At 33.0% G+C, this 60,512-nt stretch overlaps 1 protein-coding gene across 4 annotated transcripts; it reads right to left on the bottom strand.

Annotated features, from left to right (window-relative positions):
• Positions 1-11,558: 11,558 nt before the first annotated feature.
• On the bottom strand, positions 11,559-60,192 carry LOC127706961 (zinc finger protein Xfin-like). 4 transcript variants are annotated; one of them, XR_007984672.1, is made up of 9 exons: positions 60,077-60,192; positions 51,810-52,533; positions 50,561-50,644; positions 45,332-45,433; positions 44,025-44,163; positions 40,743-40,960; positions 32,747-32,855; positions 12,207-19,201; positions 11,559-12,040 (listed from the first exon to the last, which is right to left on the bottom strand). XR_007984672.1 is itself a non-coding variant. In XM_052211691.1 (8 exons), exons 2-8 carry the CDS (start codon positions 52,446-52,448, stop codon positions 14,619-14,621), a joined length of 5,874 nt encoding a protein of 1,957 aa, XP_052067651.1. In that variant the 5' UTR covers positions 52,449-52,533; positions 60,077-60,192; the 3' UTR covers positions 11,559-14,618. The 4 variants fall into 4 exon arrangements, 3 of the variants coding, with proteins under 3 accessions (XP_052067651.1, XP_052067652.1, XP_052067653.1); XM_052211691.1 differs by having other exon boundaries at positions 11,559-19,201; XM_052211692.1 differs by having other exon boundaries at positions 11,559-19,201; positions 45,332-45,435; positions 50,566-50,644.
• Between the last annotated feature and the right edge of the window lie 320 nt (positions 60,193-60,512).

Raw genomic sequence — 60,512 nt, 5'->3', positions numbered from 1 at the left:
ATATATACAAGAAGACAGTGACTCAGTCACAAAAGGTTCACAACAGTCTTTATTTTTCGTTCATGACAGAAATTATTTCACGTTCAACGTGAAATTATGTCTTATTTCACTTTTTTTTCCGTTCAAGCACCCCCCCCCCCCCTCCCCCCCCCCCCCCCTTTACCACCCTCATCAATTTATTTGGCAATCGTCAATGGCAGTCAGCAGGGTTTAAGAACATCAGTTGTTCGACCTGTTAGTCAAATGCGATTTGTTAAAATATACTTTTCACTTTTTTGGTCTTTTGGAAAATGTTGTTTGTGCTGTATTTAGACCCCTCTACCAAGAAATTTGTTTTACATGCACACGTATAAAAATTGCGTTTTTTATCCAACGCAATCATAGGTTTGAACGCTGTTTTCAATTTAGACTTGTTTATATATATATATATATATATATATATATGTATTAAATTTAAAGTTAAGATCCATTTATTACACCTTGTGATCCGTTTATTTGGCAATCGCCAATGGCAGTCAGCAGGATTTAAGAACATTTGTTGTTCGACCTGTTAGTCAAATGCGTTTTGTTAAAATATACTTTTTCACTTTTTTGATCTTTTGGAAAATGTTGTTTGTGCTGTATTTAGACCCCTCTAACAAGAAATTTGTTTTGCATGCACACGTATAAAAATTGCGGTTTTTATCCAACGCAATCATAGGTTTGAACGTTGTTTTCAATTTAGACTTGTTTATATTTTTTTATTTGGGCTTGTATTATATTTGCCTTCGGGTTTATATGATCCGTTCATCCTATTTTGACTCCTCAAAATTCAAGAGTCTATCCCAAATTGAGGTAAATTATGTGGCCTTCCAATAACCGTTTTGATTCCTAACATCACTGAAGAGACATTAATTGTCGAAATCCGGATATGGTGTACAAAAAATATTTGCACCTTTGTTTGCGGTATACCATCTTCGCCGCAAGTTTATTGTTTTCTGTTTGGTATTAAATTTAAAGTTAAGATCCATTTATTACACCTTGTGATCCGTTTATTTGGCAATCGCCAATGGCAGTCAGCAGGATTTAAGAACATTTGTTGTTCGACCTGTTAGTCAAATGCGTTTTGTTAAAATATACTTTTTCACATTTTTGATCTTTTGGAAAATGTTGTTTGTGCTGTATTTAGACCCCTCTAACAAGAAATTTGTTTTGCATGCACACGTTTATATATATATCACTGAAGAGACATTAATCCGGATATGGTGTACAAAATTTTGCACCTCATGTTTGCGGTATACCATCTTTTCCGCAAGTTTATTGTTTTCTGTTTGGTAATACATTAATTATAAGATCTATTTTGTTACATCTTGTGATCCGTTTATTTGGCAATCGCCAATGGCAGTCAGCAGGGTTTAAGAACATCAGTTGTTCGACCTGCTAGTCAAATGCGTTTTGTTAAAATATACTTTTTCACTTTTTTGTTCTTTTGGAAAATGTTGTTTGTGCTGTATTTAGACCCCTCTACTAAGAAATTTGTTTTGCATGCACAAGTATAAAAATTGCGGTTTTTATCCAACGCAATCATAGGTTTGAACGTTGTTTTCAATTTAGACTTGTATATATATATATGTATATACAACTCGTCTAAACATCAGCCCAACAATGTTAGATCTGTAAATTTGCTTTCGCAAATTTTTTGTTCTTCCCTCGCCGGGATTCGAACTCATGCTACTGAGATATCGTGACACCAAATCGCCTGCACTGTATCCGACGCGCTAGACCACACGACCACCTAGGCTTCACAAAAATAAAGCTTTCGGTGGCCGGGTGTTACCTTTCCTCGTCAGTTTTAATCTAGCGTCGTAATACAGTACATGATATATAAGGCATGAAGATGGAACTGTTACAGATCAGATATATATAGGTTACAGGCATTTTCTAAATTTAGGCATTTTTTAAAATGCCTTAAAACTTTAGGCATTTTCTAAAATGCCTGCAAGATTCAGGCATTTTACATAATGACTATTTTTTCTAGGCATTTTATAAAATGCCTGGAAAAATTGAAAGGCATTTTACAAAATGCCTGAAATTATTTTATAGAATGAAATGTTAAAAAAAATAATTGAAAGCTTTGAAATACAGAGCAGTTTTATTTATGATAATTACTGAATATTAAAGCTTGCAATTTAAGAGTTTTAATAATCAAAAATAAAGTTTTACTGAATAATTCCAAATTCACACAAGCAGAGAACCAGACAATTATTTGTTATTTCTTAAAAATGTTTGGATGACAGAACTGTTACACAAAATGTTTCCTATTCTTTTTTGCAAATACATTTCGGAGTAAATAAAATTGAGAATGGAAATGGGGAATATGTCAAACAGCCGAAGGCCACCAATGGGTCTTCAACGCAGCGAGGAAATCCCGCACCCGGAGGTGGTCCTTAGCTGGCCCCAAAATAAAATTGTGTACTAGTTCAGTGAAAATGGACGTCACACTAAACTCCAAAACATATAAATGAACTAAAATTAAAAAACATACAAGACTAACAAAGGCCAGAGGCTCCTGACTTGGGACAGGTGCAAAAATGCGGCGGGGTTAACCATGTTTTGTGAGATCTCAACCCTCCCCCTATACCTCTAGCCAATGTAGAATAAAGAAACATATAGCAATACGCACAGTAAAACTCAGTTTAAAAGAATTTGGTTTTAGCATTTCGACCACATTTGGAGAAACTTGGATCATGACACATTTAGCTCTTTCGTTACTTTTGCTGATAAAATACTTAACGTTCGACAACATTGGGTTTCGCAATAAGCACATGCACACGTCACACATGAATATCTTCTTTTTCATAAGTTCCCAAAAGATTCAAAGTTTTTTAGTTTGACTTGTATCTTTTGGCTTTTAGCTTTTAAAGGACTGAAGCAGATATGTCCATGACGGGTGAAGCAGCAATAACAGGCTTATTCTGTCAATGCAACGTTATTTGTCATTTTTGGGTTGATTTTCGAGATTTTTACCACAAGTAACTTCTGTCTCAATAATTCTCAATAATGTCTCAATAATTCATCAGATGGCAAAGACCCATGATTTTCCTTGAGATGGAGATACTCATATCTTTGCATCACACCCAAACAATGCCTTGTATGGCGAAACCCATGCTATATAGGGGAATTTGTTTGGATGTGGATGTATACATTCTCATTCTTTCTGAATGGGGACATTAAATATATTGCCACATGTTAGTAAAGTGCAACACTCTCTGTACGTTAAGAACTCTTTGACCGTTCTGCAGGTGGAATTTTCTGTCCCTTTCCAAAAAACCTTCATTTCAAGCGGCAGTCGAAATTTCTGTCCTTTATCCAGGTTAATCCACTGCTGAAATAACTCATATGAATTATAACCAAATTGTTCTCGTCTTAAAATGCATGAAATATTTGCTACTGAAAGCAAGCAAATCAATCAGTCAATTAAAAACAAACTACTTTTTCTCATCTTTATATGTTTCACTTCACTGTTTTGATTCGATTTTCTAAAAATTCGTTTGTAAATTTTGTTCTATTAAAAGAACAATTTGTCCTTCTGCCATTTTGACAAAATAATCATAAATTTACTATCTAAAAATACAGAGTGAGTACATACCTAACGTAGTTTCACTAAAAAGAGCATATCATATGACATACAAACTTTCCCAGCTGGTTTTTGAAAAATAAAGTAATTCTACCGAACCATTAGTTATTTTCTTTGCAAGATGTTGTGTTTTTGTCCACTTTTTGTCATATGCATCTCAATGATATCCGGCTTTTTCTACAAATTGCCTGAAATTGAACAGGCAATTTGTTGAATTTTGTTTCAAAATTTCAGCCATTTTACATAATGACTAGGTATTTTTAGTCATTTTATATAATGCCTGTCAAGGTTAGGCATTTAATAAATTGCCTGAAAATTCAGTCATTTTACAAAATGCCTAAATTTAGAAAATGCCTGTAACATATATGGGTCATTTTAAAAAAATGTCGAATTTTCAGTACTCCCATGCTAATTTTTTATTTCTAATGGAAAATCCAGTTGTAAGTGCTTAAATGAAAGATTTTTGCGTAATTTGTGTGCGTACAGTGTCAGAGTAACACATTTCAAATGATTTTTTCCGATTTTCTGATCGCCTTGATATCTGCAAAAGGGACTTTTTAAGAACGTTAATAGTAACTCTAATGAAAAATCTTAGCTTCTTTATTATTATATGTAACATTTTATCTACAAACTAAATTCAATCAGCGTACATGAAGTTCATGTCCATCCTGTTACCGCTACTTAAATCAGCCGTTAAATTGTTCTCCCTATGAATATTGAATTAGTCAGTGTTGATTTCAAAAATGCAAAGTAATCTTAACATTTAACACAGCACGTTTCTTGTATGACAGTGTAGAGAAAAGAAATTTCAAGACATTTAGTGAAAAAAATAGAGGGTACTTTTTTGTCATGTCTATGCTGTTACCAACATATTGCTTAATTACACCAATAGTATACTTGTAAAAAGTGCAATAACGTGTTGGAAACCAAAATCACAACAGAAAAACATTATCACTTCATCAAAGGGAGTAGTTATTTCACAACAACATTCAAAAATGAAGAAATTTGTCTATCCCGTTATGTCTATCCTGTTACTTTGGTTGCTATGGTTACAGTAACAGGATAGACAATTGTAGACAGAAACGTCTTTAAAAAGTTTATCATATCATATAGTTGCACACATAATGAAATGTTTCGTTGTTTGAACTCATCTTAAGGTTATAACGTCTTAATCTTCGCAATTTAGCATTTTCAGGTGCTATACTGTTATCGGTAACAGGATAGACAAAAAGGTAACAGGATAGAACTTAATATAGTGATATATCATTAACGTACGTTCCTGTTACCAATAGAATAAAAACAAAAGTTAATCAATATGCGAGAGATTTACTTGATATTAGGTTTATTTGAAAGAGAGGAAAAATGCTGAACATTATGAATTGCTATCTAAGACTTGCATTATTGGTGGTTATTTATATAACCTTTGAAAACCAATTTTTAGAGGCATTTTTCAGTACAACATGGAAAATTGGCAAATAATCTATTATTTCACAGAATGAATATATATAGAAGTTTATAATCTTGAAGACCAACTAATTGGCTACGAAAAACAAGCTTAAAATTTTATCTAAACCTTTTCTCAATCACCTGAAATTTCTTTTGAACATGGTAACAGGAGAGACAAAATATTGCACCATCGATTAAAAAATGTTTCAGGATATTCTTGTATGACATTATTAAGATTGCATCTTTTAATATGTTGTTCTATAAGTACTGTTTGTTTTGATTTGCTTATGTAGAGGGTTGTTTGAATAAGTAACTTTTAATAAATATTGCAATTTTAAAATTCGACATTTTTTGAAAATGACCCATATATATATATATCACCTTTGTCTGCATTGTCACTGTGTGTGCTCACACATCAGCTCTGACTTATTGTTCTGTTCAATTTAGTTGCTAATGCAGTCGTGTCTGATATTTTCTTAACTACTAGTATAAAAAAAACTGAAGCAATTTTAGGTGTTTCACCAATTTCAAAAAATAAAAATACGGTAAAAGGAAGATCATTCAGTGAAACATGTCGGTGAACATCTATATTTTTGGGACACAATGATCAATGACCAGACCAATTTGTTTCACCTCAAATTACGAATTTACTGTTGAAGGGTGAGTATTATTAGAAACAAGTCTAATACAGTCCGAATTAGTGGCAGTTCTCGCATTTGGTCGACAACGAGGATAAATTTAACGGATTCCATACTGGCTTGGAGTGTTCCAATATATTTTTATCTTTTTTCGACAATGATTTCAAAAGGTCAACAATGCTTTAATCGAGCTTTTGAGTATAGGGAGTATTCTCAATGGGTAAGTATATACATATACATATATGTCTCTGGTATATGAATCAAATGAACACCTCTAGTTTTGCAGGCAAAAAAATTATTCCGTAACTCTTCTGTGACTACAACTATATGTTCCTTGGATAGCGTATATAAATAAATATAGCTGTCTCAGACTGGATCCAAACGTAATCATTGGTTTAAAGTTTTAGAAACTGAACTCCGATGCACGTCTGAGGGTATTTCAATCTCCAAAATGATCCACCAGTACCAGTTCATTTATTTCTGGATCTTAAACAGTGGACTGGACGGGGGAAATCTGGAAATTCAAATCCTTTAAATCACCGTATGTCTCTATCAAAAACTCATTTTTATGTAGCAACATGTTATCAGCTCCCGTATTTGCAATATGTGTATCTTAAGTGATACAATATGCCTGGACTTGCGTCTCCGATTGTTCATGATTTTCTTCTTAGATGGTATCTACATGTTAACCACGCAGATATTAGATGGTATCTGCATGTTAACAACGAAAATATTAGATGGCCCGGTATCTACATGTTAACAACGAAGATATTAGATATGGTATATGCAGGTTAACAACGAAAATATTAGATGGTATATGCATGTTAACAACGAAAATATTAGATGGTATCTACATGTTAACAACGAAGATATTAGATGGTATCTGCATGTTAACAACGAAGATATTAGATGGTATCTACATAGATATAAGAAGATGTGGTATGAGTGCCAATGAGACAACTCTCCACCCAAGTCACAATTTGTAAAAGTAAACCATTATAGGTCAAAGTACGGCCTTCAACACGGAGCCTTGGCTCACACCAAACAGCAAGCTATAAAGGGTCCCAAAAATGACTAGTGTTGAACCATTCAAACAGGAAAACCAACGGTCTAATCTATATAAAAAACGAGAAACGAGAAACACTTATGAACCACATCAACAAACGACAACACTGAACATCAGGTTCCTGACTTAGGACAGGTGCAAACAAATGCAGCGGGTTTAAACGTTTTAATAGGCACCAACCTTCACCCTACATGAAACAATAGTGTAACATCACAACATAGAAAGACACACTATAAAATATCAATTGAAATGGCTTAACTCAATCAAAAGACATATCAACAAAAACAAGTGAACATACACTGAACGAATACATTGATCTATGACACAATGTAAATACAAAATTAATTAAACAAGGGGGTTAGATGTAAAACAATATCAAAAACACAACCATAACCTTGGACAAAATGCCGCCAAATAAAATAACGTACACAGGTAAATAAAAATAATTTTGTTGTAAGGTACATGTTAACAACGAAGATATTAGATGGTATATGCATGTTAACAACGAAGGTATTAGATGGTATCTACATGTTAACAACGAAGATATTAGATGGTATCTGCATGTAAACAACGGAAACATTAGATGGTATCTGTGTTAACAACGAAAATATTAGATGGTATCTGCATGTTAACAACGAAGGTATTAGATGGTATCTACATGTTAACAACGAAGATATTAGATGGTATCTGCATGTAAACAACGGAAATATAAGATGGTATCTGTGTTAACAACGAAGATATAAGATGGAATTTACATGTTAACAACCAAGATATTAGATGGTATATACATGTTATTCTAATATGACGTACTTCAAACGCTTTGAGGGGCCTCGGTGGCCGAGTGGTCTAAGCAGTTACTACTGTAATCACTAGCCAGTAAACACTGATGTTGTGAGTTTGAACCCCGCTCGTGCGGGTGCACTCGACTCCAATCTTAATTGACTAGGATTGTCAGTTTTCCTATCGAAGGTCGGTGGTTTTCTCCGGGCACTCCGGCTTCCTCCACCAATACAAACTGGCCGCCACGAAATAGCCCAAAAGCGGTGCTTAAAAGTGGCGTTAAAACACCAAAAATCAAAAAAATCAAAATCAATCAAACGCTTTGAGTAAACACCCGTGGTAAAATTCGAATACATTCATTTATTATACTTCATGTTAAAATGCCAGATTTTGATTGGTTAATACGAGGGAAACAATTTACTCTATCCCATGGCACATACTCTATTACCCTTCACACAGACGCTTGCTCAAGTGTGTGCTTTGATAAATACGGATGATTGTTATGTACAAGACGACATAGTTTATTACTTTGAATTTGAAATTTAATAGACAGTAATAACAGAACATCAGTGGCGAATCCATGGGGGACCCCTTTTTTGGACGATCAATGCATTTGAATGGGGACATATAGTTGGAACCCCCCCCCCCCCCCCCTTTTTAAAATGGCTGTATCCGCCCCTGAACATGAAGTATAATAAATTAAATAACACATATCTGAGGGGGTGATGGAGCAGATTGTTACCCCTCGAAAAGACATTGTCAACCTTGGCTTCGACTCAGTTGACAATGTTTTCTCGGGGTAACAATCTGCTGTATCACCCTCTCAGCTATGTGCTATTTATATAATGTCAGCTGATAGACAACGTCATGATTTGTTTGAGCTGTTCCAATCCTACTCCCTGGTCGGATGTTATTTATGATCTTTTATGAATGATTTCTCCCACGTCAGATGGTGTAAAATCCTTCGAAAGATATGACTTAATATCTTCGTTGTAAACATATGGATGTATATCTTAGTTGTTAACATGTATGCATAAATGGCGAAACCGTGGTAAAATCACTATGAATTCAAGCCCCCTTGAATTATTTCTTAAACAACGAAGATATTAGATGGTATCTATATGTTTACAACGAAGATATTAAGTCATATCTTTCGAAGGACTTTGGCTGACCATTACTAAAAATATGTGTTACAGATAACCATTGATTTGTAAAACTTTAGCCATGATACCGTCCTCTTTTCTGCAATTGTGAGACAATTTTTTTTCTTCTGATTTTCAAATATGTCAGAAGCAATACAACGGATATCTCTAGTGGAGCAGAATCTGCTTATCCTCCAAATGCACTCGGATTACTCTTCATTAGTTTTGTGGATATCATGTTGCTCAGTCTTAAGTTTTCTGTTTAGTGGACTGTTTGTCGTTTTTTTGCTTTTTTTAAACTACTGTAATTTCGATTTCTCTTCGACATAATGGTTCGGCCATCCCCCTCAGATGCACTGGAATCAGAACTTTGGGAAAACCAATGCAATTAAAAAGTAAGAGCATTGCAAATCACAGGTTTGTGCAAGCTATAACAAGTATAACTTTTTTCATGCTATTACAAGTTTTTGTTATGCTATGCTTGTTTCTTTGTTGTAAATCTGAAAATTTATCCATATTTTCTGTATAATATTTTCCTTTATACTCTATGGAAAATTTCTATACGTTTACAAAGGTCTCCATCTACTCGGCTGTAAATATCCGTCCGGTCCTTTTGATGAAATTGTGTCCTCTCTTTTTATTAAAATCCAACAGGTATGATACCAAACGGGATAATGAAAGATCTTAACTTGAAAAAACGACAATTTATGAAAAAATACAAACAACAGGGAGATTATGATTCATTTATTAGATGTAATTGGTTTTGAACAAGCTTTCAGTAACTGTGGGTACTCGTATATCCCGAATGTGATCTACTGAATTAGACTTATCACCGTGTTTGTACTAACATGAGCAACACGACCGCTGGCTACATGTGGAGCAGGATCTGCTTTCCCTTCCGGAGCACCTGAGATCACCACCGGTTTTTTAGTGTGGTACTTGTTGCTCACTCTCTAGTTTTTTATGTTGTGTTTTGTATACAGTTGATTGTCTTTTGGTATTTTTCCTTTAAAGCTCACCTGGCCCGAAGGGCCAAGTGAGCTTTTCTCATCACTTGGCGTCCGTCGTCCGTCGTCTTCGTCGTCGTCCATCGTCGTTAACTTTTACAAAAATCTTCTTTTGAAACTACTGGGCCAAATTTAACCAAACTTGGCCACAATCATCATTGGGGTATCTAGTTTAAAAATGTATCTTGAAAACTAAAATCAATAAAGAGAAATTTTAAATTGCAAAAATGATCAGCAAGACAAGTTATACAAATAAGTCTGAATGTTCGAAATCGTCAGTCAACTCCTTATTAGAGTCATTGCCATTTGATGACGATTTTTACCATTTTTTGGTGTTTTTGCCTAATATCTTAAAAATTATAATAGATAGATAGAAACTTAAATTAGCAAAAATGATCAGCAAGACAAGAGCTACAATAAAGGCGGAATGGAGGAAGTCGTCCAACAACTCCTAATTGGAGTTATTGCCCTTTAATGACAGTTTTCCATTGTCTGTTATTTTTTACAAAAATCATTTCCTCCGACTACCGGGCCAAATTTAACCAAACTTGGCCGCAATCATCATCTGGGTATCTAGTTTAAATAATGTGTCCGTTGACGCCGTCTTCCAACCAAGATGGCCGACATAGCTGAAAATAGAACATAGGGGTAAAATGCTAGTTTTGTCTATTATTTTGAAACTGTTATAAAGAGAAAATCTGACAAGAGCTAAAATGTTCCGAACGTTGAGCTTTACCAATTGTCAAAACTGTTATGGTTGAAATCGACAGTCGACTCTTTATTAGAGTTATTGCCCTTTGATAACGATTTTTACCAATTATTTCGATGTTGCCTTATATTTTTTATAGTAGACTGTCACTCTTTTTATGAGTGATTGCCCTTAAATGAGGATTAATTTTACCCTCTTTTGTGTTTTGAGCAAAAACCAAAGAAGATCGATAGAGAGAAACTAAACAGACTAAATGATCAGATATATGGGATGGAAGCACTAATTGAAATGTGGCAGAACATCAATATATCTAAAAGTATAAATTTAAGAACTTTGGCAGATACTTTATCTTTTAGTCTTTGAGAAGGTTTTGTATAAATTCTGCTTCATGTAAGTACAGAAACAAGTTGGCTAATAGTGGTGCACAGTTAGTACTCATTCAAATACCGAAACCAACTGCAATATAATCCATCAAACTCTACGAATATGTTGTCGATAAAAAATGAGGCTTTTGATTTTCTTGTTTGAGATGTTTCACATTTTGGCATGCAGGGGCTTTTTATAGCCGACTATACTGTAAGGGTTTTGATAATTTTTTACCGTATGGTGACCTATAGTTGCTTGATATCCACACCATTTATACTCTGGTGGATAGTTGTCTCATTTTAACAATCGTACCTCATATAAATATTCAATATACAGTCTCAAACAATTAACATATATGGGGTCAGTAAATTCCATATGGGGATTAGCTCGAATCCCTCTATGGAATTAACTGACCCCATATATAATGTATTAGGTCACTAGCACACTATGTAACAAATAATATCTTTATTTTTTGAGCCACTTTCAAAGAGGGCTTAGATGTCTTTTGTTATTTTTGTTGTTCAGTTGCCATCTCCTTTTATCTATATACAATAACAGAACACTTTTGATATATAATGATTTAATATATTGCAGTTTGAAATCCATACAACTGTATTTACAAATGACAAACTTGTCTGCATAATTTGTTTTAAATGACAATAAAGATTATTATTTATATGATATTCTATTTTGATCCTTTTGTTTATAACAGTATTGTTAAATTTTACTAGACAAAATGTGATGTGTTTTATGGACAATGAAATATAAAATGTTCATTAAAAAGTGGGGTTATATAATCTCCATGGAAATGAAACTTGCAAATGCCAATACATTTGTATACCGAATATCATTGACTTAACATTAGTGGTTCATCTTAAACTGACCTAATCACAAACTAATACATGTAAACTAAGCAAAAGTTTTAAAGTCAATAGACCATGACTGAGAAGTAAGGACCAAATATTCTCCATGGAAATAAGATGTGCTTATGCTTCAACAACTGCATACCAATTATCATTGACCTACCACTAACGGTTCCCCTTAAACTGACCTAATCACAAACTAATACATGTAAACTAAGCAAAAGTTTTAAAGTCAATAGACCATGACTGAGAGGGCGGGGCCAAATAATCTCCATGGAAATGAGATATGCCAATGCTTATACAACTGCATACCAAATATCATTGACCTACCACTAGTGGTTCCCCATAAACTGACCTAATCACAAACTAATACATGTAAACTAAGCAAAGTTTCAAAGTCAATAGACCTTGACTGAGGGGGTGGGGCCAAATAATCTTCATGGTAATGAGATGTGCCAATGCTAATACAACTGCATACCAAATATCATTGACCTACCACTAGTGGTTCTCCATAAACTGACCTAATCACAAACTAATACATGTAAACTAAGCAAAGTTTCAAAGTCAATAGACCTTGACTGAGGGGGTGGGGCCAAATAATCTCCATGGTAATGAGATGTGCCAATGCTAATACAACTGCATACCAAATATCATTGACCTACCACTAGTGGTTCACCATGAACTAGACCTAATCACAAACTAATACATTGTTGACGCCGCCGCCGCCGCCGGAAACAGCATACCTATATCTCGCTTTTTGACTCCGTCAAGGCGAGACAATAAAATGATGAATGTTGGTGTTTTGTAGGGGTCTTATACCAACTCAATTTTCAAACAGAAACAGACTTTGCATAGAGATTTTTTCAACCCGAAATGGGATACCAGATTTATTGATATTCCTTTGCATAAGGTCGATTTCTATCCGATGCAGCTCAAATATGAATCTACTAATAAAAATAAAGTAAACATACAATCTATTACAACAAACAAATGTTAAAATTAAAACAAGAACAGCACATCATATTTACAAAACAACATACTTTGTCACTTGAAGTCCACAACAGTTTGATTTAGTTTGTTTACTTATCTCTAATAGGCTATTCAAGAAAGTAATGATGGTTTCATTTAATGAAATGCAAAAATTTGTCATCCCCTATCCCATGAAACTTTAATAAACAATTTCCCTTTTTAAATATTTGTTTACGTAAAGTGACCTCTCATCATCCATAAATAATTCAGTTTTGAGTCTTGTATGGAACTCTACCCTCACAGTGGTGGATCCAGGGGGTGTTCTTGGGGTTGGAACTCCCCTTTTTGTTTGACAACTGGGGACATATTATTGGAACCCCCCCTTTTTAAAAATGGCTAGATTCACGCCTGCCTCACAAATTATCCTTAAATACCTTTTATCAGGACTGGTCCATTTTGTGACTGATTTCCCATTGAGTAGACAATTAATGGTAAAAATCTACGGTAATTATGTTTTAAGTAACATTATGCATGTTATGTTTGCACTGACAAATGTTGTCAAAATTTAAACAACATGTGATAAACTGTGAAACTCAGGTCAGGAGATTGGGAAATTTTAGTCAGGAGTTTAGACATATTTTTTGGTCGTGTATATGTAACCATATGATGTAAAAAATACTGCAAAGAACAATGAACTCAAAATATTCAGAGTTAAATACTTCAATTTCAGAAGATAGATCTCCATAAGGGAAACAACTCTCAAAAATAACTTTCTTTATGCCAACCATTTTTTATAAATATATTCTTTGCATTTAAGAATCACAGATTACTTTAATTCTGTTTTACAAAAAGTTTTAAAAACTTGAATGAAATCAAATCAGCAATTTTTTCATTTGTAAAGGGACATAACTCTAGAATGGTAAAAGAGATGCCACAAAAATTCAAACTTGATCTGTGTTTGATGGTAATAAGCATTGTGTATAAGTTTCATAACATTTGGTTGAGGCAAACTAAAGTTAGAGAACCGAAGCCAATGTTAGGACATGCGTACGGACATGGTTAACACTTAATACCCCTTCGGGGTAAAAGGTTGAAACTTGTGTGCAAAAATGAAGAAAAAAAAATTTTGGCTACCTATTCATAATTTTTTTAGTTGGTACCAATATTAAAAAGAAAATATAATCAATACAACTAATACAATTATCATATGAGCTGCCTCGGATAGAAATCGACCTTATGTGCAAGTACACTGTACACATATACATGTATATGTATAAGACTTTGATTGATTTTGGAACATTCAAATACGAAATAAAAGATGAATTTTGGTTTGTTTTACAGGGTTCTTATATCAACTCAATTTTCAAACAATTACAGACTTTGCATAGAGATTTTTTCAACCTGAAATAGTTTAACAGATGAATTGATATTCATTTGCATAAGGTCTATTTCTATCTGACACAGCTCATATTTTTTAAACAGATCATCTAGCTACTGTGCAGTTCAATTTGAATTCCAGCTAGAGCTAATGGTACAATGATTGTAATCAAACAGTAGTCTGGTATACATATGAATATAATCTGAAGATGAAAAACCTTGTTTCCAGTAACATAACTTTTGGTTTACTACAGTTCCATCCGAGCGATTTTATATTCTACAAGTGTTATCTCTTAAAACATACAGTACTTGATACAATTACAATGGATTCATTTTTATTCATGATGTACAAATTTTCGTTGATTATTGTGGGTAAAGGACAATCAGGATTTTAAATATTCAACACAGTACAATTTTCTAAAGGCTTCTAAACAGACTTTGGCAAATCCAGGAAATCAAATATACACAAAATTCAAATTTTCATCAATCCACGAAAATTGGTATCCACCAAAAATAAATGAATCCACATTAAAGCAAAATTCATCACTTGCAAAAAAAACTGATTTACACATGTTAGTGGTCTTTGGTAATGATTTTAGAAGAATTAAAAATTTTTGTGGCCTTTTGCACATTATTTCTTTACAAATGTGTTTCTAAATGTTTCAATAAACTGTTTCTAGTCATTCCAACAAATGGACATATACCACATTTGAAAACTCTCTGTTTGTCACTGCTATGTTGATGTTTATCATAATCAGCCTTCGACTTGGATACTTCTCCACATATATCACAACTATATGCAGGTGCTGCCATGTGTGTAATGATATGTTGAACTAATGTGTTGTTAGAACTGAAAAAACATTTACAATATCCACATTGAAATTCCTCAACAACCTTACAAGTTTTTACATGGTTGTCAAGAGCACTTTGACCAGTAAATTTTTCACCGCAATTGTCACAGGGTAGGTTAATTACTTTTGGAATTACATCTGGAAGAACAGTTGAAACAACAGGAACATTTGGGAGAACAGCTGGAACATGAGTAAGAACAGCTTGATTCTCAGGCACATCTGGAGTAACATCAGATGTAAAAGTATGTTCATTAAGGTGTTCAAGAAGTTCCTCTTCTTCTCCAAACTGCTTTTGGCAAATGCCACATTGAAACTGAGCTGTATGCGCGTTCATATGATCAGTCAATTTCTTTTCTGATAAAAATATCTTTTCGCATAGTCCACACTTGTATTCCACATTATCATGACAATCTTTTACATGGGTGGTCAATTCTTTTTCTGTTTTAAATGGAATTTTACAATGTCCACACATGAAACTCATCCCTTTGTTATGCTCCATTTTCCAATGATTCGACAATTGTTTACTAGAATTGAATGATTTATCGCAATCTTTACAATCAAACTTTTCTGGCTCATGTTTTTTCATGTGATTAACCAATTCAGGGAATGTCTTGAAGGTATTCTGACATATGTCGCATTTAACTGTTGCGTTAGGATGATCTGTGTCTTTGTGTTCTTTAAAAAGTCTCTCTGACGGAAAACACTTCCCGCAAATACTGCATTGTTGACAATTTTTTCCGTAATGTACCTTCATGTGTTCATTCAAAATGTCTTCCGATACAAACTTTTTAAAACAAATTTTACATTTCTGGTACATGTGTACTTCTTTATGGTTTAATAATTCTTTCAAGCTATCAAATTTCTTGGAGCAGATGGAACAAACAATGTCTTTTCTCTCTTCGTGAACTTGTAAATGCTTTTGTAATTCTGATTCAGTTTTGAATATTTGCATGCAGACGTCACATGTATTTTGTTTCGAAACACATTCCGTTTCCAAATGGTTTTCATATTCCAAAGATGAGAAAAATACGACATGACACTTTATACACTTTTTACTGTAGATGTTATGTACTTTTTCCCGATGTTCTTCAAGACCGCCAAATTTAGTGTAGCTTTTAAAACAGATGTCACATTTGTGTTTCTCTTGGCCTTTGTGTGTCTGAACATGCTCTTCCAACTCAGATGATGATTGAAAACTGAGGTAGCAAACAGTACATTTCAAAGACTCAGGAATGTTATGGAATGTCTTATGTTCAACAAGTTCACTGTCATTTGGAAATATCTTATGACATATGTCACACTTTGACACCTTATCATCATGAACTTTAATATGATTTAGTAAATCTTCTTTCTTGGTGAATAAGCCGCTACACTTTGTACAAGGGAAGATACTTTTTCCTGCTAATTCTGGTGTGACGAGGCTCATATGCGTCTTCATGTGATTTTCATATTCCTCTTCCTTTGCAAAAATTTTGGAACATTTAATGCAAGGAAACCTAGCATTATTTGGAATTTTGTCCTTTTCTGTGGTTGAGAGGTCAAGGTTATTTGATACAGGTTCATTTTCATCCTCATCTTTAATCTGCATAGAAGATTTTGTGTGGTTATTTGAGTTATTTCCCTTTGTATGAGATTTTTCGTGATTCTCTAACTCTTTCTTTGATTTGAAGTATTTATCACATATACTGCACTGAAGATTGCTGTGTTTTTTCATATGCTGTGCTAGCAAACGTGAAGCGGTGAAAACCTCATTGCAGACGACACATTTGTGTTCCTGATGGGACTTTTCTCCTTTTTTTATGTCATCTGTGATTTTGGTTGTTCCTTCCTTTTTGTCACTTACATGACTTATTGCCAATTTTTCTCTCCTTATTTCAGATTCTACTGTTTCAATCTTTCCTTTTTGTTCTCTAATTTTTGTTTCTGTCTTTCCTTTTTGTTCTCTTATTTTTGTTTCTGTCTCTCCCTTTTGTTCTCTTGTTTTTATTTTCACTGTTTCTGCCTTTCCTTTTTCTTCTCTTGTTTTTGTTTCTTTTATTTCTGTCTTTCCTTTTTGTTCTCTTATTTTTGTTTCTATTGTTTCTGTTTTTCCTTTTTGTTCTCTTGTTTTTGTTTCTACTGTTTCTGTCTTTCCGTTTCCTTCTCTTTTATTTGTTTCAACTGTTTCTGTGTTTCCTTTTTCTTCACCACTTTTTTTTCTTTCCTCTTTGTGCGATTCGATATGTTTGATCAAAAAAGACGTTGTATCAAAAGATTGAGTACAAAGTTTACATCCAAATCTTTTACGGCCCAGTTTGGTATTATGTACACTGATCATGTGCTTTTCTAATGCTGATTTAGAGCTATGGATTTCTTTACAAAGTTTACATTTCATTGTCAATTCTATAGTTTTTGAAGCATCACTCAAGTTTTTATTCAATTTTTTAGATGAATCATTTAGTTTTTCTTCCTTTCTATGTTCTTTCTTTTTTATCTCAACAGATATCATTTTAGTCTCATGTTTTTTCAAGGAATCTTTCTTTTCGTCACAGTTTTCAGTTTTGTCATCATGCTTTGACTTTTTACTGGCAATGCTTTCATCTTCATCTGCTTTCCTCTTTAGACTTTTTGATGATTTTATATGTTTGTCATCCTTTCCCTTTTTGGACCCACTTTTATCAGGAAAATTCTTGTTCTTTTCAGAATTTTCTCCTTTGACTTCTTTGTGCTTTTCTGAATTTCCATGTTTATGCTTATCTGATTGTCCATGTTTAGATTTTTCTGAATATTCATGTTTATGCTTTTCTGAATTTCCATGTTTATGCTTTTCTGATTGTCCGAGTTTAGGTTTTTCTGAACTTCCATGCTTATGCTTTTCTGAATGAGGATGTTTAGGTTTTTCTGAATGTTTATGTTTGTCTGAATATTCCCGACTGTCATTTTCATGTTTTCTGTCCTGTTTTCTATTTCCATCTGTAGAAGATTTTATATGTCGACTCTCATTATCTGATCTTTCTTTTTCTTTATTCTCTACTGAAATTTTTGTCTGTTTACTTTCAATTTCAGATTCTTCCTTATGTTTAGGATGAGATTTCTCCTTTCTCCTTTCATTTTCAATTTCAATCTTTTTGGTCACTTCGTTGTTAATCTCTTTATCAGTCTCATTTGCCTTAAGATTTTTATCCAACCTTGATAAATTAAGCTTCAAAACTTTGGCTTTGTGATCAATAACAAATTTGGACTTTTTGTGATCTTTTACTACATCCTTGTCTTGTCTTTTCATGCATTTTGGACCAATTTTTGGTTTCTTTGCAATGTTTTCTAAATCAGAAACGCCTCCACTTCTCTTCAAATCATGTTCACTTTTGCTCATAATTTCCTTTCCAGACGCTGCATTTTTCTGTAAATTAATCATTTTAGACTGAATGTCTATATCAGTGTCCATAACTACAAAACAGTCTTTTATTTTATAGTTTTTTTTCATTTGAGGAGATAATGCTAAAGAGTTATCTCCCTTTTTATTTGGAGATTTACTTCCCTTGTTTTCTTCTGTCAGTCGTAGGCCAACAATTGTTTGAGGTTTAGCTGACAATGAAGGCTGTTGAGAAGCATTGTTCTTTGAAGGACTGACTGAATGAGATTTTCTATTTGTGAAATGAACAAGAGATTCAATATCATCCATCCCAAAATAAGCCTCTTCCTCCAGTTGCCTCCCCTGTATTTCTTCTTTCACAATATTGGTATAACCATCTCCTAGTTGTCTCCCATGGTTTTCTCTATTTACAAAATTCACAATGCCATCTTCAAGCTGCCTTCCTTGGTCTTCTACTTTCACAATACTTGTATGACTATCTGCCAGTAGTCTCCCCTCGTCTTTTCTATTGACAACATTGACAACACTATCAATATCAAATTCACTGAAATTTCCCCACTGGTCCCTATTTTCTAAACCTTTCTGCATTGCAATTTCCATCAAACCTTTGATAGGTGAACTGTAAGGCTCCTTTTTAATGTTCACAACTGTTTCTTTTTGAACTGATGAACCAGTTTGGGATCCAGTTATTTCTGTCATTATAATTTCTGTCTCAATATCTCGGTAGGACCTATTGAACTTCCTTGGACAAATGTCAGAGTTTCTATTAATAGTGTGGACCAAGGAGTCAATGTCGAAGATGTCAGGATGTTCTGTCTTGATTTGGGATGGATCAATCGGCATGGTTACTGATTCATCTTCTTTTTTCCTTTCCTCCATTCTTTTACTTTTTTTATAAATATATTCAGAGTTTTTGTTTACATATGATTTTTCCATGGGAAATGTCGGAGTCATGTTACCAGTGACTGAGCTTGTTTCACTGTCCAAATCATCTTCAGAGAGAAATTCTGTGTCATCACCTGAAAAAATAGAATAAAAATACATAAATTATTGTTTGCATATCAATTAATTTAATTAATTATATTTCAACTTACATCTCACAATATAGTACTCCATTTTCAAAGTCTTTATTTCATTCGTCCACATTGCCAAACAAAAATTGTGAAAAAGTTGTACTGTAAGCAATGTTTCTTAATCATTGGTTTGAAATCGCTGGTTTACATCAAACATCAAAATTTATGCAAATATTTATTCAGCCTCACTTTAGATTCAGAGTCAACTGGCACTGAATCGATCAAGTGGTATTTGTTCCCCACCTGGCCCTTGCGACGTGCAGCTAGATCGGGCTGGGATGCCAGGCTATGTATTGTATTAACACTGTCCTACATTCTGTCAATAATTACATTTTGGCATTGGACAAGATGGTATTTTTTCTTGACTGTTACTGATTGATATTTAAGTCTTTGATACAAGAATTTTTTTATTAATTGTAATTGCCTTTGAACTAGCTTTCAGTAACTGTAATCTGTACTTCATGTTCAGGGTTTAAACTCACAAACTTAGAGTTGATAGCTAGCCATCACTGTAGATGAGTTACTTAAAAACTGTAAATTCAGAAATTATTGAGTGTATTTATTATTGCGATTTTGTCATTTGAGCCTTAAATGCAATTTTAATTTTTACGATTTTGAGAAAAATCCTGTTTACTACACATAAAAAAAATTTCAAAATGCGAGTTTAAATTATTGCGTTTACAACTATGTCGCATTTTTCGCAATAATAAAAACCTCCCAATAATTTCTGAATTTACAGTAAACTGCTAATCCAATCCAAAAGATAAATTTTAGGTCACGGTGACAAAGTTTTTAAGTAACTCATCTACAGTGATGGCTAGCTATCAACTCTAAGTTTGTGAGTTTAAACCCTGAACATGAAGTACAGATTACAGTTACTGAAAGCTAGTTCAAAGGCAATTACAATTAATAAAAAATTCTTGTATCAAAGACTTAAATATAAATCAGTACACATCCAACACACAATGGATTTAGTGTAAAGAGCTCAGTAACAGTCAAGAAAAAATACCATCTTGTCCAATGCCAAAATGTAATTATTGACAGAATGTAGGAAAGTGTTAATACAATACATAACACACAACTAAAACAAATCATTATTGTCACCCATGACTGGTGCCACTAGTTGAACATGAGGATCTGCTACCCATTCACAAGCACCTGAGATACACCCCCCATCCCCCTGATTTTATCAGGTTTGTGGTGTTTGCTCAGTCTCAGTTTTTACATATTATGTAGTGTTGAGAAGATATTTCTTTTTTGCCATTGTGTGAGTTTTTAATAACTTATGAGTTTTGAATGTTTTTTTGCTATTTTCCATGTTTGAACCTAAAACAAAATATGAATATGCTAGCCTTTCATCCTTCAGAAATGAACAGCAGTATGGGTTTTGCTCATTGTTAAAGGCTGTATGGTGACCTATAGTCGTTAATTTCTGTGTCATTTGGTCTCTTGTGGAGAGTTGTCTCATTGGCAATCACACCACATCTTCTTTTTTATATTCAAGTCTACAAAATGTGTGCACACAAGGCCAAAAATTAAAACTTACATTTTCTTTGTGATATTTTTAGAATACAAAAATACTCTCTAACTAAAATAATCATCCTGAAGGATTGACTTTTTTTACCAATTATGTGAAAACTTTCAACAATTGGCTTTAATTTAACAATTTATCCAATATTCTTGTAAAAACATGTTAAATAAATATTATAATCTTAATTTTAATTAAGAAACTATTTTCAACAATGTTCAATTAGCATGATTAGTAAAAAATTGTGGGATAATACATTTAGTATTAAAAACATTTTAACCGGATTAAAGGATTTGTAAAACATTCTAAATAGTTATTTTGGAAATTCCAAAAATATTCTACAATTAGTTGCCCAGTTAGGGAGCTACCATTTGATTTTTATGGGGGGGGGGGGGGGGGGGGGGCTAGGATGAAAAATTTTGTCCTGCTTTTTTATTTTTCCCTTTATTCGGTCCTGCCTTTTTATTTTTCACTATATTTGGTCCTGCCTTTTTTTTTGTGGTTTATCCTGACTTTTTTTTTAACATAAATTGTCATCCTGCCTAATTTTTTTCTTCAAATAATCTCATCCTGCCATTTTTTTTACTCAAAACTCCTGTCCTGCCTATTTTTTTCAAATTTCATCCTAGCCCCCCCCCCCCCCCCCCCCCCCCCATAAAAATCAAATGGTAGCTCCCTTAGTTATCAGTTGTAGAATGTATATATACACTGAGTAAAAAAAGTTCAGCAACAAATACATTTAATGCTACATTTTTCATTTTGAAAATAAAGTATACTTTTAAACAAAACCAAGGAACTGTATGTTTATATATACAATTCCTTGACAAAACACAAACTAAATTATTGTAACATAGAAAACAACAATAAGTTGCAGGTTTTTCTCCACAAAAATTCCATTTCATGATTGAAACTTTGGAAGTTTAAATAAAAAAAATGTTGCAGAACTATTTTTCTCAGTATAGTTACCTTTTGTTTTATTTTTAAGCCATCAAAATTGAAATTTTTACTTTAAATAAATTAATTTGTCAGCTAGTCTATAATTATATAAAAATTATACAATTTTACCTTAAAGAAAAGATTTTCATACCACTAAATGCCACATCTTTTTATATTTATATTAATAATTAAATAAACAGCATTAGTATTTATCATACATTTTGAGAACTTTATACTCTAATTTATTAATTAGCATTTAGTAATACTTGTCAAATTTTAAGCTCTTTACAATAATGCAATTACCAGATGGATGATATAATTATAGTCAAAATGTTAAGATTTAGCATATCTTAAAAGATTAACCATTATGTTACTTTAATTGAGGAACAGTCTTAAGAATGTTGTATAAAAATATACATTAATCCTTTAAGAATATAATTATTCTAAACAATATCAACTGAATTAATTAGCACACCTATCGGATTATTAACATGTAATTTATTGTTCTTCAAAATATTTTTGTTTAAAAATTAGGACAAGCAAGTAAAATTTTTAGCAAATATTTAATATTTTCTTTGAAATTAGGATTGTGTATAAAAAATTACCATTTTAACTAAAATTTCAGATTTTCTTAAAAATAAACAGATCATTACAAAATAAATGGAGAATGTGTCCATAATACACAGATGATTCTTCAAAAGTGCATAAAACACTATAAAGGGACATAACTAGAGAACTTTTAAATTGACGGCACTCAAATTCTAACTTGAACTGACTATTGTGGTAATAACTATTCTGCTTCCTTTATAACATTTGGTTGAGGAAATCTGAAGTTAGAGAACAGAAACACATCCCCTGTCTATATAGTGTAGAAATAATATCTGAGGTATGAACCGAATCATATAACTTCAGGATGTTCTTAGGTGAAATTAAACAAGAGTGCACACGCTGAAATGTCTCGCCTTCTTTACTAACCATTGATATTATGTTGATAGTCCTAAATAGAAAGCTTTACTACAAATCTTACAACATGATCGAAGAAAATGAGGTCATGGTCATATAAACCAAACAAGAAATACATGTACACCTTACAATCATTCAATACACTAAATATAGTTGACCTTATCGCTTATAGTTTCTAAGAAAAAGACTAAACCAAGAAAACTAAACATTGACAAATGAACCATGAAAATGAGGTAAAGGTCAGATGAACCATGCCAGGCGGACATGTACAGCTTACAATCTTTCCATACAACAAATATAGTTGACCTATTGCTTATAGTTTAAGAAAAACAGACCAAAATACATAAACTTAACACTGAGCAATGAACTGTGAAAATGAGGTTAAGGTCAAATAAAACCTGTGAGACTGACATGTACATCATAAATTTTTTCCATACACCAAATATAGTTGAACTATTGCATATAGTATTAGAAAAAAAGACTAAACTCAAAAACTCAACTTTGACCACTGAACCATGAAAATGAGGTCAAGGTCAGATGACACCTGCCAGTTGGACATGTACACCTTACAATCATTCCATACACCAAATGTAGTAGACCTATTGCATACAGTATAAGAAAAACAGACCAAAACACAAAAACTTAACTATAACCACTGAACCATGAAAATGAGGTCAAGGTCAGATGACACCTGCCAGTTGGACATATACACCTTACAATTCTTCCATACAACAAATATACTAGACCTATTGCTTATAGTATCTGAGATATGGACTTGACCACCAAAACTTAACCTTGTTCACTGATCCATGAAATGAGGTCGAGGTCAAGTGGAAACTGTGTGACGGGCACAAGGACCTTGCAAGGTACGCACATACCAAATATAGTTATCCTATTACTCATAATAAGAGAGAAATAAACATTACAAAAAATATAAACTTTTTTTTCAAGTAGTCACTGAACCATGAAAATGAGGTCAAGGACAATGGACATGTGACAGATGGACACTTCGTAAAAAAATTCATCTATATACAAAGAACGAAGCATCCAGGTCTTCCACCTTCTAAAATATAAAGCTTTTAAGAAGTTACCTAACGCTGCCGGATCAATATCCCTAAAGGCTATGTCGAGCTTTATGCAACAAAAGTTGCAGGCTCGACAAAAAAATCAAGAAATTAAAATTGATACTATAAGTCGGAAAAGCATAAGTTAAGGAACAAAATAAGCTATAAACATTGATAGGTTATGGAGCTCCATTTCAAAGTATTAGATTTCAAAATAAATGGGGAATGTGTCCATGGGACACAGATGATGCCCCCCGCTAACATATCATAAAGTTATAAAGGGACATAACTGAAGAACGGTAAAAGTGACGCTAACAAAATTTGTTATTGATCTGAGTTTTGTAGTATTAAGTATGACGATAAGTTTCATAACATTTGGTTGAGGTAAACTTAGGTTAGAGAACGGAAACAAAAAATTCAGCAATTTTTCCTTTTGTAAAGTGGCATAATTCTAGAACGGTTAAAGTGACACCACCAAAATGCAAACTTGATCTGTATTTTGTAGTAATAAGCATTGTATATAAGTTTCAAATATTTTGTTGAGGCAAGCTTAAGTTAGAGAACAGAAATGAAAAATTCAGCAATTTTCCTTCTGTAAAGGGGAATAACTCTAGAACGGTTGAAGGGACACCACCAAAATTCTTACTTTATCTGTATTTTGTGGTAATAAGCATTGTGTACATGTAAGTTTCATAATATTTGGTTGAGGCAACTTCAGTAAGAGAACGAAAAAACAAAAAAATCAGCAATTTTTTCATTTGTAAAGGGGCATAACTCTAGAACGGTTGAAGTGACGCCACCAAAATTCAAACTTCAACTGTTTTGTGATAAAAAACATTGTGTATAAATTTCATAACATTTTGTTGAGGCTAACTCAAGTAAGAGAACAGAAACGAAAAATTCAGCAGTTATTCCATTTTTAAAGGGGCATAATTCTAGAACTGTTAAAGTGACACCACCAAAATTCAAACTTGATCTGTGTTTTGTGGTCATAAGCATTGTGTACAAGTTTCATAAATATAGAGTGGTGGCATAACAAAGTATGTAAATTCCCTATAAGCTTGTATGCAAACTTTGATAAAACAACAAAAATCAAGAATCCACAAAAATTCAATTTTTCTTCAAACCACAAAAACTGGTACCCATGAAATAATTGAATCATTTGTTTTGCTGTCTTTTTGAAATATACATTGTACCCAAATCTCATTTGTTCCCATCCAGCTGAGATTTAAGTTGCTACCTGCATATATAAGTTTTCTTTACCTCCAATATAGATGGTATTCATAATCAATTCTGTGTTTATAATCTCCTTTTATCAAAGGTATGAAAGAAAATAAAGTGATTTTGTTTAAAAATTTATTTCAGTTTTACTTCCCTATAAATAAATGTATTCTATAGCTACTGACAATCATAAGTTTGCACACATTTTATACAGTTATACATGTTGACATAAAGTTGAAAAAATATGTAAATATGTGGACACATATTTAATAATGTCATATTTATCAATCTGCCGATTACACATGAATAAAATCAGTCTTATATTTGCAAGATGACAATTTCAATATACTGTAAATTCAGAAATTATTACGGCATTTATTTTTGCAATTTTGTCATTTTAATCTAAAACATTTTTGTAAAATGCAATTCTAATTTTTGTGAAATTGAGAAAAATCCTGTTTAATGATATACAAAATTTCAAAATGCGAGTTTAAATTATTGCGATTATAACCCTGTCGTATTTTTCGCAATAATAAAAACATCGCAATAATTTCTGAATTTACAGTAATTTAATCATCACTTCAAATTGGTTAAGCACTTCATCCCTCTAGTTAACTCTGACTATCTGACTAACATTGAGAACAGTGTGACTATTTACAAGTAATGACAATAATAATGATTAATTTACAGCTCTTTTCATAATGCTAGCAAGGCAAAGGTTTGTTTGACTTGCTTGCTTTGTTTGTATAAATGTTTGCCCAAGCATTGTAATTAAGATTGACAGCTGCAAACAATATAAGTAGGCGGAGTTGAACCTGTGTATAGGTTGATAATGTCTAATCAAATTTAAATATAATGTATACAAGTTTAAATCCGCCTTTTTATGTTGTTTTCATAAATCAATCTTAATTACAATGATTGAGCAAACATTGACACAAACAAAGCAAGCAAGCCAAACAATTCTTTGTCTTGCTAGCATTATGAAAAGAGCTGTAAAGGTTTGTTGTGATTTTGTTTATTTTTCCATCTTTTAGGTAAACAAAGTCTGAACTGAAGTTCAAAGTGAGCTATAAATTATTAGCCTTGAAAACTTTTTATTAGATAGATTGACAATACTTAACATGCACATGAACACATAAAAACTTGGCCCAGCCATTACATATGATAATAAAACACAAACTTAAGGCCAAAATAAAAAAATTGTTTGTTTCCCCTCCCCCCACCTGGGTCAAAAATAAGCCCCTTGGTCAAAAAATTATTTTCCACAAAAAAATCAAAATTATTTTTATTCCTGAAAATAATTCGTTTCCATTTTTGAAAAGTGCTTGAAAGCAAAAGGATTGATAATCTAAATAAATACACTCAAATTGAGCACAATGAACTGATAAGTGGCCTCTACTGGACAAGTCAAACCATTCATGTGACCAGGCTATGACATACAGTTATAAAAAAAAAAAAAAAAATAACCTGCCTTCCTGTCTGTTTACAAAGGGTAGACCTGGGGGAGGGGAAACAGACATTCTTTTAAAAGTGGCCTAAAGGTAAATATAAAAATATTTTAAGAGCACATGAATATTCTTGTCAGAAGTAGTGGTTTACTTTGTTTTCCTGCTATTTCATAAATGTCCTTAAGGGTACATTTTATTTGACTTACAGAACTCAAGGAAACAAATGTTAAAGTAGTAATGTTTCAAAATAAGAAATTTCCATTGTATTCAGAAAAAAACCCAGACATTGTCTACGTAAGGGGAAATAACCATTTGTTCAAAGGGGCATAACTCATGAAGATTAAAAAAAGATTACATATGATGGTTGTCAAGTTCAAAACATTAACACTTTTTATCAATTTAAACATCAAGAAAATATCAATTTTCTGTTAGTTAAGGTGGTACATAACACTACAGGGAGATAACTCTGTAAAAATCAGCTGAATGTTTTAATCACCTTCTATTGATAAGGAAATATTAAGCTTCTCAATGATCAAAATAAGTGTTTGTCAAACTGCTATATATCCAATGAAATTTTTCCGACAAAGTGTGTGGTTCAAGTTTTATGAAATTTTTATATTTTTGTCAAAGGGTCAATGTTAATATATTGTCAAAATTTTATAAAAATTAAACGAGCCAAATTAATATTAGTCAAGGTGTTTGGAACCACCTTAATAGGTACATCAATTCTTCACATTCTGAACAATTGGACTTGTAATACATGTACCAGAGAGCTTCACTCTTCTTATCATTATTTATAGGCATTTCTTTAACTTTTTTTTTTTTTGTAATATCTAAAACCTTGCTTTATACATCTGGTAACCATAAATTCATAAAAGATTGCATGCAATCCTTAAGTGATGAGGGGCAGCAAAAAGGGAAAAAGGGAATTATAAGTTACATTGAAATTTTTTTTAAAAACATAAAATAAGTTTAAATTGTTACATAAAATGATATGATACATGTATGCAAATTTTGACTATATTTTCTTATCTACAAGATTTGTATAAGCTATTTTACAATTTATGTACAGTCAAAAGTTAAAGCTGCCATATTTTTTGTCTTTACTGAGAAGTTTATATATAGCACTTCTTCCATAATTCCGGATCCTTGTGCTTGGCTACACCTTCTATCGGCTCCATATGCTCATTATCTGTAAACATAAAGAAATGGCATTACTGACTAGTGACTCAGCTATTATTAGTGAAATGACATAATCATTCATTAATGTCTGTTATTTTAAACTTATTTAAAAATTAAAAATTTATTATTTTTCCGTCTTTATTTTGAAAATTTTCTTTGGAAAAAATGTATTTGTCTTTTTTCTTTTACAAAAAAAGGATTGAAGCCTTTTTACAAGAATACAAGGTGGAAATTTACAAAATAAATGATGAAAACTTGTCCCCATTAATCCTCCAAGATTGGTGTGGGTTACTATTAAGACATTGTTGGAAGTTCCATGTGACTATAAATAAGATTTGACAGGCCATTTATAGTGGATTCATTAATATTGAATTATTTGATGAGGGGTACCAAAAATTTAAAATTTAAAATTTATATTTTTCGTGGACTCAGGAAAAATTGTATTTTCGTGGATATTTGAATTTGTGGTTTTGCCAAAGTTTAAATACAAGCATATATAGAATATTTGTACTTAGTTTGATCATTTGAATTCGTGGTTAACCTGCACTCACGAAATCCACTAAAATTGATATCCCACAATTAATAACGAATCCACAGTATTTAAAAGTTCTGAACACAAAATTTCTATACTTTAGAAAAATCAGTCACTGTGGATTCATTATTATTCGTGTGATGTAAATTTCCAGGGATTTTGTGGATAAAGGTTAGCCACAAACTTAAATGTTCAAGAAGGTACCAATTTTTTTTAGGTTTGTAATTAGCAGACTTTTGAAAAGACCATAAAATCAATTATCTTGTATTTTTGTTAAATCCACGAAAGTAAATGAATCCACATTAAATGGCTTCTGAATTGGAACAATTTTATAGAAATTTTAGTTCAAATCTAAATTGGCAGAAATGACATCCCCACAGTGGGCAAGTGGAAATTTCAAAATTCTCCTCAGCTGTTCTGTTAAATCAAGTTTTGTCTCCAAATACAAGTTGTGGACTATCATGCGATAAAATAAAGCATTCTGATATTTTCCTACAGAAATATTTTACATGTAAGAAAATAAACACGAATAAATTATAACACTAATACAACATTGATTTTGACTTGAAGCAGAACGAGATTGTAAATAACTTGTCTACACAGAAAGTAATGCCAAATCTTAATGTTTTAAAGCATTGATAATATATACTCACCTGAGATAATTGCACAGAGAAGTTTTGTCATTCCTAGTTATAGGTGTAACACATACTAATTCGAGCCCGGCCATATGTAGAATATTAAGGTAATTTTTTTATCAAATGAAAGCTGAATGACTGGTGATCATTCTAGAACACTCTTTAACTTTAAATTTTGAATAATAAAAAAATTTCAGGAAATTTAAAAAAGAGGGTACAATTTGCCTGTTTGTCAGATCTGAAGTACCTGTTTTGGTACATCCCAAGATATCTCTCTTAATCTCACATCTCAAAATTATTTGGCTTGATCATATAATTTTTGTGAAAATTTTTACATTGGATTTCTATACCATAATTTGTGGACAAACATATATTCTATTAAGTGGTAAATATTGTCATGTGGTTTTCTTGTTCATGCAGAGACACGCAAACGATTATAGGCTGGCCAGAGATGTGACCTGGTTTATTTACCAATGATAATCTCCTTCTGATGATGTGTCATCTTGATTAGCTAATACCATTGGATAATTAACAGTTATTGATAAATCATTTTGAATTCTTACACTTGAATTCTAATTTACCATGTGACCATATACTTGGAATGAGAAGACCTTGAATGGACAATACTATTTTTCTCTCCCCCCCCCCCCCCCTTTTTAAAAATTATTATTTCTTGCATATTTGTCATTCTTGTAAAGGGAAACCAATTATCTTTCCATGTACAACACAAGCCAAGGTGACTCAAAATACAATGTATCACAATTCTTCAGACAAAAGTGGCACTCGAAACACATTTATATGTATTCATGTAAATCTAAGAAACTTGTGTTTCTCAAACTCCATGTAACAATTTCTATTTTCTTGAATCTACATTCTCTTCATAAAAATAACTAGAGCCAATATGATTGCAAACTGTCCACCAGAGACCAAGGGATGTTAATTTAGGCCATCATACAGCCTTTAACAATGGACAAACCCCACACCCTAAAGTAAGCAATAAAAGGCCCCTGCATGATGACCAAATGTGAAAGATTTCAAACAGGAAAACAAACTGCCTGATTTATGATAATAGAAACAAGAGTGCACACGCTGAAATGTCTCGCCTTCTTTACTAAGCATTGATTTTATGTTGATAGTCCTAAATATAAAGCTTTACTACAAGTAACACATAAACCAAGAAAATGAGATCAAGGTCAGATAAACCAAACGAGAAATACATGTACACCTTACAATGATTCAATAAACCAAACATAGTTGATCTATTGCTTATAGTTTCCAAGAAACAGTCTTTACCAAGAAAACTTAACATTGACCAATGAACCATGAAAATGAGGTCAAGGTCAGATGAACCATGCCAGACAGACATGTACACCTTACAATCAATTTAGGCATTAAATATAGTTGACCTATTGCTTATAGTATCTAAGAAACAAATTTAACCATACTTAACATTGACCAATGAACCATGAAAATGAGGTCAAGGTCAGATGACACCTGCCAGACAGACACTTACACCTTACAATCCTTCCATACAACAAATATAGTTGATTTATTGCTTATAGTTGAAGAAAAACAGACCAAAACACAAAAACTTAACACTGAGAAATGAACCGTGAAAATGAGGTCAAGGTCAAATAAAACCAGCGAGACTGACATGTACATCATAAAATATTTCCATGCACTAAAAATAGATGACCTATTGCATATAGTATTAGAAAAAAAGACCAAAACTCAAAAACTTAACTTTGACCACTGAACCATGAAAATAAGGTCAAGGTCAGATGACACCTGCCAGCTAGACATGTACACTTTACAATCATTCCATACACCAAATATAGTAGACCTATTGCATACAGTATAAGAAAAACAGACCAAAACACAAAAACTTAACTATAACCACTGAACCATGAAAATGAGGTCAAGGTCAGATGACACCTGCCAGTTGGACATGTACACCTTACAGTCCTTCCATAGAACAAATATACTAGACCTATTGCTTATAGTATCTGAGATATGGACCTGACCACCAAAACTTAACCTTGTTCACTGATCCATGAAATGAGGTCGAGGTCAAGTGAAAACTGTCTGACAGGCATGAGGACCTTGCAAGGTACGCACATACCAAATATAGTTATCCTATTACTTATAATAAGAGAGAATTTAACATTACAAAAAATCTGAACTTTTTTTTCAAGTAGTCACTGAACCATGAAAATGAGGTCAAGGACATTGGACATGTGACTGACGGAAACTTCGTAACATGAGGCATCCATATACAAAGTATGAAGCATCCAGGTCTTCCACCTTCTAAAATATAAAGCTTTTGAGAAGTTAGCTAACGCCGCTGCCGCCGCTGGATCACTATCCCTATGTCGAGCTTTCTGCGACAAAAGTCGCAGGCTCGACAAAAATGAATTAAAAATTTGGTAGAGAGCAACCAATGCCCACCACTTATACATGTTGTAGGCTCCAGCGTGTATGACTTACAAGTATTTTTGCTTTTAAGATTTTTTGTGAAAAGAGCCACAGACTTTGTAAGGGATCTTTTGTAATGCTTTCTTAATCATGTTAATCTTGTTATTTTTTCTACCAAACAAGTTATTCCTTAAAACAATATTAACACATTAAAAACATTGAAACCACATACATTATTAAGGAAGTTCGCTTGTCATGTTTTGGAATTTTTGTCAGATTTTCGGAATCCTCTGGTTTTATCTACTCGAATGCTTTAAATAATTTTGCCCATTGACCCCCATTTTTCTTTTTAAAAATCTTTTACATGCATAATTATAAGCCATCTGTAAAAGTCTTATAAAATATTAATTATTTTTTAATAGTTTTTGAGAACTTTAACTTGTCAATGATAAAGCTATGAAAAATCAAGAGAGGATATTTTCCTGCCAAAATTTCAATGGCTAATATCTCGAAAACAAGCACATTGACCTATATTTTATTTTTGCTCTTTTTGTTCCTATATTAATCCCCTATCAATATATACTAGTGTTATGAAAAGCTTGTTATTTTGAAACTGAGTAGCGAACTTTCTTATGAATTTCATCCTTAAAATCACATGTCAACTATGACTTGTCATCCCATGTCCAAAATCTTTTACAAATGTAATTATAGTCCCCAAAAAACCTTGTGTTTACTATGTATTTCATGCATCCATCTTGGAGAGCCCTAGCTCTTTCAAATTGTTGGGATCTTAATCTTTAACCCCTATCTCTGGAGCATAATGTGGATTCATTATTTTTCGTTGGATACCAATTTTCTTTGATTTCGTTGGTACAAGTGAATGAGGAAAATTAAAAGTTCAACGAATAACAAATTTTCTATACTCTAGAATGCAGACTTCAGCAAAACCACGAAACTGAATATACACAAATGTGTAAGTTTTTCTTTATCCACGAAAATTGGTACCCACAAAAATAAATGAATCCACAGTAAAATGAAGTGATGTGATATGGAAAAGAAGTGATATGATCTAGATTTAAAAAAAATTAAATTCTTGATTTTCAAAAACATTTTATAAAATATTTCTTGTGTGCTTTTTTGCTTTTTTTTTTTTTTTTTACCTCAGACCATACATAAAATGTTTACAGGCAAGAGCATTTAAAAAAAAAACATATCTTGAGTCTCATATTTCTATATATACACAGATTATATGGATCTCAAAATAATTTTTCAGACTAAATTTCACTTTCTGTGAGGAAGCTTCTCTTTCAGACAACTAAAGAAATTTTGCTGATGAAGTCAACTTTGAAGATTGTGGCCTTTCACTTACTTACACCGACCCGTCCTAACCTTATCATATACAATATAACCACCAATACTAAAACGTTTTTTTTTTAAAAGGGGGCCCAGGAGGATTCCTTAAACTTAAATATAAACTTCCAGCACCACAGTATATACCCCTCCTACATCTCCAAGCCCCTCTTTAACTTCCTCTTTCACATGATTGTTAAAGAACAAGAACACTTACAGTATGTGGCATATTTTGGAGCATTATCAGGCAACTCCTGCAAACCTAAATCTTCCAGTTCGTCATCTGAATCTGGTGATGTTCTAGTTACCAAACAACTGTCATAAATCTGTAAATATATTTATGTAAATTATGATTATAAAAATGTCATATTCATATATATATATATTTATACATTTGTATGTCATAATCCCTGTCATTTTTAATGTAATCTACTAAAAGGTCAAGATAACGACATGTGTTGACAAAAACATATATACACCTGTAATTTTTTGCTTAAATCTTTCATCAATGATTACTTTTGCTTTTCAATATATATTATTGAGTGGCTTAAAATGCCATTTAAATGTTCTTTGTATTGTATCTGTCATATTTTCTTCAAAATCAAATAAAATGCTCCGCAGGGCGCAGCTTGATACGACCGCAGAGGTCGAACCCTGAACAGTTGGGGCAAGTATGGACACAACATTCAAGCTTGATACAGCTCTGAATTTGGATTGTGATTAAATATTTGACACAGCATAGGTTTCTGACACAGAATGAATGTGGTCTAAGAACTTAAAAATTTTAAATTGGACATTCACCTATTATGGTCCAATATCCAAAATCTAAATACATGGTTAGATTCAGCATATCAAAGAACCCCAAGAATTCAATTTTTAATGAAATCAAACAAAGTTTAATTTTGGACCCTTTTGACCTCAATGTGGACAAAGTTGATAACGGGGCCCAAAAATCAAAAATCTAAATACATGGTGAGATTCAGCATATCAAAGAGCCCCATATATTCAATTTTTGTTGAAATCAAACAAAGTTTAATTTTGGACCCCGATTTGGACCAACTTGAAAACTGGGCCCATAATCAAAAATCTAAATACATGTTTAGATTCAGCATATCAAAAAACCCTAAAAATTCAATTTTTGTTAAAATCAAACTACCGGTAAGTTTAATTTTGGACCCTTTGGAAATTAATGTAGACCAATTTGAAAACGGAACCAAAAATTAAGAATCTAAATACACGGTTAGATTCGGCATATCAAAGAACCCCAATAATTCAATTTTTGATGAAATCAAACAAAGTTAAATTTTGGACCCTTTGGACCTCAATGTGGACCAATTTAAAAATGGGGCCCAAAATCCAAAAACTTAATACACGGTTAGATTCAGCATATTAAAGAACCCCAAGAATTCAAGAATAAAACCCCATTGAAATTGATCAAGAAATAAGCAATTTATACGAAGTATCTTCTTTTGCACAATACTGTGCAATTGAATATTTCTTGCTATTGCGCAATACTGTTCAATTGACAATTTCTTGCTATTGCGCAATATTGTGCTATTGGATATTTCTTGCTATTGCGCAATACTGTACAATTGAAGATTTCTTGCTATTGCGCAATACTGTGCAATTGAAGATTTCTTGCTATTGTGCAATACGGTGCAATTGAAAATTTCTTGCTATTGCACAATACTTATTATATAATAATTTACACATCCTGTTTGGTGTGTATCTCCTACCATATCATTATTATTTGCTTTTAAATATTAATCAGAAATAACCAACTTAAAATGGAAAATTTTAAAAGAAAAAAAAAAGGAAAAAAAAAAAAAATCCCCCCTCCCAAATTTTTTGAACCCCCTTATGATTCATCACCCCCAAACTCAATACCAGCCTTCCCTTTGTGGTATGGTACCTTGCAGTACAATTTCAGAGAGATCCATACACTTGAACACAAGTTATTGTCTGGAAACTAGAAAAATGCTTATTTTAGGCCCCTTTTTGGCCCCCAATTCCTAAACGTTTCGGGCAATTACCCCCAAACTCAATTCCAGCTTTCCCTTTGTGATATGGAACCTTGTAGTACAATTTCAGAAATATCCAAACACTTACACACAAGTTATTGTCATGAAACTAGAAAAATGCTTGTATTTTGCCCCTTTTTTGGCCCCTAATTCCTAAAATTTTGGGGCAATTACCCCCAAAATCAATTACAGCCTTCCCTTTGTGATATGGAACCTTGTGGTACAATGTCAGAGAGATCCATACACTTACACACAAGTTATTGTCTGGAAGTTACAAAAATGCTTATTTTTGGCCCCTTTTTGGCCCCTAATTCCTTAACTGTTGATACCATAACCCCCAAAATCAATCCCAACCTTCCTTTCGTGGTATTGAACCTTATGGTAAAATTTCATGGAGATCCATTCACTTAAACTAAAGTTAGAGTGCGAAAACCAATGTGTCTTCGGACGACGCTGGACGACGCCAGACGACGACGCCGACGACGCCAACGTCATACCAATATACGACCAAAAAATTTTTAATTTTTGCGGTCGTATAAAAATGCATTTTCCCCCTATGTTCTATTTTAGCTAAAGTAGCTATGTTTCTTGATGTACAAGGAAATAAAATACAAAATTTATACTAGATACTCTGAAACTCATTTGGCTGAAATTGATTCAGCAGTTTCAAAGGAGAAGATTTTTTAAAGTTAGCAAACTAGATGAACAAATTGTGAAAAATAATCTTTAAAGGGCAATAACTCCTTAAAAGGTCAATTGACAATTTTGGTCATATAAACTTTTTTGTAGATCCTACTTTGCTGAACATTTTTGATGTTTAGTGGACCGTGAAATTCAGGTTAAAACTCATCATCATAGATCATATCATAGGGAACATGTGTACTAAGTTTCAAGTTGATTGGACTTCAACTTCATCAAAAACTACCTTTACCAAAAACTTTAACCTGAAGCGGGACAGACAAATGAATGAACGGACGGAAAAACATAATGCCCATAAATGGGACATAAAAACTGCAAAATTTCCTTAACATTACCAATTCAGAGGCAGCAACCCAACAATGGGTAATTAGATTCATCTGAAAATTTCAGTGCTGATAGATCTTTACCTAATGAACCCTTTTCCCCATGTCAAATTTGCTCTAAATGCTTTATTTTTTGAGATATAAGCCAAAAACTGCATTTTACTCCTACGTTCTATTGTTAGCCATATGCATGGTGGCCATGTTTTTTGACGAAAAAGAAAAAAAGCACAAAGTTTATTTAAGATACCCTAAGGATCATTCAGCTTAAGTTTGGTTGGAATTGGTTCAGTAGTCTCAGAGGAGAAGATGTCTGAAATAGTTAACACACGATGACGACGTAGACAGACATCAAGTAATGGCAAAAGCTCACATTTTCTTCAGAAAGGTGAGCTAAAAACTGCAAAATTTCCTTCAAATTAACCATTCAGGGGCAGCAACCCAATGGGTGGTCTCATCAGAAAATTTCAGGGCAGATAAATGCTTTAACATACCTGTCAACCTATGACAATGACAGGTCATAACGCGTCCGAACTTTTTCTAGCTGAATTTCAGTATTTAGGGGACATTTTTCTTATAATTTATATCAAAGTTTCCAAAACATGTCCACATGGTTAAGTAATTTAAAATTGTACATATTATTATTTCATTGCACCTAGAGTCCATTGATAGATTTGTGTTCCTGTTCATATTCATTCCATGACATATATGTGCCACTTTGTGTTTTCTTTACATACATTTGTGCAGCTTTTAATCAGTAAATCATAACACAACAAATGGAAGTTTTTAACGACCTTGACTGGCTATACAGCCCTTGCACGGTTGGTAATTAAATCATAACTACTGGAAGTGTTTAACGACCTTGACTGGATATACATCCCTCGCAGAGTCGGCTCGGTGCCCGAAGGCGTTTGGTGAGCGTTTAAATAATTTTTTGCCATCGGTCAGGAACAGGTGGAGGACGCCATTTTGGTAGGCCGCATCTTGGTTTTGTGAGTTGTTTTGGTTTTTCTTTTGTTGACTATTTTGATGTTATGTCTTCACAACGGCTGCTTTCAGGGCCAGATTAGTCAGCTTGGCAGCCCGCTAACCTCAATGATTGAGTACTGGTAGATGAGTCTTGGACGTAGTATTAAAGATGACAGGAAGCATTATCAGGACCAAAGTCGTGAGACAGTGAAATGGTGGTCCATCATCTAACACCTAGGATACAGCCCTCGGAAGTCACTCGGCATACCACTCCCCCATCCATAATGGGTTTTGGAGTGTATGTTGACGCGGGAATTAGCCCTACGCGGATTATAGCCTAACGTAGTCTGTACAGCATTGGATTGGTTTCTGTCATCCAAAGTAGTAAGTCGTTGATCCATCTAACAGTAAACCCTCATCGAAGATAGCGGGTAAAGGAGAGCTGACCCAGCACGTCCGTTCAGTTGTAATGACTGAGACGTGACTGTGATGTAAATCATAACACTGGCTGATATTAGAGTATAATAAAATAAAGTTAAACAATTAAAAGAGGTATAGATGAAAAAATAAAAAAAAATTCAAAATTTTTATTTTTTAATTCTTCTAAGGTAGAACATAAGTAAAAGTATTATTCTGATATGTTTGTGCATTCAATTCATTTTAGATTTAATCTTTTTACAAAAAAAAAAACATAAGTTTAAGGAGTATATTGTAAATTGACAAAAAAAAAGGGGAAGTAACTTTGAAACTTTAAAACAACTTTGAAATACACAAATTATTTACGACCTAAAGCTAAGGTAATTGGTGTTAATTAACTGTGTGTTTGACACCAAAACTGTCAAGGGAAGCCATGCACAGAAATGGGTCAATTGAGCTGAGTTTACACAGCTAGTTGAACTTCTTGTCCAGGAAGAATTACGAATTTGCCAGTATTTCATTGAAACCACTTTATATCTAATAAGTCTGAAGGCTAAGGAATCCGGGTTATTTTCCGAATTCCCGGGTTATTTGGTCACCCGGCAGGTGTTCCGGGTGATCCCTCAGAATTGTGAAAATCTCGGGTCACACCCGCAGGATCGATGTCAGTTGACAGGTATGCTTTAGTTTCAGAGATATATAAGCCAAAAACTGCCTTTTTACAAATATGTTCTAATTTTAGCCATGTCCATCATCTTGGTTGGCAGGCGGGGTCATCAGACACATTATTTAAACTAGATACCCCAATGGTGATTGTGACCAATTAGTTTTAGAGGAGAAGATTTTTGTAAAACGGAGGATTACGAACGACTGAAACCAAGCTAAAAAAAAAAATTTGTAAGGGTTCCGCAGAACACAGTGTCTCACCTACTTTATGAATCTAATAAATGTTTGAAGAACTTTAACTGCAGACTGTATGCAATGTTAACTGGAAGAAAAACTAAGTTCATATATATAGGTAACATACTGAAAAAACAGGAAATATATTTTTACAAAATTTCCTTCTAGATACTAGCTTTTGATCATAAACAAGCGTCTGTCCAAGTTTGGTAGAAATCCAGGATAGTTTAAGAAAGTTATTAAAATCTTAAAAACTTTAACCACAGAGTAAATGTAATGTTAACTAGCAGAAAAAACTAAGTCCATTTATAAGTAAAATACGAATAAACAGGATTTCTTTTTTTACAAAATTTATTTCTGGATACTATCTTATGGTCATAAACAAGCTTCTGTCCAAGTTTGGTAGAAATCCAGGATAGTTTAAAAAAGTTATTAAAATTTCAAAAACTTTTAACCACAGAGTGAATATTTGTGGATGCTGCCGCCGCCGCCGCCGGAATGTAGGATCGCTATGTTCTCGGCTTTTTCGACAAAAGTCGAAGGCTAGACAAAAATTAAATTAGCAAAACATGTCATTCAAGGGCAGCAACTCCTGGATACGCCCTCGAGGTCCAACCCTGAACAGTTGGGGCAAAAATGGACACAATATTCAAGCTTGATACAGGTCTGAATTTGGATTGTAATTAAATATTTGACATATTAAAGGTTTCTGAATAAATGTAGTCAAAGAACTTGAAATTGGTTATATGTTATATGAATTGAATTCAATTAAAGATTTCTTGCTGTTGCGCAATACTTAGTAAATCTGTTGTCAGACTATAAACAAATAAAGTTCAATTAATTCTCAATGTCATATTAGAAATTTATGAAAATCAAAACGGAGCTTACATCAATAGATATAAACAATTCACCAAATTATCATGAGAATTGCTGACAGCTTTTTTGAGTTATTGTCCAAAAACTGGAAAATCCCCCTTTTTTTAATGAACAAGAGTGCACACACTGAAATGTCTCGCCTTCTTTACTAATTATTGATGTTCTGTTGATAGCCCTAAATGTAAAGCTTTACTACAACTATCACATAAACTTAACATGATCCAAGAAAATGAGGTCAAGGTCATATAAACAAAACAAGACATATATGTACACCTTACAATCATTCAATACACTAAATATAGTTGACCTATTGCTTATAGTTTCTAAGAAATAGACTTAACCAAGAAAACTAAACATTAACCAATGAACCATGAAAATGAGGTCAAGGTCAGATGAACCATGCCAGGCAGACATGTACAGCTTACAATTCTTCCATACAACAAATATAGTTGACCTATTGCTTATAGTTTAAGAAAAACAGACCAAAACACAAAACTTAACACTGAGCAATGTCCCGTGAAAATGAGGTCAAGGTCAAATAAAACCTGCGAGACTGACATGTACATCATAAAATATTTCCATACACCAAATATAGTTGACCTATTGCATATGGTATTAGAAAAAAAGACCACAACTCAAAAACTTAACTTTGACCACTGAACCATGAAAATGAGGTCAAGGTCAGATGACACCTGCCAGCTAGACATGTACACCTTATAATCATTCCATACACCAAATATAGTAGACCTATTGTATACAGTATAAGAAAAAACAGACTAAAACACAAAAACTTAACTATAACAACTGAACCATGAAAATGAGGTCAAGGTCAGATGACACCTGCCAGTTGGACATGTACACCTTACAGTCCTTCCATACACCAAATATACAAGTCCTATTGCTTATAGTATCTGAGATATGGACTTGACCACCAAAACTTAACCTTGTTCACTGATCCATGAAATGAGGTCAAGGTCAAGTAAAAACTGTCTGACGGGCATGAGGACCTTGCAAGGTACGCACATACCAATTATAGTTATCCTATTACTCATAATAAGAGAGAAATTAACATTACAAAAAATCTGAACTTTTTTTTCAAGTAGTCACTGAACCATGAAAATGAGGTCAAGGTCAATGGAAATGTGACAGACGGAAAATTCGTAACATGAGGCATCTATATACAAAGTATGAAGCATCCAGGTCTTCCAACTTCTAAAATATAAAGCTTTTAACATGTTTAAGAAGTAAGCTAACGTCGCCGACGGATCACTATCCCTATGTCGAGCTTTCTGCAACAAAATTCGCAGGCTCTACAATAAAACCCCATAACTCAGAAATGTAAAATGTAAAATTTATAAAATTCTAAAGGGAGCTTACATCAATAGATATAAACAATTAACCAAAGTTTCATAAGAACTGCTGAAAGCATTTTTGAATTTTTGTCCGAAAACAGGAAAATCCCCCCTTTTTTATGAATAAAACCCTGTAACTCGGAAACGTAAAATCTAAAATTTATAAAAATCCAAAAGGGAGCTCGTGTCAATAGATATAAACAATTCACCACAATTTCTTGCAAGAGCGTGAAAGCATTCTTGAGTTATTGTCCGAAAACTGGAAAATCCCCCTTTTTAATGAATAAAACCCCATAACTCGGAAACGTAAAATCTAAAATTTATAAAAAACGAAAGGGAGCTGACGTCAATAGATGTTAACAATTCACCAAAGTTTTATGCAAATTGGTTTAAGTGTTTTTGAGTTAATGTCCGTCATGTTGACGACGGACGGACAGACGGATACCATAATACGTCCCGTAAACGGGCGTATAAAAACACATTCTTTACACTATCTATCCTTAGGATCATTCATCCAATCTCTAGTTTTTTTAAATTCAACACTGATTCACTATAAAAAAGACAATGGACACCAAGTAATGAAGGATAAAAAGGTAACTTCATAGCTCAAGTTTTGAATACTGGCCCATCCAAACATTGAAGATTTTATAAAGTCTTACCTTTAACAATTTATCAGACTGTAAACTTTTTCCTGGTGATGTCAATATGGTGTCTGTGGCGTCTTTTCTTGACTTCTTTGTACTAGGTACAACTTGGGAATTTTTATTTACAATATCGTTTGTTATCTGCATGTTCATTTTCATTTGGATTATGGACAAACCAGTGAGGTGGTCAATGATCAACCTATTGCCAGGTTTCCTCTTTCGTCCTGCTTTCACTGAAATAAAAAAAACAAGAATGTGTCCATAGTACATGAATGCCCCACTCGCACTATCATTTTCTATGTTCAGTGGACCCTGATATTGGGGTAAAAACTCTATTTTGGCATTAAAATTAGAAAGATCATATCATAGTGAACATGTATACTATTATTAAAAAGTTTCCAGTTGTTTGGACTTAAACTTCATCAAAAACTACCTTGACCAAAAAATTTAACCTAAAGAGGGACAGATGGACGAACAGACGTAGGTGGGGCATAAAAATTATTTATTTTTAGGGGACAATCTTTAATACATTAGAATTATCTTTCGCATGAAACCTGGTGATATGTCTGTAATGTATTGCTCCTATTTTTAATGTGAAAAGAACATACTCCCAAGTCAGGAGACTCTGGCCTTTGTTAGTCGTGTATGATTTTTAATTTTAGTTTCTTTTATATATTTCAGAGCTTAGTATGACATCCATTATCACTGAACTAGTACACATTTTTGTTTAAGGGCAAGCTGAAGCACGCCTCTGTGTGCCAGAGTTTCTCACTCTATTGAAGACCCATTGGTAGCCTTTGGCTGTTTTCTGCTCTTTGGTTGGGTTGTTGTCTCTTTCACACATTCCCCATTTCTATTCTCAATTTTAGACTGTATACCAACTTATTTTTTGATGACACTTTTTTTTTTGCGTTAAGCTCTTTTTATCCCCTTTCCCAGAGATTTAATTTCACGATTTTAAATTTTACTTGCAGAAGTTGAATATGGAATTATCTAAGTTTCATATATTTGCCACTACTGTGGATTCAATATTATTCGTTGGATACCAATTTTGGTGGATTTCGTGGGTACAGGCGAATCAAGAAATTAACTGTTCAATGAATGACCAATTTGCTATAGGTTTGTATGCAGACTTTGGCAGAACCACGAAATCACATATCCACAAAAATGCAAGGTTTCCTTAATCCACGAAAATTGGTACCCACGAAAATAAATGAATCCACAGTATTTATATTCGCATAATTTTTCGACTCGTGAAAGTTGTGAAAAAATAATCATTTGCAAAAATAAGTGTACAGTATCTAATTGTATTTAGAAACAAATGAATTAAAAGAGTTCAATATTTTTAAAGAAGATGTAATCATGCCTTTTTTGAGATTAGCACTTTCTGCCTTTGTCAAATCCTGATCTGAATAATGTCATTCAAGTTTAGAGATTAGCACTTTCTGCCATTGTCAAATCCTGATCTGTACAATGTCATGCAAGTTTTGAGATTAGCACTTTCTGCCTTTGTCAAATCCTGATCGGATCAATGTCTAAATTTGGATTGCTATAAAATTTTTGACATACATGTAATATAGGTTTCTGACACAAAATAAATGTGGTCAAAGATCTTTAAATTCTATTGTGCAATACTGTGCAATTGAATATTTCTTTGAAAATTTTTGAAAAAAAAAATATGTACCCCTTTAAAAATTGGGGGAAAAAATTCCCCAAAACATTTTGACCCCCCCCCCCAACCTTTTGTAGCAATTACCCCCAAACTCAATCCCAGCCTTCACTATGTAGTATGGAACCTTGTAGTACAATTTTAGAGAGATCCATACACTTAAACACAAGTTATTGTCTGGAAACTAGAAAAATGCTTGTTTTTGGCCCCTTTTTGACCCCTAATTCCTAAACTGTTGGTACCATAACCCCCAAAATCAATCCCAAACTTTCTTTTGTTGTATTGAACATTCTTAAAAAATTTCATAGAGATCCATGCACTAAAACTAAAGTTATTGTCTGGAAACCAAATGTGTCTTCGACATCATACCATTATACAAACCCAAAAAAATGTTTGCGGTCGTATTAAAAGTAATGATAGTGGTCTATATATATTAATCCTTTTACCAGGGCTTGGCATTCTATCTCTTTTATATTTCCCGCTCAAAAACATTGCAAACACAAGTTATCTTTCTTTTTTTATTGCCCTGATGAAGGTGTAAACATGGCCATGATAGCGCTTCAGTTTGTTGAAAACCATGTCTAAATCAACTGAAATTTACAGATTTACTAGAATTTGAAATGAATGAACATTTTTTTTTAAGAATTTGGAAGAATTGAAGCCAGACATGTATACTATTTCGACATAAAATACAGTTTTATGTACAAAAACACTTGGGATTGACAATGTTAAGTGTAATTAATTTGTACAACCTACATATGACCTAGTTGATATTTTCAAACTTTTGCCATATTGGTTAAAATTTTATGATTTTAGGACCAAAAAGATGAATTTCTTATATTTCATGTATTTAAATACCAAAAATTAGCAAATAAATTCTTTTTCTGACAAAAATATTATTAAAAACATTAACTAAACTGAGTCCATGATGTAAGTTAAGTGAATGCTTAGTGTCTTTTCATGATGTTGGGATGTACAAGTACCCGGTCACATCCAATCTATGTTTTTGTTAGTTGTATTTCTATTTGTATATATCCATCTGATGAGTTAAGCCTTTTTCAACAGATTTATATAGTTTGTTCTTATGTTGTACTGTTACACCACTGTCCCATATTAGAGGGAGGTCTGGGATCCCGCTAACATGTTTAACCCCAACACATTCTGCTTGTAATTACCTGTTCCAAGTCATGAGCCTGTAATTCAGTGGTTGTTGTTTGTTGCTGTGTTACATATTGTTTTTTCGTATGTTTTTTTGTACATTAATTAGGCCTTTAGTTTTCTCTTTTGAATTGTTTCACCTTTGTGATTTCAGGGCCTTTTATCGCTGACTATGCGTTATGGGCTTTGCTCATTGTTGAAGGCTGTGTGGTGACCCATACCTGTTAATTTCTGTGTCATTTTGGTCTCTTGTGGAGATTTGTCTCATTGGCAATCATACCACATCTTCTTTTTTTTCAATATAACTACAGACAAATTTTTATTGATATCTAATATGAAGTTCTCCCACTTGTGTCAGAGACAGGGAAGCCATTTATATCAGAGAAGCTTCTGTCAGGACGGATATCGTTTTTAAGGATTAAAAAGTTGAAGAGCATTAATAAACCAATGCAATATCTATATATACTTACTTTTTATGCTTTTCATTTCTGTAGTACTTGATAGGTTCTCATGGCTCTCAGTCTTCCCTGCAGGTGCCTTAGGTCTTTTAGTCTTTCTTGCACGTCTCTTAGGTGTTTTAGTCATCTCTGTTGGTGCTGTTGTTTTTTTCTTAATAAAAATTAAAAACTCTCATCATGACAATAATTAAAATATACAGAAGTGAGCCAGAACAGTTAAATTTAAATACATCAGCAGCATAAGGGCTATTCCATTAAAATATATATGGGAGGGTAGGAAGGGACTTTTAAAATATCCCTACAACCAAGAACCATTTTTTAGATAATTTTGCATAATGGTAATAGATGCATACTGAAAAAAGTCCCATGTGGAAAAGATAATGAACATGATTTAAAATTTATGATGGGTTGAATTGGTTGGTTGCTTAACGTCCAATGGCAATTATTTCATGCATAATTCTAAAAAAAATAAAATTAAAAGTAAGTCTTGGTAAGTAGTACAAGTAATCAAAGTGATACACAGTGGAAGTTCTTTTTTTTTAGGAATATAAAGCTTTATAGAAATAGTGTGGCAGATGCTGAATAAGCATTCCAATATTTTGCATTCTACGACAAGTGAGGCAAAAATAGAGATGGATTCAACAAAAATTATAAAAACATCAAGAATAAATTGCTTCGCTGAGCACAGCTGGATACGACCGCAGAGGTCCAACCCTAAACAGTTGGGGCAAAAAAGGACACAATATTCGCACTTGATACAGGTCTGAATTTGGATTGTAATTGAATATTTTACACATGAAAAGTTTCTGACACAGAATAACTGTAGTCAAAGAACTAAGTATTGGTTATAGGATAAGAATTTATATTCAATTTTTCGCTTTTAAGCAAAAAACTAGGCTGTTGCGAATTGACCCCCCCCCCCAAAAAAAAAAATTTTACCCCCCCTTTTTTTTTTTGCTTTTGTGCAATACACTACATGCACTATGCTGTTGTGAAATACCCCCCAAAAAATATTTTTTACCCCTCCTTATTTTTTGCTTTTGTGCAATACACTATGCTATTGCAAATTGACCCCCCCCCCCCCCAAAGAAAAAGAAAAAAAAAATTTTCACCTACCCCCTTCTTTCACGTCTTTTTGCAAAAAAAATATAATATTTGAAGAAATTTTCTTTTTAATTTTTGAAATTTGAAATCTGAAATGAGAAAAAATTGCCCCCCCCCCCCCCAAACAATTTCTTTTTTTAAAGTTGGGCCAGGTGAGCTACAGGATTTAGTAATTCCTGGCCTATATCCTCCTACATCCATAGGATAACACCTACCTGGAATCTAGATTTGTTATATAGAGACTGCAATACTTTAACTCTCAATTGCCCAGTTAAACCTCCACCACTCTGTAAGCTCTGCAGCTGCTCAATATCATCCTGTTTAATAGAAAATTAAGCATGAAAATGATGAATTGTTGATAAGGGGAGAGAGCCCCCTATTACAGTAGAAAAATCAATAATAAAAAACAAAATATATATATAAGATTTTCAATCTACTAATGAACTCAATATCGTTAACTTTTTTTTTGTAACTTTTTTATTTTCCCGCATTTGCGCAGAAATCTCTTTCTTTCTTCCGGTCTTGTTTGTCATGAGACTTTGATCACTAACAACTAGACCAACATCGGAAACGTTACAGTATTTCCAGGTTTTTTTTAACATTAAAAAATATGTTAGAATTAAAAATAAATAATTGATACGGACTTCGTTCCCTTTCACAGGTAAAGCCTGCCTCATATTAAAATTGGTGCAATATAATTCAAACATTCATGGAACTGCAAGAGCTGCTTCTATAAACTGTGGATTTGAAAATATTAAAACATAATTACTGTCATGACCGTGAATTCGTTAATCTGCATGGTACTAACCATGCTACTTTTTGTGGAATATCCCAAATTGTATTTTTATTGTACTTCATTTTTGGGGTTTGAAAAAGTTCTGCACAGACATGACATAATGTGTTTCATTGAACACTAAATATTTGTGATTACCATTCATTCACCCAGGAATTCCTTGAAAAATTGTAACCCTATGAATAATGATGAAACCAACAACTATGTCATGTATGATATATTTCATTGTACAACAGCCGGAACCTGTTAATCCAAATATAAATTTAAATTTGGTTTTTCTTGGGTTTAACATGAACATGATTAACAGTTGTTCAATAGACTTTTTTCATGTTACCGACTTCTGACTTTGAATTGTAATTTGTATAATTTTTCGACAGGCATCTAATCTGTGGTTAGACATACTGTACTTGGTCAAGTAAGAGCAACCAAAATAAGTAACATCCAACATAAAATATGTGCACTTTGCGGGGGAAATTTACTGCTTTCCGATTTTGTAGTAAAAATGTATAATGAAAATACAGTTTATTCCTCTTAAAAATGTACAGATTTAAAGCTTGATTTTACTGCTTTAAGTTGCTCTTGGTTGACAGAGTACCAGGTGTCTAACAAGCATGACAAGAGAGAATGTAACCTGTTAAAAAAAAATAAACTCCGGAGTCAAAAGTCAGTTATATGAAATAAGTTAAATCTGCAGTGTTCTTGTCTGATGGGCAAGGCCAAGTAAACAATGAATGCTTTAAAAAGGGAGAAAATATTAATCTACATTAATTATCAAGTCTCAATTCTTCCTTTTTATCAATAAATCATCATATCAATCGATCAGCCCTGACAATACAACAACTTTAATTACTATTTGTATTTTTGCAATCATATCTATCACTGTCTATAGGAATTTGAATAATAGTCATAATAGTAGCAATTCCTTTCACGTCATTCACTAATTGCAAGTTGTAAAAAAAGTTCATGTAGAGCCCCATCTTTAGTACTTATTTCATGTGTATTTGATAAATTGTTAACTTTCAACAAAAATTTTCATCAATTGTATACACAAATTGTAACTTTTACACACTCTGTCACTTTTTTACATCATGCTGTTCTTTATGTAAAGCATTGTAAAGCAATTGTACATCATTACATGGGATCTGTTCTGTACATTCAAATTTCACAAGTTAAGGACATTCGATACAGTTTCTCGATATATAATGTCATTTTTATAATTTTGAAATATGTTGTAGGCCTTGGCGAGATATATAATAAAACACAAAATAAAACATAGGTCACCGTGCTTATTTTCGAGAAAATTGGGGATTTGTGCAATTTTGTAAAAAAGTTAGGCAATGTTATAAAATTTTTGGAGTAGATATTCTTCGTCGTTAAATTAATAAGATCGGGTTCAATCTGAAGCTGTGATAAGTGACAATAAGGAAAAAAATAAATCCCTACAAGAATGACTATACAATTATTCAAGCCTTCCTTGACATTGCGGACCAGATGCTCAAAATAGTAATTATTTTTAACCTTAAAATATGGAAATAGAGTGGTTCTGAAAATGTAATTTTTATCATTTTCCTACATTAACTGCATTTTGTCATGCTTTCTCCAAATCTCAAATAAAAAATAAATGTCACTGTGCTGGATACGAAGATAAACGCAATTTGTCCTAAAAATTGCGTCCTCCCTTGGTAACCTCAACGTTAGCGCTAAAATGCATGACGTCGCTGGCAGACAATTTGGACGTCTCCCTCCAATTATCTCTGCAAGTTATCGGCTACATTTTTCAGATGTATTAATATTGCTTATAAACAGCTACCTATAAATTGGTAATATTGTTTTCGGAAATAAAATCATGTGAATCATAAATACCTCTCGCTGTTTGTGGTCCAAGTGAGAAATATCTCAAGAAAAGTTATTACAGACTGTTAATATTTGTTTACGGCTTTTAAAATTTAAAGACTCGCGGCAATTTAGAACTTGACATGCAGGTACATATGTACAGTACACATATACCATATGTTGACATCTAGATGTTGTTTTTTTTGTTTTGGTTGGTGGGCTGCTGTTTCATTAAAATACCCCTTAAAATCCTTTTATTCACATTTCAATCACTTCTAAGAATTTCACATTGATTCATAAAATCAAACTTTTATTCGGGTCAATGAATACAGTTGAATAAAATTTGAAGGCTCCCAACCAGTTTTAAAGTTCATTTGTATATATTTATTTCCACTGGATCACAACACAAAGGTTACTTACATGAGGTCTTTTCCTGCAAACGGAACTTGTCAGAAAACAAAACAAAATCTTATAAGTCAGAATCTTCAATTTGCTAAAGGAGGCTTTTACCAGACAGAAAAACTATATCATAATTTTAAAATTTTCATGTTAGTAACTGCTAGTCATGCTAGTAGTCCTTTGTTTATTTATGTATCATTGTCATTATGCTTAGTTTCTTTTGTTTCCTATTATGACATCAGACTCGGACTTCTTTTAAACTGAGTTTTACTGTGCGTATTGCTATGTGTTTCTTTTTTCTACATAAGCTAGAGGTATAGGGGGAGGGTTGAGATCTCACAAAACATGTTTAACCCCGCCACATTTTTGCGCCTTTCCCAAGTCAAGAGCCTCTGGCCTTTGTTAGTCTAGTATGTTTTTTAATATTAGTTCATTTATATGTTTTGGAGTTTAGTGTGACGTCCATTTTCACTGAACTAGTACACAATTTTATTTAGGGGCCAGCTGAGGACCACCTCTGGGGCTTAAATTAAAATATTGTTTGTTTGCAGTTCACTGACCTACCTTCGAAAATCCGCCCGACTGTGAACATTTTATTGCTTTTAATTTGAAGAAATTATTTTTAATACTTCTATTGACTCGATTCGGAATTTCGGGTCGTTTCCGGAATTGATTTCGAGTCTAGGTCAATTACATGTTTGAAGTTCCGTTTTTCTTCCCTTCCTGTCAAGCATTCATCTGACCCTTTAATGGTAAAGCACATGGAGAGTGTTTACAGGTATCCACGAAGTCATGGAGGAGTACTTTATTCTGTCGTGTTCTGTCAATTTTAAGACAAATAATACACAGAAAAGTTTCATAGCAAACTGTTTATACTGATTCAGGCAGAATTGCACACGAAATGATGTCTTTGATGATGCAGCGGATATTCATAAAACCGACACGATAACCGTTTCTGTCTCAAACAAATCGGATACAGAATCTTTTGAGACTGACTTTATTGAACCAATATCAGTGGTTCAACAATTCGACAGCAGCCTGAAGTATGCAATGTTTTCTTTAAATCGTTGTGAAGACGACAAAGATGAAACCACTCCTCCGTGACTTCATGGATACCTGTAAACATGCCTGTACGGTGGAAGGATGCATTTGAAATGTTAAATCAATAAGAAGCCACACAAACTACACAAAGGTGTAGAGAAAATGAATGGTTGGCTTGAGAAATAAATATATTCTCTCTGTATCAAATCTATCTTCGATTGTAATGAGTATGCTCCTTTAGGATAAGGGGGGCTGTCCCACTCATTGCAATTATTCTCTCTCTTACAATATTAAATGTACCCAAACTGTGTGAATTGAATTGAAATATGTCCTTAGCTAGGAGCTATGCTGCCAATTTTTTTATGCAGTCAAAACATTTCAGTACAGACCATTTACTTTTAATGGGGTGCTATGGATTTCACCCCAAAGCTAGTCTTAAGATTTTTGTTTGTTTTAATTAAAGCCTGGCATCAACATATCTTTCCAAATATAACCTTTATCATGTTTATAACAGTCAGATGTCTAATATATTTTTTTTTAAGTTGTCTTTTTGTTCAATTGAGGAAGATTCAATGGTTGATTTTTTTAACACACTCCTAAATTGTCTTTTGAATCTTTAATATCTACATTTTTCTGATGCAAATACTCAAGATGCATATATGTAAGTGAATATGTTTCTTTACAACAATTCTAGTCATTCCTTGTTTATAAGTGTTCCAGTATTTCATAATACCATAAATTTATGTCATAAATTGTATAATGACACTATGTTAAGTTTCGGTTTTGGTTAAACATGTTAAAAAGGTGTTTACCTGAAAATGCCTGTTCCTTTCATGTTTGTTTTCAGTGTTTGTTGTTTTAAAATGTTTTTTTCTTCACAAGAAACTTGGTTTGTGTTAAACTGCTTGTTTAAACTTTATTCTGGCTGATAAAATAAAATATTTTTCCTACCTACCGACCCTGCAGTCTGAAGGTATAGTCGGAAAACTGCAAACAAACATATTTTTAAGGTTGGCCTGGGTGCGGGATTTTCTCGCTGCATTGAACATGTTGAAGACCCATTGGTGGTCTTCGGCTGTTGTCTGCTCTTTGGTCGGGTTGTTGTCTCTTTGACATATTCCCCATTTCCATTCTCAATTTTATGTATGTCTCAGGTCACCAAGCCACTTTTAGGCAAACTACATACAGTCTGAAACTGATCTTTTTCTCTGTTTTGTACAATTTAAAAGATCATTATAAATGAGACGTCAGGTTGCAAGGGAGCTTAACAAAGCCCCAACCCATCCAAAGGTCACAGGTCTGATTACAAATACAGTATGTGATCTGTCAAACAGATTATTTGGTTAATTATTATAACTTGTATACAGTGCTAAAATACCTCATCATCTTCTTCTTCATCTTCTTCTTCTTCTTCCTCTTCTTCATGTTCTTCTGGTTCCTCTTTCACAATTACTTCCCCTTGCTAAAAAAAAATGTTACATAATTATCTCCCTTCATTATAACAAATCTTTGTATTTCAACAAAAAGTCAGATCATTGGTTTATTTCAAATGATAATGTCTGTTGCCTTATATATGTACAATGTACATGCACATAGAAGGATTAGGCTGTTGTTTTCATCATGTTAAGTTTAGTCCCTGTTGGTCATATTGGCTACATATATGTCCTCAAGTGCTTATACATATTTTTTGCATGATTCTCTGCCTTCACTTTTTCGATGTTTTTAGTTTTGAACATTCCAATGGAGGTAAGGCCAAATAAAATAATATGTGTGTTTCCTATTACATCTTTGAAACAAATAGGGTAGGAAGATAGGTAGGGATTTTTTTTTATTTTACATTTTTATTTTCATTGAGAATGTTGAGTCTATTGGAGAGAAATTCTGACTTGAACAAGGTAGGCTATTTCGAAGCTTTAAGGAAATAGGAAACACACATATATTTTTCAGAAAAGAGCTAGTATATGACATATGACCCATGATATTTTCATTTGTATCTTCCTTGTTCATTGTTGTTTCATGTGGTTTTATGTCTCATGATCATGATAATAAGATCTCAGTGTTTTTTTTTTATCTTAAAGTTAAATCCTATATATTATGTATATACTTATATTACATTTTCATGATGTACATTCATTTTTCACATTTACTATGTACATGTTTATAGTACTACAATGAAGTACATTTTACAAACATTTGTAAGATTTACATGTACATGTATGTCATGTACAATATGTAGGCCCTCATGAACCCTGTTAAGTGTAAGAAACTGTATCCTTTATTAGGTCCTCATTTACCATGCTATAATCTGTCCATAATAAGGGCCTTATTTACCCTGCTATAATCTGTCCATAATAAGGGCCTTATTTACCCTGCTATAATCTGTCCATAATAAGGGCCTTATTTACCCTGCTATAATCTGTCCATAATTAAGGCCTTATTTACCCTGCTATAATCTGTCCATAATTTGGACCTCATTTACCCTCCTATAATCTGTCCATAATTAGGGCCTCATTTACCCTGCTATAATCTGTCCATAATTTGGACCTCATTTACCCTGCTATAATCTGTCCATAATTAGGGCCTCATTTGACCTGCTATAATCTGTCCATAATTAGGGCCTCATTTACCTGTGATGTGCTTGAAGTACTCTGATCAACTGCTGCCTCCATCATGTACATACTCTGTGGTTCTGATTTAACATCCTGTTTATTACCTGTCCTCATTAAACTTCCTGCAATGTCTAAAGTAAATAAACCTTTTGGCTCCTGTTTGATTAAGTCTAAATATTCAAATATAAGATCACAAAGTTCCTCATCTTTTAAAGGTTTTATAAAATAAACGACACCATCTTCTTTTAACAGTGATTTTTTGTCTATGTCTTCATTATGTTTTTCTAATTGACTGGCACTGTATAAGTTCCCCTCGGGCGAAATATACAACATAACTTCGGTGTCCTTTTTTTCTACTGACCCACAGCTTTTGTCAAGACAAACATCTGTTGTGTCTTCTGAATTTTGCTCCTCACTTTTAATAGGAAAGGATAAAAATATTTTCTTTGTTAGATTTAAAACCCTTATGTCTTTAACAGGTCCAGTATTGACGTTAACGGCAGATTTATTTTGGTCATCTTTATCCATAACAACATCATTCCCAGAGGACTCCCCTTCCATTTGTTTCTCACTGGAGCTGGTCACATTAATTTCAGAGGTTTTTTCTACAGGTTGTTGTTTTTCAGTGGCACTGTTGGCCTTTTCAACAATCGTCATCTTTGATCTTTGTCCTTATACAGTCTATGTATAAGTGTGTATCACAAAATCATACTAAACATTCAAACTGTTGGCAAGTGTCCATCTACAAAAACAAATGAATTAATCATTTATGTTGTAAAATGCATATATTTTTATGATCTGTCCAGCTTTGGAATATGGTGCCCTACATTTTGTTTTGTAAAGCTAAAAAAGAAATGTATACTTGTCTGTTTCATGTGCTTCCAGGACTAAACTTCAACTGTTTTTCTCAAGGGGCCAGCTGGGTCCACAACACATTTTTTTCAGGGGCCCAGTTGAAATTATAGGGCACAACTAATGTTTATACTAATAAACATATTAAATAAAACTTATATGTACTTTTAATGTATATGTCTGCCTATGTGTAGTGATAACTGCAAATTATACCTTGTCCATCAGATTTCTTATGATTAAGAAATACCAGGCGTTAGAATATGTATAAAGTGCCTAGAAAATCAACCTAACGATGTTAGAGCAGCCCTCAAAGTAGGTTTAAAGACAAGGTTGCCTTTTGGCCACCAGATATAAAATTTCAGTGGCCAATTTAAAATTTTAGTGGCCAGGAAATAATTTCAGGTCGCCTAAGAAATTTGTTATGAAAGTCTAGTCAGTAGAGCTAATGACATGAATGAAGAATATCAATAAATTTTCTAATATTTTTCTTATTCGCTTAATCGTAACATTAGAAGATGTACTTGGCTCTTCAGAAGCCGGAGTTTCAATAGAGGAACTCTCCGCCCCTTCTTTTTGTTTCTTAGCTGGTGAAACATCGTTGTTTTGAAAAAACTGGACAGCAACATCTGTTTGGCTACCATGATGTATAGCCCCGAAAACACTTCATCAGACGCTTGAATTCCCAGTTAAGTTAAGCGCTTTATAGACCCTGTTAAGATTAAAAATGCATGAAATCATATTCAAGATTAAGCATACATTCAACAGTAAGGGGTACTATTTGTACAAATAATTTTTATTTACTTGAAGAAGTAAATATTAATATACTTATATAAGTAAATTTGTAGGATACTTATACAAGTGTATTTTATTTACTTGTATAGGTAAAACAATTGGGCTTAGTTATGTCCCTTAGACATTCAGATTTTTTTACTTATACAAGTAAAAAAGTCATCCATTCTTCTTTTCTTGAATTCTTAGGACTTCTTTGCTCTAATAGAATTTTTGATTGTCTGTCCTTTGCAGATGTCTTAACTAATCATTTAAGTGTAATTTCATGGACAATGAAAATCTCATTTGTCTATTATCTTCAGAACACTGCTCATTTACAAGCCCCCAAGGGGCAATTTTTGATGGCCTTGAGCAAATACTTAAGATCTATGTGCAATCAGTTTCTTTGTTGAATTAATGAGATGAAACATTGAACTCTAATAAAAAATTATGAGCTAACCTGAGAAAAATTGTTAAAGGCATGTTTTTACATCTCAAAACTTGAGAATTTTTGAAGGATTGTAAAAAAAATTTACTTATACAAGTAAATTTTTGAGAAAATTAAGGGGAGATTATTCAAACATTATAATTAACTTATATAAGTTTATTTCATTTACTTCTTCAAGTAAATAAAGATTACTTGTACAAGTAGTACCCCTGACTGTTCAAGCGCTCGTATGACTGTGAATAAAACTTAATAAAATATGACCGGAGGCAGGTTGATTATCCAGAATTTTACAGTCGCCAGGTCCAAATAGTACCAGTCGCCCAAATGGCAACCAACAATGAAATTAAGGTCGCCTGGAGGCTTTATAGGTCGCCCAGGCGACTGTTTTAATAGACTAAATTGAGGGCTGTAGAGTAGATCTCATTTGTAACTTCCTCCCCAAGTAAGACTGGAACCTGTACTTTTTATTTCTTACTTCTACGACAACACCATGTACTAATCATGCTAATATAGGCTTTGTACTTAATCCAATACATGTACATTATTGTATGTTGCTTTTGAGCCTGGATAGGATTATGTGTGATAATTTTACAATATTTGAATTAATGCCATCCTCTGATAGAGTTGATCAAAATATTGTATTCAAATACTTTTCATTGAAGATTAGCTATAGACATGCATGACATGATAGACAGCAAACAGTCAGAGCTCAGACATAAATAAGTCTAAATTGCATTAGTTACATTAATTTATCTAGGTGCTGCCAGGCATTAAAACTTTTAAAATTACACAGTTTTGTCTGTACTCAGAGAAAATTTCATGGTGTAAACACAGCCATTTTTGTTTAAGTGTATAGATGAACCTTAAGGTTTACTTATTCAGGGTTGTATCTCATCTATATACCAGCTTTGACATGTTTGATAAGTGTTTGGTATTACTATAAATTTTCACTTATTCGTACTATGAACAACAACATTATTTATTTTGTAAAAAATATTTCCATTCTCCATTTTAACTGTATACCCTTACAACAAAATTATTTTCATTTACTTGTGTATATTATTTATTTGGCAGTTTTTTGTTCAAGGTTATTGTTGTTTTTTTTAAATTGTTTAACATCTCAAAGCGGTATACTACTGTTGCCTTTATTTATTCATCCCATATTTTATTGATTTTGTATTTACATCATGTACATTGTATTATAGATCAAATTTATTCCTTCAGTGTATGTTCACTTGTGTTAATATGTCTTTTGATTGAGTTAAGCCATTTCAATTGATATTTTACAGTGTGTCTTTCTATGATGTGATGTTACACTATTGTTTCAGATAAGTGTGAAGGTTGGTACCTATTAAAACGTTTAAACCTGCTGCATTTGTTTGCAAGTGAGGGACTATTTAGTTTAGTCCCTGCTGCCCTCTGACAGATCCTAAGTTTGATCGCCAAACCTTAAAGATTTGATTAATAAACTGTATACCCTTGCTTCGCTGTGCACAGCTGGATACGCCCGCAGAGCTCCAACCCTGAACAGTTGGGGAAAAATGGACACAATATTCCAGCTTGATACAGGTCTGAATTTGGATTGTAATCAAATATTGAGGTCTGGAGCTGGCATGTCAGTAACTGCTAGTAGTCTGTTGTTATTTATGTATTATTGTCATTTTGTTTATTTTCTTTTGTTTCCTATTCTGACATCGGACTCGGACTTCTCTTAAACTGAGTTTTACTGTGCGTACTGTTGTGCGTTTGTTTTTTCTACATTGGCTAGAGATATAGGGGGAGGGTTGAGATCTCAAAAAACATGTTTAACCCCGCCGCATTTTTGTGCCTGTCCCAAGTCAGGAGCCTCTGGCCTTTGTTAGTCTTGTATCATTTTTAATTTTAGTTTCTTGTGTATAATTTGGAGTTTAGTATGACGTCAATTATCACTGAACTAGTATCCATATTTGTTTAGGTGCCAGCTGAAGGATGCCTCCGGGTGCGGGAGTTTCTCGCTGCATTGAAGACCCATTGGTGGCCTTCGGCTGTTGTCTGCTCTATGGTCGGGTTGTTGTCTCTTTGACACATTCCCCATTTCCATTCTCAATTTTATTTGACATATTATAGGTTTCTGAATAAATGTAGTCAAAGAACTTGAAATTGGTTATATGAATAGAATTTATATTCAATTAAAGATTTCTTGCTGTTGTGCATACACTGTGCTGTTGCGCAATACTTAGGAAATCTGTTGTCAGACTATAAACAAATAAAGTTCAATAACTTCTCAATGTTATATAAGAAATTTACAAAAAAAAATAAAGGGAGGTTACCTTAATAGATATAAATCAGTCATCAAAGTTTAATGAAAACTGCTCTAAGCACTTCAAGGATATTGCCCAAAAACTTGAAAAGCACCCCTTTTTTTATGAATAAAATCTTATAACTCAGAAACGTACAATCTAAAATTTATAAAAATCAAAAGGGAGCTTACAACAATAGATATAAACAATTTACCAAAGTTTCAAAAAATGCTGAAAGCATTTTTGAGTTATTGTCCCAAAACTGGAAAATCCCCCTTTTTGTAATGAATAAAACCCCATAAATCGGAAATGTATATAGTCTTAAATTTATAAAAATCAAAAGGGAGCTCATGTCGATAGAATTTAAAAAAAAATCAATTCACCAAAGTTTCTTGCAAATTGGTGAAATTTGAGTTATTGTCCGAAAACTTGGAAAATCCCTCCGTTTTTAATGAATAAAACTCCAAAACTCAGAAACGGTAAACGGTACAAGTAGGAAAATCCTTATTTATTCAATTGTGGCACATTCATTTTTGTCATGAAAATGTAGTTTCAAATGAAATTAGCTCCTAGATGGGTGCCTCTATATGCTTGATTTTCACACATGTTGTTCCTTGACCAGTTTAACTCCAAAAGGATGTCTCAGATTTCCAAAAACATCAATAGAACAAATTTTATACCCAATTTAATTTAGTGATCTCTTATGAATTGAGGTTGCAAACTTCATTGAAGGTTTATGAGAGAATGAAATACAATAGGAAAAATTCGTAAGGGTTCCGCGGAACCCAGTGTCTCGCCTACTTTTGCTGTTAATCGCAGGCTCAACAAAAATGAGGAAAAAAAATTAATAAAAATATTCCTCTCTATACTATCTTTTGATTGTAAGTAGCTTCTGTCCAAGTTTGGTAAAAATCCAGGATAGTTTATGAATCTAATAAATGTTTTAAAAAATTAAACTGCAGACTGTATGTAATGTTAACTGGAAGAAAAACTAAGTCCATTTATCATGTTTATAAGTAAAATAAGGAAAAAATGGAACAAAATTTAAAAAAAATTTCCTTCTAGATACTAGCTTTTAATCATAAACAAGCTTCTGTCCAAGTTTGGTACAAATCCAGGATAGTTTAAGAAAGTTGTTAAAATTTTAAAAACTTTAACCACAGAGTGAATGTAATGTTAACTGGCAGAAAAACTAAGTCCATTTATAAGTAAAATACGGAAAAAATGGAATTTTTTTTTTACAAAATTTACTTCTGGATACTATCTTATGATCATAAACAAGCTTCTGTCCAAGTTTGGTAGAAATCCAGGATAGTTTAAGAAAGTTATTAAAATTTCAAAAACTTTAACCACAGAGTGAATGTAATGTTAACTGGCAGAAAAACTAAGTCCATTTATAAGTAAAATACGGAAAAAATGGAATTTTTTTTTTACAAAATTTACTTTTGAATATTATCTTATGATCATAAACAAGCTTCTGTCCAAGTTTGGTAGAAATCCAGGATAGTTTAAGAAAGTTATTAAAATTTCAAAAACTTTAACCACAGAGTGAATATTTGTGGACGCCGCCGACGGAATGTAGGATCGCTATGTCTCGCTTTTTCGACAAAAGTCGAAGGCTCGACAAAAATCTGAGACACCCTTTTGGAGGTCAAACTGTGTTGCACAAGAATCTATAAAATATTTTGGGGTGGTACGAATAACAAAGAAGCTAATTTCATTCAAGTATGGACATCACAATATAGCAACTTATTACATAATAATTAATTATGTAATAATCATGTCATAATGAAATAATCACCGTTTGAAAGATAAATCTTTCTTATTTCTTTTGGTACCTCATTTATAAAATTTAAAGCTGGATGAAAGAAATTACATCAGTTTAAAGTGCTCTGATTAGGGGTGAAAAAATCTTTGTATTGTGCTACCTTAAGATGTACATGTACTTACATGTAGGTGAAATTAAATAAATCAAGAATTTAAAATTAATGCAATAACCTGGAAAGCATAAGTTATGGATCAAAATAAGCTAAAAATATTGGTGGTTCATGGTCATGATGGTTTTTGTTTAGAGTTCCATAATTTCCATTTTATTTTACCTAAATTCAGGTCTGTTTAATTTTATGGAATTCAGTTTGAAAATTTATTGTATTTATTCTGAAAGTGAAAGATCTTGGGAAATCTGGGAAAACATAAACATAATTATATTTGAAAAAAGATGTAGATCTTAGATCTACATTTATCAATGTCTCTGATGGGGTTGTAATTCATTTAATCTTTACTTTTGGATTCTCCAGGAAATATTTTGAACAAAAAAGCACACAGAACATTGCATGCAGAAGGTAAGAATTAGTATATGAATGTTTAACATGTTTAGTCATGTTAGTAGTCAGTGAAGATTGCATGGCAAAGTTGGGTCTCGTAGCAAAATTCTCTTTCAACATGGTCAAAATCCAGTCGGAAAAAGTGGCTGAGGAGTTACGTTCAAGGTGTCACAGCAAAAAATAAATGGAGAATGTGTCCACATGGACACAGATGATGCCCTTGCTTGCATACAACATTATAAAGGGACATAACTCAAGAACCGAACGATAAAAGTGATCCTACCAAAATTTGTACTTGATCTTTATTTAGTACTAATGAGCATTGTGTATAAGTTTCATAACATTTGGTTGAGGCAAACTTAAGTTACAGAATGGAAACTAAAAATTTTGCAATATTTCCATTTATAGAAGGGCATAACTCTAGAACGGTTAAAGTGACGCCACCAAAATTCAAACCTGATCTGTGTTTTGTGGTAATAAGCATTGTGTATAAGTTTTATAACATTTTGTTGAGGCAAACTTAAGTTAGAGAACAGAAACTAAACATTTTGTTGATAGTACAACACAATTTGCGATGTTTACCGTAGTTTCATGGAGAAAACGTAATTGACAGAAAGTCGAAAACCATAATCAACTTGTTAAAAACATTGTTTTACTTGTTTATGTAAAAAAAAATAGCAAATTCACACTTATTTGTCTTTGCCTGCCCTCACTTTTCATTCGAAAATAACAAAACCGGCCGCCATTGTTGATCGTATTCACTTCTTCTATGTACTGTGGATAATCCTCCAAAGAAGGAGCACACCCAAAATAAAATATTTTTATTTTTTCCTAGCATTGAGTTAACTACTTAAGATGTGTCTACATACATTGTACTTCAAATTCTGGCTTTATAATTAACATGTTTAGGTCTTTTGAATTATGGGAAAAGTAGGGGTCCTGATCACGAAATCCCGGGCTTAAAAACATGGAATCCAGAGGTCCGGAATTTAAAAAAAATTAAATCCCGACATCCCGAAATTCGAAAAAAGAATTCCCGGATCCCGAAATCCCGAGCTTAAAAACACCCAATCCCAGAGTCCTGATAAAGGTCCTTACCCCCCCCCCCCCTCCCCATGATGGATGAGGGGGTTCTTGATTTCTGTATTCCTCAATTGTTCTGCTCATTATTCTTCATTGTTCTTTTCTTTAAGCAATATGGATGTTCTGTAATTACTTGATGACTGTATGTTGCTCACATTGTTTCTTTCTGCAATCAGTGTATTTTTACACAATTTTTGCAGTTATTCAACACCTCATTATCCTCTATTCCTTTAATATTTTTGTTTGCAAAGGGAGATAATTTCAATGTTGCCTTGGCAAGCATTTATCCCTTAGCTCGGTATAAGATCAAAATGAAGATAAACATAACATGTATATGTTTTATTTGTATGAAATCAAAAATAATTCATTTATTTAAAAAATGCCCAAGCGTAAATCTTAGGGACAAACTGGTCTAGTCACATAGCATTTTCGGATGAGGTCGTAAGTCATTGAAAACATTTGTTTTGTTGTAATTTTAGTAATGCAAGTATTCAACACTATCAAAATCTAATAAATACTTAACCTTTTCACCTTTATTATACATATTTAGAAGGCACCAAACATGAAAACATTCTTATTCTTCACATTCAAATAACCGGAAGTTGATCATTAATGTTCCTGCAACTGGTATCGCTAAACTCCAAGCAACGTACGCATATCACAGCATAATATCGCAGCTTTTTATTCACATTGTCACTGTTCTCGCACATCAGCTCTGGCTTGCTGTTCTATTCAGTGCGATTGTTAATGCAGTCATATCTGACATTTTGTTAACTATAAATAACTTGAGGCAATTTTAGGTGTTTCCCCAATTTCAAAAATAAAAATACGGGAAAGGGAAGACCATTCAGTGAAACATGTAAAATAAAAGGATAGTATTACTAGGAAAAAGTCTAATAAATATCGAATAAGTTGCAGTTCTTGCTTTTAGGTCGCCAATAAGGCCAAAAAAATAATTTACGTGTTT

The sequence above is a fragment of the Mytilus californianus genome, unplaced genomic scaffold (assembly GCF_021869535.1).
Source record: "Mytilus californianus isolate M0D057914Y unplaced genomic scaffold, xbMytCali1.0.p SCAF_6, whole genome shotgun sequence".
NCBI lineage: Eukaryota > Metazoa > Mollusca > Bivalvia > Mytilida > Mytilidae > Mytilus > Mytilus californianus.
This window is presented reverse-complemented; position numbering and strand designations above follow the sequence as displayed.

Excerpts from the sequence above, each read along its gene's own strand:
- LOC127706961 (XM_052211691.1), bottom strand. The coding sequence starts at position 52,448 with ATGACGATTGTTGAAAAGGCCAACAGTGCCACTGAAAAACAACAACCT. Across the intron at positions 50,645-51,809 it reads GTACTTCAAGCACATCACAG|CAAGGGGAAGTAATTGTGAA; the intron begins GTAAATGAGGCC and ends ATTTTTTTTTAG. Across the intron at positions 45,434-50,560 it reads ATGAAGAAGAAGATGATGAG|GATGATATTGAGCAGCTGCA; the intron begins GTATTTTAGCAC and ends TCTATTAAACAG.